We start from the raw sequence: 72089 nt of genomic DNA, 5'->3' as shown, positions 1-72089 counted from the left end.
GTGTTATGATTTTACTTCTTTCTATTTGCCAGCAGTGCACCTTCTTATGGTCTTGCTCATTCTTATACTCTAGTCTGGTCAACATTGTCCTTCTTGGGAGATTTTGATCAAGGATCTTCACCTTTAACTAGACAGGCACATAAATTAGATCTGAGGAGTCAGGAGTTAAATCCTAGACTTCACATGTACAAACTCTGTTACTTTAAGCAAATCATTCAAATTCTATGCGCATCAGTTTCCTCATCTGCAAATTGTGCATAATTATATGGCTTCGATCAGATTGTGGTAATGGAGATTCAATGCATTTATATCAAATTTTTAGAATAGTTCCTGCTTGATAAGTACAATCTAAACATTGTCTATCCCTATCCAGGTAGAATTAACCACTGTAATCAATTAATAAATAATCTACAACACATTTATTGCATACCTCATGTTTGCTGAGGACAAAATGTAAAACCATTACTGCACCGATCATACATATATAATACATATATATATATTATACATATATATAATACATATATTATACATACCGTATATATATATGCAATACACATACCGATCATACATATATAATACATATATATTATACATATATATATAATACATATATTATACACATATACATATATAATACACACACATATAATAGTGGCACATTGTTACTTTAATACCTGTATGCATTTATAAAATGCATTTATATATATAAATGCATAGCAAATGATTCTATAGCTTTGTTTTCCTATTAGATATGAATGCAGATATTGAGTGCATTAGTATGCTAAGGTTATCACAACAGAGTACCACAAACTGAGTGGCTTAACAAATAGAAATTTATTGCCTTGTAGTTCTGGAACCTAGAACTCTAAAATCAAGGTGTTGGAAGAGCCATGTTCCCTCTGAAAACTGGGCGGGGGGGGGGGGTTCTTTGTCTTTTCCTGGCTTCTGGTGGTTTGCTGGTAACCGTTATGTATCTTAGTCTGATGTGCATCGCCCCAATCTTCCATCTTCACGTGGCATTTTTTTATGTCTCTTCACATCATCTTCCTTATGTGTGTGTCTCTGCCCAAATTTTGCCTTTTTATAAGGATGCCAGTTATATTGGATTAGGACCCACCGTAATGGCCTCATCATAACTTGATTAAGTCTACAAAGATACCATTTCATAATAGAATAATCACACTCTGGGGGCGCCTGGGTGGCTCAGTCGGTTAAGCGGCCGACTTCGGCTCAGGTCATGATCTCACGGTCTGTGAGTTCGAGCCCCGCGTCGGGCTCTGTGCTGACGGCTCAGAGCCTGGAGCCTGTTTCGGATTCTGTGTCTCCCTCTCTCTGACCCTCCCCTGTTCATGCTCTGTCTCTCCCTGTCTCAAAAATAAATAAAAATGTTAAAAAAAAAAAAAAAGAATAATCATACTCTGGCTCTCGGCCTTAACACTGTCTCCTCAGAAACCTCTGCACCATGAGAACCAAGTGGAGAAAGAAGCAAATGCACACGCTGAAGCATAATAGCAGCTGAGGCAGAGTTCCATGTAAACTACTAGCTTGTACAAGCATGGAAGCCACAGGAGCAGAAACAAGGAAAGCTACAGGCCAGGAAGGCTGGTACAAATTGTTAGACTGCACAGCTACTGCCTAAAGCTTGTCTCAGTGGATCGAGAACATCCATCGTCATCTAATCACAGTGACCACCTTTGAGAGGCCTATCTTGCTGGTACCAAAACAGTCCCTTTTTGTCCTTTGCCCTAGACCTTTGACATTCTGGACTAATTCTGTTCTCAGATGTGACTAAATATAACATGCACGATAAATCATTTCTTCTGCTGTCTAAACTGAACAAAAACAAAAGAATCTGACTTAAGTGATAAGAAAACCACATAAAGATCACTGTGAAGAATCTTTTCCCACAAGAGTACTAGCTCCTTGAAAGGTAGAATTAATAGTGCATTTTATTTAGCGATGCTTCCTTAGCATCTAGATTGATTCCTGCCATATTGTCCCATAGAAGATAATCACAAATTATTTTACAAATGAATGATTCTGTCTACAATAGACATTTATACTGATGTAAGTTATATATCAAATTACTGCAAAAGATGAGTCACATTCTTAAACATTATTTGAGTTAAGATTATTACATTTAATAAAATTGATACCAATCTTTAATTAAAGTGTTTCAAAAATCAAATCTTTCTACTGATGTCAGTATACTGAAGTGACCTTGCACTTACTTTCTAAGTTAATACACCTTGGAAAATATTTTTCACTGAGAAAATAATATATTTATAAATACACAGAAACTAAAATTCGCAAGAAAATATTGTTTCATGTAAGGGATAGTATAATCAAAATGAAGTGCTTAACTACAACCTACAGAAATCAATATTGTTAATTTATATTTTATAAAGAAAATATTTAGATACATATTTGTTTATTTTAGCCTTAATAACTTTAGTCTGTAGTAATTATGACAATTACTAACTTAAATGATAGCCATATAGACTTACACTTACTTTAATAAATAGTATAATTAAGTTTTCAATTACAAACGTAGTTATATTAACACTTTGATCATTTTTTGTATATATTTCAAAAGATTATGTCACATTTTCTCTTTAATCTCGTTTGTCAAATAGGAAATACTATAAATAGGCAATTGAAACATATTGGAAGACTAAACCTATGTATGATTTTAGCAAGCCATTTTACCTCTCTGAATTTTAATTTAGCTATTTGCAAAGTAAGCAATTGAACTAACATTCTCATTGGCTAACTTTAGAGTTTTCTTACTCTGTACACTATATATCATGTTAGTTCAACTTCCATATAGAACAGAATACAATGTTACAATCTTCCTTATTTTTGAATATTCAAATATGTACATGTTTTTCACTGTTACATATGTAAACTGAATATACATGTAATCAACATATAACTTCAAATTGTAAGAACATGTTTTAAACTTCAAATTATTTTAAAAGCACAAATATTTTAACTATCATATACATACACGAAATATTGATAAAAACTCATATCACTTTACCAATACTTACATTAAATAGAAAGAAATATAATGCCTAGATGTGGAAGTGTGAGGTCTGGGAGGTGAAAGAGTAGTCATACTAGAAAGGCACAAAAGAAATAATGACTTTTCTAAGTATTCTGAAAATATTTATTTTATTAACATATTTATCACTATACTATATCTTAATATATCTTTATCATAAGTTGTATATACACTGCTGATTTGAACACTGGCCAGGAAGACTCCCCTACATTATTTTCCACTCAGAAACAGAAGGAACAAGACATTAAAGACAGAAAAACAGAAAAAGAAAAAAAATTTTCAACCAAAATATCATAAACAGCAGCATAAATTAAACCCAGGTATGGCTGGCTTCAAGTACCATGTTTCCATCTTGTCATTCTCTGGAGTACAAAGAAGAGATTTATTAACTGTTGTGCAGGAAATTAGGACACACTTCATAGAAAATATGGCATTTAATCCAAGCCATAAATTTGAATAGTATTTCCATAGTGGTAATAGAATACAGTGGGGGGAAAGGCAATTTGAGCAAAATAAATTGTATATTTGGAGAGGGTACAGGAGAATTCTATAGAATTGATAGTTTGCTTGATATGTGCTAGGTTTGAGGATGGCTACAGGTTATGACTGAATTTTATACTGTGTTTCTTATAAAGTGCAATTATATAGCACAAGTGCTTTTCACAAATAGGCAGGTTAGACACGGTTAGACATGAAGCCCAGGCAATAGGACTATGACAACCGCAAGCAGAATTCCGATGAAATTCACCCTCCCAAGTAGGGAAACTTCATAAGGCCATAAGAAAATGCCAACTAGAGAGCAAAAACAGATTTTTCCTTTTTCATATACAAATCACTGCATTATTTTCCTTATTTTAATTTTGGTTTATTGCCGTTTATTCTGTTAAGTAAACTCACTATATGTCCATATGTTGTATAATATCCTATAACAAAGGTTAGCATAACTGTTATCTCCAATAAAATCCTCCTATAATCTTTGCAACTAATTAAAAGGAGGGCAAGAGCACTCCCACAATTTCCTCTACTACAAATAATGCTCTTTATTCATGTACTTGATCTCAGGTGATCACCTATTAAGAGACAAACCTAGATAGTCCTAGAACACCATTTCCTTCTTCTTGGTAATTTAGCAGAGGGACGCTCCCATTGATGTCTATCAGCTGGCAGAGACATGACCATCATGTGATGTCATCCATTCCTAGTAGCAAGGCTTTTCCCAGGGCCCTTGTATGTGTACCTTGTCCCTCAGTTTACATATTCTGTAGCATAATTCCTGGACCCAAGAATTCCTTGATAAATTTCCTCCTAATTTGAGAAACTAGGTGTTGCTAACCACTCATCATACACTATCATTCTATTACTATGTAACACAGGGTACAGTGGGACTTATCCTCTCTTGAAACACTGCTGATGGCCCATATAGAACATTTATGCCTGGCTTATGCTATGGAATAAAAGTTGAAAAACAATGTATGCCCTGAAGCTGCTGGACTTGTACACATTTTTCCCAAATAAACTTGATTTATATTTGCTCCATATGGTACTAGTAATGTGTGTTCATGACCCTATCGAAGACAGCCTTGGATATGAAACAGACTTTTTATCTGTATGTATGCACTCATACATATACATACAAAATATAACAAAACAAAAATGTTAAAGGTTATGGGTAAGAGCATTGTAAAGGGCATGGCTTTTCACACTCGTGCTCATATTTTCTTGTTATACTCCCAGTATGGCTTCACCCATACCCCCAGATATCACTATAGAATGTAGACATTATTCCCCTTAAAATAAGAGCAATCCCACTTTCTTGGAAATCATGGTGATAATGAATCTCAGCCACTGCAAGGTCCATGTTCTGCTCCCAAGCATTTATCAAAGAATTTCTCAACAAAGACTGCCTTCTGCTCTGATAAATCCTGTTGACAAGAGCTAAAATATACTTTTTCCCATCTTATTATATTAAATCAGGGAAATAAAACCTGAAAACTAAAAATTCCACATATATTATGTTAGCCTGAAAATAAGAACTACAGTGAGAAGCAAATGGGTGTTTATTTGGAATCAGAGAACTGCAATTCAAGGAGCACAGACTCAGGTATAAACTCATATTGTGTCCTGATTGTACGGTGAAGGTAAGGGTTTTTCCATAAGAAAAAAGGAGTGTGTGGGGGGCAATTATGTGAGTTGAAGGAAACTAAAGTTTTCTATGGTTGTCAATGAGCGAAGCTACTCTGGGTTCTACATTGATTGACTACTAGTTCTACCTTTAGGAAGTCCACAACTATCAGATTTGTGAGGAGCATGTCTGTTCTCCCTCTGACTTCACAGGCAATTCTTAAACAATTTCCATTTCACCCAGTTCAAAGGTTATGGCCCAGGTCCACCAAAACCAGGTTAGGTAGTTTCCCTGCAGTAGCTACTCTGGTTCTGTTTTAAAATGGCTCCAGTGATGTTAGCTGTTCACATTATGAAACCTTTTGATCTCCATCTTCCTCTGAAAGTATCACTGATTAACCAGTAGAAGGCACTGCTGACCAATCACTGGGAAATACCTCTGATTGACTCTTACAAGGCACTGCCAATTAGCCATCAAACATTATTGTTCTCTTGTCACTAGGAAGGATCATTCCAGGTGTGTCATGTCCCATGTAGGAGGGAAAGTGATTTTTTTTTTGAGACTTCAGCCACATTTGAGCAACAAAAGAGCCAAAGAAGAGCAAAGTTTTATCATCAAGTTCCTTGAAGCCAAACATCTGAAGTTTTTGGAGCTTCTTCATGGGACGTCTCATAAGGCACAGAAATCAGTTCAAAATGCTGAGTGACCATTATCTGTGTGATGTCCTTATAACTTCGAACTGTACAGAAAGAGAGAAATTTTACAACGACAAAAATTCCAATAGTAATAAACAAACTGTTGAGTCCAAATTGGAGCACTGACCTAAACCAAGGAGTAATTTCTGAGTCCAGCTAACTAAAAAGATAAAAGAATCATGGGCACTGCATTTCACCTTCTATTTATACTTCACCAGACATTTTATTGAAGTACCAGAGGTATTTATTACAGAACAAATCCCACTTTGTTCAGATAGGAAGTAATCAGGACAAATAAGTTCTCAATTTCCTATTACACTTAAAAGTTCTTGATATTTTATGTAAACTGGAGTCATAAGCATAGTTCCAACTATTGTAGATAATCCATTAGATTCACATGAATAACATGCCAACAACTTGGTCTAAAGGCGATCTCACTAATTTCAAAAAAGAATAATCAAAAAAGATGTAGCAGGCAAAAGACCCAGAATAGCCAACACAACATGGAAGGAAAAGAACAAAGTTGGAGGACAGACACTAGGGGAGGGACTATTATGGCTTCAGGGAATATACAGCTCTGTACTTTGTCCTCAATTTTGCTATGACCCTTAAACTAGTCTAAAAAACAAAACCCTAATTTAAGCAATATAAATAAATACAAAGACCAAAGTAAAGTGTTCAAAATGAATTGTAGTTGTTGCCAAAATAATAGAACAATATATTTTCTATCAAATGTAATAAATTTTATTTTCCTTATGAAAAGAAGGAAGACGTTAATTCCAGACTCAAAAGGATAGAACATAACACTCATAGTTCAGAAGTATAGAAATAAACCATGAGTTAAGTTAGGAAATGAAATCCTATCACAATAGTTTCAATGGTAGAAATTTGACAGTGATAGAAAACTTAACCCTTAATTCATGGAAAGAACAGAAGAAAAAGAAGTGAGCTTTATATATTTTCCATTTCAATGAGCTATGCATGGATGGAAGACAATTAAACACTGGTTGGTACAAAATAATTTTCTCACTAAACAGAATTACAAGACCCAATATCAAGCAAGTGACAATTTTTGTTCTATTTTCATGCTCTCACAGATGTTACAAACTAATTTTTAGCCTTAATTACTAAATCTTTCAGATCTTACACATCTTGAAAAATATTAACAAAACCATGATCCCTTAGAGGCTGCTATGTAGCTAAAAGTTGTGTGTTTTTTTCCCTCAATATGTGGTTATTGTGTGAAATGTAACTGTGAAAATGATATTGTGGGCCACTATATTTATCCTCTCAATGAGTTGAGCAGCACATCAAGTTTACTTAGTTTATAATTATTTTTATCACTTGATGCTGCAGGCACAACCTGAGAGGAAAATTTAGCAGTTGCTTTCTGAGTTTTATATCATCGCCCATAATAGGAACTCAGCACTTGAATTTGTCAAGTTGATTGACATACTCTGGGAGATACTATAACTGAGTACTGCCAAACCCTCATTGATACCCTAGTCCTGAACAGAAGCTTTTACTTTCCCTGTTATTAGTATTCTAAATAATCTTTTTTTTATTTTTTAAAAATATTTGTTTAATATTTATTAATTTTTGAGAGTGAGAGAGAGAGAGAGAGACAGACTGTGAGTTGGGGGAGGGGCAGAGAGAGGCGGAGACACAAAATCTGAAGCAGGCTCCAGGCTCTGAGCTGACAGCACAGAGCCAGACACAGGGCTGGAACCCAAGAACCGTGAGATCATGACCTGAGCTTAACCGACTGAGCGACCCAGGCACCTCTTAAATAATCTTAAATTGAACAACATTGTAAGGTAGAATGAAATGGTTTTTTTCTAAATATTCCTAAGAAATACATTCATACTATACATACAAAAATGTTACTCATAATTAAAGGATATATTATTTTATATGAAATTTTAAAATAAATATATGGATATCACAGCTATTTTAAAAGCCTTTTATAAAGCTTTTTGGCATTAGCATAACTGAATAGCAATTGGGGAAAAAAGCCATGCTATTATTAAAAAGAGAATAGGACTTGGATGCAAAATATGGGTTTTCTAAATAGTTGCAAAATATGCTGTTACTTTGAGACAAGGATTTCATGATGCCTCAGTATTCATACATGTAAAATAGAATAGTATCTACTTTACTGAGTTATTATTAAGGGACATTAAGATAATATATGTCAAAGATTTTTGTAAACAATCTACTGTAGACATTTTGATTAACATCCTTGTATTCTCAAAGAAAGTAAAGAAAGAAAGTCAAAAAAGGCTAGATTTTCTTACGGTAACAAACAATTGCAAAAATCTAAATGACTTAAAGCAACAAATGCTTATTTTCCAATTCTATCTTTTGCAATAGGGATTTGTTTATCATGGTCATACGGAGCCCCAAACTGTTGGAGCAGTTACCATACCAAACGTTTCTGTTGGCTATAGATTGAAATGGAGAATCTTGCATTGGCAAGAAAGTGATCTAGACCAGAACTGACACACATTCATTTCTGCTGTAAACATTTATTTGCCAGTACAAGGATCCTGGTAACCACAAATAAGCCAGGAAATACAGACTTACCATGTAAGTGCCTACAAAGAAAGAAATGGAAAACAATTGTCACAGGCAATGTGGTTATTACAGAATGTAAATTTTGAAAATTGTGGAGTAAAATGAATAGTAAGAAACCATTTTACATCCATGAGATTAAAAAAAATTAAGTCTGACAATTCTGAACATTAGCAAGCGTGTGGAGTAAAGGATATTCTTTTTATTTTTTAAGTTTTATTATTTTTTATTTTGAGTGGGTGCACAACAGAGGCAGAGAGAAAGAGAGAGAGAGAAACCCAAGCAGGCTCTGTACTGTCAGTGTGGAGCCTGATGCGGGGATCAAACCCACAAACTATGAGACCATGACCTGAGCAGAAATAGTCAGATGCTTAACTGACGGAGCCACCCAGGCACCACAGCAAAGGACATTCTCATACATCAGTGGTGGAGTGTAAACGGATGCATGCCATTTGAAGAAAATTTTGAAAAAAAAAACTCAAGAAAGTATGCAAACCCTAAATCTTAATTATTCTGCTGATTCAATTTCACTCCTTAAAAAAAAAGACTGCCCAAATACATAACTAGTTATTGGGACTTGCTTGTGAGAGCAAAATATTGAAAACAAACTACATGTCTACACATTCATAAACAAAGGATGGATAAATCAAAATTATGGTTTACACACACACAAACACACATAATGAGTAAACTAGAATTATGTTGAGCCACTTGAATGAATCCTCACAAAAAACAAATTTTCAAATTTTAAAAAGGAAATAACAGAATGAAATGCATGGTACAGCATAACTTACATAAAATTGTAAAAAGCAAACAATTATTTACTTTATGACATAAATATCTCACATATAATTAGATGTTTATTATATTATATTTAGAGTTTGATTGTCTATAATTTAAATGATGGAAGTATTGGTATACATACTATTTATTACTTTACATTTATTATTTATTTTATTAATTTTATATTTAGATGTATATGAATTAATTGTATTTTCAGTTACTTAGATGCCTTTTTACAAATCTAAGTAGAAAATGAGAAATAATTCTGATAAAAAAACAATGGAGGCAAAATTAGTTATCATCAAGCATTAGAAAGTGGCTGAATGTCAACCTCAATGGGACATTCATCCAATTTAAACTAGTAAATTTTCACATGTGAAAAGTAAAAACAAGATTTTTTAAATCCTTAAAAGGATTTTTCCCAAAGTTGAAATGTTTAAGAAAGCAGAAAACTGCTTTATGCAATGAGAAATAATAATCACACTTCCTCTCCCCACCCTATCCAAAATCACAATGTAAATTAGAGACAAAGGTACAGACAAGTCCTTATAAATTTCTAGAATAAAAAATTCAGCCATTAAAAAAATCACCATCAAAGCTTATCTTACAATTCCCTGTTCAACCTTGAGTTAGTGGTATGTTGACTATTGTTTACCAAAAGCAGATTATTAAATATTCAGAAATTTTGTAAGGCATGTGTTAATACATAGTTTTATTCTGTCATGAGCAATGTACATCATAGAAACACTACAAATAAAGGTTTTTTTATTGCTTTTTAATTTAAATATAGTTTTCATTTCTGGAAGTTTTCATTGTTTACCTGTTCAGACATCGGTTATAATACCTTCAAAATTATTTGCATAGCCTTTTATTTTTAAAAAAAAAATTTTTTTTAACGTTTTTATTTATTTTTGAGACAGAGAAAGACACAGCATGAACAGGGGAGGGGCAGAGAGAGAGGGAGACACAGAATCTGAAACAGGCTCCAGGCTCTGAGCGGTCAGCACAGAGCCCGACGCGGGGCTCGAACCCACGGACCGTGAGATCATGACCTGAGCCGAAGTCAGACACTTAACCGACCGAGCCACCCAGGCGCCCCATTGCATAGCCTTTTAAATCTGTATCAACATATGGATTTCTTTCCAAATTTAAGTACACTTCCTTTGTCTATTGTAAGTCACTTCAAATAATCTTGGAAGAATAAAACTAAAGTTAAGGCCTTGCAGTAGAACACTACCACTCTGGTCTAAATTTATTGTTTAATAATGGTTCAATAATCACCTCTACATTATGTAATACCCAGGGGGATAAATACTAAACATAACATACCTTAATTAAGGATTTTTATCATGTGCCTTGAGCTCTTTGGAGAGTAAATTCTACTTTTAACATGTGTTTAGTTTTGAATATTCTATATTTATACACATGTTTACAAATACATCATGTTTCTGAGGGGAGTCCTATGATTTGTCAATCAGTTAAAGTCATACATTTTAAGAGACAACACAGAAATCAATTGATACATTCATAAGCAAAATTTTAAATAATCTCAGTACAAACTGAAAGTATGATGAATGTTTTCAGTAATATTCTAGGCAAATGAACTTAGAAAAATGTAGAAGAAACTGGAGAATTGAAGCAAAAGTGACCATTTTTATTTATTTCCATTTAAAATAGAAAATATTCAAATTACAGAAATTTAATAGGGAATTTATAAAATCTATTTTGAAATACATATTAAAGAATGGTTACGAGTCCTGATTTTCTGTAGTTGGCATGATAATATGAACACAACCACTGACAACATAGGTGTTTCTATTATTAGATATAAAACATATATTATTAAATATAAAGATATTGTTAGATATAGAAAAACAGTTATTAGAAAAATACCATGCTTCTCTGCAGTGTATGTTCTTAATCAATTAGTTTATGTATTCATTGAAGAAAATATAATTCACAGATTAAAATATCTAAATATCTGTGTAATGACAGGTAATTTGGAGAAAATATCCATGATTTGTGAGTAATTAAAACAGAAGAATGGCTATTAGGAACTAGAGAGAGATTGCTAACAGCAAATTCTGCAAAATAAACATAATTTGAAGGCTTACTGGAACATATCAGAGAAATACTACTGATCTAACATATCTTGGGTTCAACAATGCTGTCTTTAGGAAGACAATCTTGTATCTTGAATATCTATAATGTTCAATCAACAAAAATTCAGGTTTTCTAAGCAATGTGTTACAGTAGATACCATGTGATAATAAAGTTAAAAGAGATTAATTACAACACTGTAAAAAGTCATATTCAGAGATCACTGATGAACAAATAGCAAGCAGCCGAGAAGATGTCCCATGAAAACTTTTATCTCTCATCTCTCTGATGATGAGTTTGTATAAAATAAATATTAAATCTATTTACTAACTAAGCACTGAATCAAATCAAATATGATAAAAATGTCAAAGTGGAAAATGTATCTATCACACTTGGGTCCCATAACGCCTTAATTCCTTTCTAACATAATAAAACACAAACTATAGAATTACCAAGACATAACAACCTCAAAATGAAAGAAAGATAACTTCATAGGGATTTTGGGTGGCTATAGGCTTGAAATAAATCAATAGTGCCTTTGATGATCAATAAAACTAAAATGGGATTTTTTTTCAACAAATGCTGGGGTACAACAAAGATGTAAATCTGAAAAGCAGCCCAGCCTCATATAAATTATGAATCTTATCCAGTACTATTGGGTGGTACTGACTAATGATTACCTATATACACAAGCCAAAAAAAAAAAAAAAAAAAAAAAAAGGACAAAAAGAAATCCAAGCTTTAATAACTGAAATGGCCAAAATTCTTTAATCTATATTAAGGATGTATTTTAGTTTCTGAGTATGATAACTGTGCTAACTCTGGATGTGATGTTACATAGCTCTGAGGAATCTGTTTAGGTTTGAAACTTTTTACTTAATACTCTTTTCACAGTGAAAGAAAATCTAAGCAACTAACTTCCATTCTCCAAACAACTGGGTTCCATTACTCCATAATTTTATTTTCAATAAGCAGCCTAGGCAGACGAGGTGTCTTACTAAAACAATCTATGATAAGAACTCTCTCAGTCATCTGCTTGTTGATAAATTCCAAAAAATATTCACAGGAATGTGTGGTCCAGGCTAACATTGTGTCGAGCATCCCCCAAAAGGAAGGTTAGTTACAGATCTTTTAATTATTTCTTTCCCAATTGCCAATTACAAAAGGCTTCATCTAGACTATATTTGATATGTAAAAGCAAACATTAAATTTTAGAATTTTAAAAGGCATCAAGAATTTTGAGCACACCCAAAATAAGCGATTAAGAAAATAAAAAGATGAACAATTGTCACAGCATGAGAATACCTAACAAATGGTGCATTATGTCTCAAGTGGAAACTAGGTAATAATCTCTGTTTTATTCGAGAAGAGATTTAAATTTAAATCTGGGGCTGAAGAGTGCAAAGATCAGAGTTCAAATGCATGAATAAAATTTCCAAGAAAGCATACTTTGGCTCAATGTTAAGTCCATGGCTGCCTTGGAAAGAATGAAGTAAAGAAAGCTTTTTTACAGTCTTTCCAATCTTACTGCTTGCTGCTACTGAGTTGAGTCAAGAATATTTGTTGGGTTTCAGGTCACTGACTAAGCCACATTGATATGGTAGGGGAGAATCATTAGTTTAAAAAGGTAATGTGAATTGGGGCAACTGGGTGGCTCAGTCGGTTAAACATCCGACTTTGGCTCATGTCATGATCTCACAGTTCCTGGGTTTGAGCCCCTCCTTTGGGCTCTTGTGCTGACAGCTCAGAGCCTGGAGTCTGCTTCAGATTCTGTCTCCCTCTCTCTCTCTGCCCCTCCCCCACTCACACTCTGTCTTTCTCTGTCTCAAAAATAAACATACACACACAGCAAAAGGTAATGTATATGGAATAATTTTTTCTCTTTGTTTCCTTTTAAAATGTGCATGAAGCTGTCAAAATGGGCCAAAGCATTTTGCTACATGGAATAAAGCATGATCATCATCTCCCTCTCTTTTTACTGACGTGCTTCCTGTGGAAAACGTGGCCTTTGGGTTTGAAACAAATGTCTAGGTAAGAGAAAAATCACTCTGCTTTTTTGTTTTTGTTTTTGTTTGTTTTGTTTTGGCATTTTCCCTAGGGAAAGTCTACCTCTTTGATTAGCTCAAGTCTAGTATAAAATCAAATTCTACCATGGGATCTTTTAGTTTTGAGATAGAGACATTTTCCTTCCAGAAATCACCACTCCTCACACACACCCAGAAAAAAAAACCCACAAACTCCATTTTTACAAAACTAGGGGATACTTGCAATCCTGTACTATGGTAAATGTAACTGGAAAGTAGACTAAGAAATCAAAATTGACTTAGGAGATAAACTAGGAAAACTAAGCTGATTCCCCCCTCAAATCATTGAGAGTCAAGAATTAAAGGTATGTATGAAAGAATACTGGATTAAAGCAACCAGTGTCTAAAAATGAGGACCTAATGGAAAGTCAATATGAGAAGCCTGACTGATTACTAGATCCCCAAACTAAATCATTACCACAGAAACTGGAAGGAATGTTCTATGAAGATACTGAGCCAGAGACTGAAGACACAGGGACACAAAATATAGCAAAAAGTCTAGATAAGGAATTAGACTAAATTGGGTAATTAGTAGATATGAATAACCCAAGGTAAGACTTACACACCAACACTAACAATGGCAGTTAGACAAGTGCCAATTTCTTAAAAAAAAAAAATAAAATAAAAGGTTATGAGTCAAAATAACAATGACCAATTTCAAGTTACTAATATATGGCAATGGTATTAGAGTATGGGCATACATCATAGTTGATAGCTACTGTTCTCCCACTGTGGGGGCAATGTAAGGTATGCTTTCTATCTCAGATCAACAACACATGCACAGAATACTTCAGAACAAAGAAGCTCAAGATGGAATCTCAGCTGTGGTTTGACATACTGTGATATTGTTATAGGTCTACTCCTAACATATATCCAACCCCAATAGCATAGCCGTCTTCCCATCTCAGCAAGATCAGCTGCACATCACCAATATTACTGTTATCAATAATCACTGTTGAGAAGCTGGTACAAATTTTCCTGAAACTTGCTTCTGACCCATAATTAATTAAAAAGCAACACTCTCAATCAGTATGTCTTATGTCTTGAGCAGGGATCAGAGCCACCAGGGAACATTTCTTATTTCAGTAACATAGTTCAGCCAATTTTGTGCTTGCTTCATTTAAAGCTCAGAGCACAACTTCCAACTCTTTTTACCCTCCATCACAATTCCAGAGTTCTGACAACCAATTTAACATCTCCTTAACAAAGAATTAGGAAATCCTTCCCTGAAGTAGCTGAACTATCTGCATGTACTGAAATTTTGAGTCCTCAAATAAAAGAAGCTCACTAGCTATCTGATGTGATATAGGGAAGTTCACAATGCACACAAGTGTTCCAGTCAGCACTTAAAGGTCTCATTTTTAAATGAGCATATTGGCAATATAATTGAGGAACACTGCCTAGATAAAAGAAGAAAAGAAAAACTCTGAATCTCATCCTCAGAGCTAAGGAAATATATCTATGATAAAAAGAAGAAATATCAAAGAACATGAGCAATCCTGGATATCAAAAGTTCGATACATAAAATTAACAGAAATACAGAAATGAAAATGTAGAAGTTAAAGTTCTAGAAATCTCACAAAGATTGTAATGGAAAGACAAAGAAAAAAACAATAGATGAAAATAATAAAATAATTAGAGGAACAATCAAGGCAGTTCAATATCCAGCTAAAGCAAATTCTTTGTGGAGCTTGAGGAAGATAGAGAGGGGAGTAGCAAGGAAATGTTCAAAAACAGAAGAAAACTGATCACAAAAGAGTGACATACATTTTCATATGGCAAGGGTACATCTATTGCCCAGCTCAGTTAATGAAATATATTCATATAAGGGCATGTCAGTATAAAATTTCAGAAAATTAGGAGGAAAGAAATGAAAACTATAAGAAGCAACAAACCAAAATCATGTCAAATTGAAACATGATTTAATGTATAAATTATATCAAATTTCTGAATACCAGTATTGGAAGCTAGAATTCAATGGTCCAATCCCTTAATGTTATGAAACAAAATAAATTTCAGTTTAGAATTTGTTACCCAGACAAATTATTCATCAAATGATAGGGCATAAATAATATTTCCAGAAGAACAGTCACACCTGACATTTGTTCTTTCTCAGGATATCACAGGAGAGTAAAACAGGAAAGAAAATTATGTTTGAGGCAACAGAACCAACACAAGAAGAAATATGCATGTGTGGCATAGGGCATCTGGACATGTTGCGGCGGGGGGGGGGGGGGCGCGTTTCCTATGATGACAATAAAAGGAAAACCTAGATCTACAGCAGTGTAGGAAAAGAATAGCTGCAGAAAGGGTATATCCAATAGGGAAAATGAACTATTCAATTATTTAACAGGTTTAAATATGTGGAAAATTATGATAAGTATATCACAAAGCTTTTAGAGGACTGGAAAGATTTTAGTACAAATTCAAAGACAGTAATGCAAACGAAAAATACAATCAGTTATGTGAGTAAAAGAGAAAGTTGTACAAAAATGGAAATGCTATTAAAGTGCTTTGCTTGTCTCAGGAGAGAACAATATTTTCATAAGCAGAATAAGGAATTGTAGGATCATCGTGTACAAAGAATGGAGAAGAGAAGGAAAATGATATGAGTACTATAATCTTTAATATAACATACATTTAATGATACTATTATATATAATTCAAAATTAGTAGTTTTTATATTTGTAGGTTAGGGAGATAAATTATAGAAGGAACAAATACAAAAGTTGAAAGTTACTTATTTTGAAAATGGACTTTAAAGAAAAGAGAGAATTGTTTTTAATGTCATGCTTTAAGCCTTTTCAGTTTTTATTTAAAAAATATGTGCAATTACACCTAATGAAAATTGCAACTGGAGTATTTCATTTGATGATTGTTAAACCAACTTCAAATCTTTAAACTGTAATTCTCTAATTTTATTTCTTACCATTAGTATTATTCCAAAAATTCAGTTACATTCTTTGCAGTGTCTCTTGGTTAGGACTTGAATTTTATATTCTCCACAAATATGTAAATGTGGGCATGGTAATTTGAGAAGAACTTCTAAATTAGACTAGATGACAGCTAAACTTCAAATCATGTATGTCTATCCCCATAACTTAAATGACAGAGGGCCAAGAATAAAAAAGTTCTTGAATCTGCTGGCGGAAGAAGAAAACCTGTTCAAGGAACATTTTGATTTTCAATTTGCGTGTTTAAATTATCTAAAGTGATTGCTTATTGCTTTAAAATGAGTTCACATTCAAGTGGATGGCTTATTTCTGACTCGTTCTCCTTACCTTATCATGCATTATGAGAAAGGATGTTCTTTCTCTACTTCAGGTAGACTTCATTCATTCTCTACCACCGTACTGAACTGGGACTCTGAATTATTATTTTAAAAAAACTCTCTTTTAACAAAAGCTGTCACCTTATCTCAGTTCTCATGTCTGGCAATATTTGACCTTTTGCATTACTTTACCACTCTTCAAATGTTATATTCTTGTAACTTTTACAGTTATTTTTCTAATTTTTCCCTTTATCTTTCAATTTGCTCCTCTTTCTTTACTTCCTTATATTTTTCATGCATTTATCTTACCACACCTGTTAGTATTTCTCTCCAGAATCTTTCTCTGTAAGATCAAGTCTTTCCAATGGATTTCTCTCCTTCTCTTCTGACTTTCAAATATGTATATCAAAATGTAGTCTTTCTTCAAAGTACAATCTATAATTGCTTATAGAATATCTCCACCGAGATGCCACCTTAATTTGACAACATTTATGTGTTAGGAATGCTTTATACATATTAACTCATTTAATTCTCATAAAAATCATTTGAGAAAGTAATATTATTATTCTCATTTTACAGATTAAGAAATTGAAGCTTAAATGATTAAGTAATTTTGCCCAAAGTCACAGACCTAGTAGGTGGCATGAGAAGACTGTATCTTTGGAATACATGACCTTAACTATTACTATATGATAGCTACATTTTGAACATATTTAAGCAAAGGAGTTACTCCATGCAGTTGTTTTATCTATTAAGGAAGCAAGATATTTATCTCTCAGTCTTGAAATTTTATAATTATATGGTAATTTGTTCCCTATGAACCATCAGTAACCTTATATTTTATGTCTATAAAGTAGTTTTCACATCTCCCATTTTATTCTCACTGCCACCACCAATGTAGTTTGAAGCCCTCGGAATTTAACAACACATTATAAACTAGTCCTTCTACCAATGGCCATCAGTTCCCTTCTTCCGTTCCTTTTCCCTTCTTTCTTTTCTCTTTTTCTTTTTTTTTCTTCCCCAATTGCTTCATGTTGCCTGCGAGGTGAATTCAATGTCTGATTTCAAATTACTTCAGCTGGCTTCAGCCAGTGGGAGGCACTGACAAAAGGACATAGGATGGCATGCATTTTCTCCCCTTTCTCTACCGTATGTAGATGCTGCCACATTTCCTTCTGTGTCTCCAGGTTCCTCCAGTAGACCCAAATTCCACAAAGTCACCATAGGCCCTAAACTCCAAGAATACTGTTGATTCCATTAATTCCAGTTTTGTGGTGACTGGCAGTCAATGCCATTGCTAATCTCTGGGCTGTCCAACTGTCCCTTGTGATTTCTCATATTCTATCTCCTTTTGTTCAATGCCATAAGTTAAATGTTTTCTATTTAAATACTTGGGAGTAGTTTTGGGTTTCCATTCTTAAAAACAAAAGAAGAACAAAAATCCTTGAAATATTACTTCCTCTACATATGTTTCCTGGTATGCAGCTCATATTGGTATTTTATTTTTCTGAAATTCTTATGGCATTAATTGACAGAACCATTAAGTTTAGTACTCACTTTACACTACTGAGTTTGGTTTGGTTTGTTTGCCACGACATACGTAACGAATGCATCATTGACACGACTGGATTTTTAAATTCTGGGAGATAACTTAATGTTTATTCTGTAGCCATCACAATGCTATGAGCATGCAGTCAAGTTCAGTGAACAGCTTTCCATAAAGAAAACAAAAAAAATATGGAGACTTTACAACCTCTATTTTTTATCATGTAAATTTGGATGTAATAAAACTTTTCTAAGCCTTGGCCCCTTCAATTCTAATGTAGCAATGGTGATATTAATGTCCCCTAGACCATTTAAGTAGAAAAGCATTGTACATGCAAAGTCACTACTGAGGATGAGATGATTACATGACTAAGTTCAGTGACAACAGTATGCTTACTCTCCAATGTTGCATAATTCCACAGGATATATGACAATGTCTCCATAGTAATATTTTGTGCCACAGGTTATTTAAAAATCTGCACATAATAAAAGGCAAAAAGGGGATTCACATTTTTAAAATGCTACAGAGAACACACACAAATATTGAACCTCAGATTGACATATTAATTAGTTGTCATTATGTTCTGGTCTGTTGCCATGAGAAAGTGTAGAAACCCTGAAGGATGTGGTCCTTACAATAAAAACAATTAAGGAATGGTGGCAAGCAAGAATGGGGGAAACATACAGAGAAACAATCAAAACAAACTGAATTCTAATAAAAGCAGGTCAACTTCTCTCTATTCTTTGGTCCCTTAGACTTTTTTAACTGATATGGCTTATACTCCAAGGGAGTAAGTCAAATAAATAACAACATAAATATATTAAGTGTATTATATGTGTGTTATTTTAAAGTATTAAATGTGTATTTAATGTACAAATATATTAAATACATGCATATTATATAAGAAAATTATAAGCAATATAGAGGAAAAATCCAGAAAAGGGGAAGATTGTTATGAGATGAAGGTTCCATTGATGTTCACAGCACTGAGATAAGGCCTGACAGCACAGAAGTAGGAGGGTAGACTTAGACATAGTGTGAGGAAGGGAAGGGGTAACTATACAACCAAAGCTATTACTGGAGGGGCACCTGGTTGGCTCAGTTGGTTTAAGCATCCGACTTTGGCTCAGGTCATGATCTCATGATCATGGTCTCAGGTCATGGGTTCAAGCCCCACATCAGGCTCTGTGCTGAGAGCTCAGAGCCTGGAGCCTGCTTCAGATTCTGTGTCTCCCTCTCCCTCTGCCCTTCCCCCACTCAAGCTCTGTCTCTCTCTCAAGAATAAATAAAAATTAAAAACAAAAAGCTATTAGTGTAAAGGACCTCCAAAGGCAACTTGTATCTTCTCACAGATACAAAAACATGTGCAGAAGCATATACATTCTAAGTTGAAATCTGGCTCCAGTGTCTAAAGAGAATCCACAAAGACTGAATAATATTTGTTTCAGAGACTAAGGTGTCAGGATGATCTTCCAGCCTACAGTATAAACTATAAATATCCTCATACATTGAGTGCTTACTAGGTTTAACTGTTATGACCTTATAAATTAAATGTTTAGTATGATTCTATGAGGTCTGGGGTTGGTCCTCTCATTGCTTCCAGGAAACTGGCCACAGGGATATTAAATAATTTGATCATGGTGAAATAAACAGAAAATATAGACTCTAAGGTTCAAACTCAGGTAGTGTGGTTCTGGAGCTTGCATATACTGCCAGCTTCAGTGTGGCTGACATCATATAGAGTAAAGTGACTCAAAAGTCCAATTTGTATTTATAAACCTGGCCCCTTTCTCAGAGTGCGAAAATAGCTAAATGTCCAGTAGAGGTCAAAATTGCTCAAACAGTATGTCCAGATGATTCACAGAACTCTATATACCTCAGTGTGGTAAGTTACCTTTCTAGGGAAGCATTAGAATAGTGCTTTTAAATATGTGCTCTTATGCAGGCTGACTGGGTTTAATCACTAATTTGCGCTTCTCAGCTGTATGGCCTTGGGCAACTTCCCTTATGCTCTCTATGTCACTATTAATTAATCTCTATATGGCACCAATAGTACCTGGAAATTGAGTAAGATATCTGGCATTCAATAACTGTCATTAGTGTTTATTAATTGAGATCCAAGATTCAGCCAATGCTGAAATAACACAAGGATAAGGGACTAGTCTTATAAACCACCTGCAGAAAACATTAGAATGATTGACATAGATTCCATTTAAAAGCTCCATTTTTGTTTCTTTACAGAGACATAATTAACAAAAATTGTTTATGACTATGGAATAGAAGTATATGTTTAGAACACTTAAGATCTCATTCTTAGCAAATTTCAATAATATGATACAGTATCAACAACTATGTTGTTACCATGATGTATGCTAGATCCCTAGAATTTATTCATCTTGCATAAAATTAAACTTTGTACTCTTTGACCAGCATCTACCCATTTCCCCCAATCCTAGCCCCCCGACAACTACGATTCTACTTTGCTTCTATTGGTTCAACTATTTTAGATTCCACATATAGCATTTGAGAACATGTAGCATTTGTCTTTTTTAGCTGATTTATTTCACTTAGTATAATGCCTTCAAGTTCCATCCATACTGCCACAAATGGCAGGATTTCCATCTTTTTAATGGTTTAAACAAAAAACAACTCTTAGTTTTGATAATTTTCTATTGTTTTTTATTCTCTGGATTTACTTCTGCCTTCACCTTTATTATTTCCTTCCTTCTGCTTAACTTTTGGCTTAGTGTATTCTTTTTCTAGTTCCTTGAGATTTAAAGTTAGGTTGTTTATTCGCAATCTTTTTTAATGTAGGCATTTATTGCTATAAACATCAATATTAGTACTGCTTTTGCTATATCTCATAAATTTTGGCAGGTTATGTTTTTGTTTTCATTTGTCTCAAGATATTTTTTAAATTACTTTTTGATTTCTTATTTAATCCAATGGCTGTTCAAGAGTTTGTTTAGTTTCCATGTATTTGTATGTTTTACTGTTTTCTTACTGTTAATGATTTCTACTTTCATTCCAGTATAGTAGGAAAAAGTACTGGGAATGGTTTCAATCTTGTTAATTTATGAAGAATTGTTTTGTGACCCAACATGTGATGTATCCTGGAAAATATTCCAGAGCTCCATTGTTAGGTGCATATATATTTACAACTGTTCTTTCTTCCCCTTCACCTTTTAATCATTAAAAAATGGCTTTCTTTGTCTCTTGTGACAGTTTTTAAGTTAAAGTCTATTTTGTTTGATATAAGTACAGTCATCTCTGTACTCTCTTTTGGTTACCATTTGCATAAAATATATTCTCCACTCCTTTTTCAGCCTATGTATGTCCTTAAATCTAATGTGAATCTCTTGAAGACAGCACATAGTTGGGTCTTGTTTTTATATCCATTTTGCCAATTGGTCTCTACTCAGAAGTTGAGTACATTTACATATAATGAAATTATTGACAGGTAAGGACTTACTACTGCCATCTGGCTAACTGTTTTCTGTCTGCTTTGTAGTCCCCTTTTTCTCTCTTCTGTTGCAGTTTTTCTTTATAGTTTGATGGTGTTTTGTAGTGGTGTGTTTTGAGTCTTTTCCCTTTGTCACTTTTGTGTTATGGTACACAGGTTTTTTGATGTGTGTTAATATAGGTTCACATACAACATGCTATAGTTACAGAAATCTTTTTATTATTATTTAGAGAGAGAGAGAGAGTGCAGAAGAGAGGGCCAGAGGGAGAGAGAATCTTAAGCAGGCTCCGTGCTCAGTGTGGGGCCCAACACAGGGCTCAGTCCCACACCGCTAGGATCATGACCTAAACTGAAATCAAGAGTCAGATGTTCAACCAACTGAGCCACCCAGGTGCCTGTAGAAATCATTTTAAAGCTAATAACTTAACTATAATTACAAACAGAAATTGACACTATACTTTTCACACACACACACACACACACACACACACACACTTTATGGAATTGATGTCAGATTTTATTTCTTTCTATATTATGTTTCCATTAACAAATTTCTGTGCTTATAGTTATTCTTACTAGTTTTGTCCTTTATGTGCCACAATTACATTATTACAATATTCTGTGTCTGTCTTTATATTTAACTTCAGCAGTAAAATTTATCCTTTATATATTTTGGTTTGTTAAACTTTTCTTTTCAACTTGAAGAACTCCATTTAGTACTTCTTATGGAAGTACTTTAGCAGGTCTAGAGATGATGAACTTTCCTCAGTTTTTGTGTTTTGCAAAGTCTTTATCTCTCCTTCATTTCCAATGGACAGTTTCACTAGATAAAGTATTGTTGGCCAGCAGTTTTTTTCTGTCAGTACTTACTTATTTATTGTCACATTCTTCCTGATTTGCAAAGTTTCTACCGAGGTATTTGCTGATAATCTTAAGAGGGTTCCCTTGTATGTGATAAATAAACTTTCTCTTGCTGTCTTTAAAATTCTTTGTCCTTGATTTTTGACAATGTAGTTAATGTGTCTCAATGTAGACCTCTTTGCTCTACCTGTTTAATGTCAAATGACCAGTCTTTGAGTTGGCTGATTCTATCTTCTGCCTAATAAAGTTTCAAATTAAAGCACTATATTGATTTTTTTTTTTCAGTTTAGTCATTGTATTCTTCAGCTCCAGGATTTTGTTTGGTTATATTTATGGTTTCTATTTACTTATTAAATTTCTCATTTTGTTCATGTATTATTTTCCTGTTTTTACTTAATGTCTATCAGTGTTCTCTTGCAGCTCACTGAGCTTCTTTAACTTGATTATTTTGAATTCTTTATGAAACAGTTTATGGATATACATTACTTTAGGGTTAGTTACTGAAGCCTTTTAGTTTCCTTTGATGATGTCGCCTTTGCCTGATTTTTCATGATCCAAACAGACTTGTGTTGGGGCCTGTGCATTTGAAGCAGCAGAAACCTCTTCCAGTCTTTACAGTCTAGTTTAGGTAAGTACAGACCTTCTACTGGGTCCTCCTCTGTTAAGACTACCTCAAGGATTACAGCTGAGCAGGACTGAAGCTGGATCATAGTGCTACTTCTCTATCTGCAGATGGTCCACAGACAGTGGGTCTGTTAACAGTGTTGTGGATGTGTAAGTCTCCTGCCTAGTGCCTGAGAGGGCTCATGTCTGGTCATTGAGAAGATCCTGGGATACACAAGACTGCCTCTGGGACTGTGGTCAAAAAGGGCTGGAGCTGGGGGGCACTGGATGGCTCCGTCAGTTAAGCGCCCAACTTTGGCTCGGGTCATGATCTCACAGTTTGTGAGTTCGAGCCCCGCGTCAGGCTCTGTACTGACAGCTCAGAGCCTGGAGCCTGCTTCGGATTTTGTGTCTCCCCCTCTTTCTGCCCCTCCCATGCTCATGTTCTGTCTCTCTCTGTCTCTCAATAAATAAACATTTAAAAAAAAATTTTAAAAGGGCTGGAGCTGGGTCATGGGGCAACTGCTTGGTTCACATTCAGATCTATAAGCAGTAGGCCAGTTACCAGTACACAAATAAGTGCAGCACCAGCCAGGCTCATAGATGAGCTCCCGCTATGTCCCTGGGCTCATCCCTGGGTGGGAAGGACTGCCACTGGGGCAGTATTCAATCAGGCTAGATCCAGGTTAGGGACTACTTCCAAGTCTGCAGTCAAGTCCATGGTTGGTGAGCTGCTCTTGGGATCATGGAGGACTGTGACCCCCATCACATCCCTGGGCAGGCAAATCACAGGGTACTTCTGGACCCACAGTTGAGTCTGTGATGATCAGGAGTGGTACTAGGGGCAGAGATGGGAGTGCTTTTCCTGGACCCATTGGCAAATGGGGCTGGTGACAGGACCTTGGACAAGCAGGACTAAAGCTAAGTTCCCTAACAGGCTACTTCTAGGTCTATAGCCAGAATCACAGTTGGTGGACATGCTACCAGGGAATGGACCTCAATTCCCAAAGCAGCCCCCTCTTTGGTATTGGGCTCTACAGGGATTTTGCAACATATTACCCAAGTCTCCCACAATACCATTACTATCTGTATATAGGTAACAAATTACTGTTTCTGTCAGGGGATAACTGCTGGGTTTATCCTATTCCACCATTTTGTTGATGTCCCTGCCTATCCTCATCTTAAATAACATAACTTAGCAAAGATCAAAGTATCCTAGTCTAAAAAACTACACATATTTATTTCTCAGTAAGAAGATGCTTTGAGTGTACTACCAAGGTACACAAGGTACACAAGGTAAATATATAAATATTAACAATTACACTACAACCTATCAGATACCTCTGCTGATATATACAAGGTACACAAGATAAATATATAAATATTAACAATTACACTACAATCTATCAGATACCTCTGTTGACTAATACAGCTGTAGGACAGGTGTTAAGAAGGCCCACAGAACATTCACCTATCTGGTCTTTACAGTAGGGAAGCATGAAGGTCCCCACCTCTTTACTCTTACTCTAAACCTTGGAATGATTATTTAATCACCGATTTTAACTAGAATTTTATAAAATAATGAACACGAAAACAGCCAATAAATTGTTAGTAACAATGCAAATTTAATATTAGTATTATTTGAATGGTAAGCTAACATTATTAATTAGTTAAATATTTTGAGCAAATACTCATTCCCCTTTCTGTAAATCTCAGATCCTTTTTCAGATACTTATTCATATAGCAAATAAGTCAGTAAGAAATGTCATTTTTGCATATTATTTCACCCACCATGCTATCTTTAGTTTCCAAATAAATTAAGCATCATATGTTTATTATAAGAGGTGTTATAAATCAAACATTACATTTCAACCATGAATAATTTTTCCAGTAAACATATTAAGTCATGATATTTTTACCATCTACTAGAAGAGCATAAAACTCTTGTTTTTTTTTTCAAAATTGGAACAGTCTAGGTTGGAATTTTCAGTCATCTGGAATGAAGACATGACCAGATTTATCTATGTATCCACCCATATGAAAATCTTTATTATGCACCTTCCATATAATTGGCATGTTCTAGGTAATAGGCATACAGTCATGAAAAACAAAGTTTCTTCCCTCGAGCAGATTGTATTTTGCATCTGTGGCAGAGGTGGAAAGGTAGCAAACGTGGAACCAAAAATAATGAGATCATTTCAGAGACCAATAATTATGGGCACAGTCAGATGTGTAATGTTATAAAGACTGACTGAGGGTGAGAGCAGATTATTCTAGACCGAGTATTAGAAAGTATAGCATTGGCACAAAGTCAGATAATAGATCAAGAGAAAAGAACAGAGAATCCAGAAATAAGCCTGCCTGTATTTGGACAAGTAATTACCAAAGTACAGTGTTTTCAATAAATAGGGTATCCATATTTTAAAAAGTGATCTGTGCTCCATGACTTAAACCACAGACAAAACTTAACTAATTTAACTAACTTAATAAAATCTAACTAACATAAAAAATGTAACCTGAAACTGCAAAATTTCTGGAAGAGAACATATAAGAAGATCTTTGTGATCTTGGGTTTGGGTTTGGCAAATATTTCTTAGATATAACACCAAAATGAAGATGCGTAAAAACATAACAAGTTAAATGTCATCAAAATGCAAAACTTCTGTGTTTCAAATGTTACTATTAAGAGACTTAAAGATAAACTACAGACACAGAGAAGTATCTGTATATTATACATCTGACAAATGACAATGCTATTGTCATAACTGTTAGGGAAACATAAATAGAAATCACAAGGATATTACTACAGCTCTATTAAAAGAACTAAAATTATTAGAATGATCATACCAAGTGTTGGTGGGAATGAGGATCAAATGGAAGTCTCAAACACTGCTGGTGGGAAGGAAGAATGGGATAGCTGCTTTAGAATGCAGCTTGTCAGTTTCTTAAAAGTAAAACATGTATCTACCATAGAATCCAGCCATTCTACGCCTAGGTAATTTCCCAAAAGGAAAGTATATCTTAAACACACAGATGCCCACAGAATCTTTATTTGTAGTAGCCAAATATCCATCAACAGGAAAATATGGTAACCAAACCCTTTAATAAAAAGGGATCAACTATAGATAACATGCAACAATGTGACCAAACCTTGAAAAAGGTATGCTAAATGAAAGAAGCCAAAAATGAAAGACTGCAGAGTATATAATCCGGTTTATATAAAACTCTAGAAAATGCAGATTAATTTACAATATAGTTGTCTAGGGATGGGGTGATATGAAGGATGGGTATCTTGAGGGACAGGAGAGAAATTCTAAAGGAACAGAGAATCCTTTCAGGTTATGGACAAAAACTCTTTTAATTTGGTTGTCATTTCATGTATATATACATATATCAAACCTTACTAAATTGCATAGTTTAAAATTGTGCTGTTTATTGTATGTAGATTTTGCCTAATAAAACTGTTCAAAAAATACCAGACTATAAGAATTCAAGATTAGGATTGGTATTGGAAGATGTGATATACAATATCATAAACTTCCAGAAGAAATTCAATTATGGCAAAAAGAAAATCTGCCTTGGGGGGCCTGGGTGGCTCAGTTGACTAAGCTTCCGACTTCAGCTCAGGTCATGATCTCGCTGTCTGTGAGTTCGGGCCCCGTGGTGGGCTCTGTGCTGATAGCTCAGAGCCTGGAGCCTGCTTTGGGTTCTGTGTCTCCCTCTCTCTCTGCCCCTCCCCCGCTCACGCTCTGTCTCTCTGTCTCTGAAAAATGAATAAACCTTAAAAAAATTTTAAAAAAAGGAAATCTCCCTTGACTCTAAATATCTTGGGAATTAAAATAAGATTTTAATAATTCCCTTTTGATGGAAGAAATATTTTTGAATTAATATGGTTTGTCTTTGGTAATTCCTCTTACCAGTATCCCTGTAACTTTCATATCAAGCACCATGCCTGAAGAGACACAGATCATAGAGATTTTTTTTCATAAAGAGGGTATTCTTTCTTGTAGTAAACCAGAGTTATGAAGCTTATTTGCCCTCTTGAAGAGAGAACATAAAAAGAAGAGTAATCAACTCCTAAAAGGAAATGTTTTACTTTCTTCTGTCACAGAATATGGAAAGGAGAAACAAAATGGAGACTAGGTTGAGTGGTCATGTGCACTTTCCCTTATTCAAGATCAAGAGCAAAGATCATTTCAAAAACATGAAACAGGAATATGAGAAGAAGAGAATATTAATGGGTTTGATATCAATTGTCTTTGGCATAGGTTATGGTTGATGCAGCCCAGAGAGAAACTCTGGTCATAACTATGCCTTGTCCAACATGGAACGGGGACTAAAGAATTGCACTGCCACAAAGGAATGGCTACACATGAGGAATATGTAGAGATCAGAAATTCTTGCGTGACTGGTTAAAGAAAGCAGATATGTGGTAAGTGGGTATCTTCAGATGCAGTCATTCCTCAAAAGTGTTAACAGTTTCAGACCAGAATCTTTATGAGTGCAAGAATACAGAGGTCACCATGAGGTCTTGATTCTTCTTTGTCTCAGAGGATCATGAGTACCTACACCCCTACAACCAGAAATTATCTTGGAGAGCATCAGGTAAAGGGGAAGAACTTATCCAAACCACACTGAATCATCCAAGGAGAAAACATGAACCAAAAGACTCTATAACATTGTAAATTATTAAGTTAAAAGAATATGACAATATTAAAATAATAGAGGGGTTTTCAGAATGATTGCATTAGTAAAAAAATGAGATACAATATTTTCTTTGTAAATCTGAGTACAATATTTACAATTTTTAATCCTGCTATATCCTTTAAATAACTAAACTTAAAGCAAGACACTAACTCTGATGAGTAAAACAATAAAGAAGCAATTAAGCCAAGAACTGAAGGCATATGCCAATGAATCACAATGAAGATGAAGATTATATAATTTTAAGTATAGACTGAGTTCACTTCAAAGCAATAAAAACTAGCATAAAATTTAGCAACTACAAAACTGGTACGTTTTTTCAGTAGATGTTTATCTTTCTATAACATTTTTAAGGCTACTCATCAGCATGAAAATTTAATACATTGTTCAGGCAAGAGCCTTTCATAGATATTCTCTTGCAATATCCAAGGTGGGTTGTTTCATATGGAAGAGCAAATATTAGAAAACTTTGTGTCTTGTTTTTGTTTTGTTTTAACCATCTTATATTTCTAGCAGGTCTGAAAAAAGAACAGATTTGTACTTGAATAGTTTCCAACCAATCTGTTGAATTCTGCCTGTGCTTCAATTCAATTTCATGGTGATTTCATAAACAGGTTGTATTTTAATCCACTCTGCTATTTAACTGATAGCTATCACTCCTTGTTAGAGTGTCGTATTATATATTTACCACACAAATTAAAATGAGAGCACATTTTTAAACAATCTATAGTTTGAATACTTTCCTAATGATAACCTCAATTTTTCTTTTCTGACAATATAATGATATGGGTTGCTGTTTTTTTTACTAAGAGGTATTGCTATCTTTTCATAGTTTTAATAATGTTTATGCTGAGTCCACTTACTTAGCCATACTACTATTAGAAAGGTTGAGTAACTACTTTAATTACGACTCATAGGAAATAGTTAATTATGTGTAATCATTAAATGAGAGAAATGGAGAGACAACTCAAGACATTCTGCTCTGTTAAGTATTTTCAACATATTTGAAAAATATCTGTTTTGTGTTCTCAATTAACCCTACTCTGTGTTATAAATAAATAAAATGGATTTTGTTTTATTATTTTTTCTTTCACTGTGACAATTATGTATAGCTAACATATTAGTAAAAATGGGAATCTCTTAAAACAAAATATGTTGGGGTGCCTGGGAGTCTCAGTCAGTTAAGCAACTGACTCTTGACTTCGGCCAGGTCATGACCTTATAGTCATGAGATCAAGCCCCAGGTCAGCCCTGTCCTGAGCATGGAGTCTGCTTGGGATTCTCTCTCCGTTTCTCTCTGCCCCTCCCTTGCTCACGCTCTCTCTCAAAATAAATACGCTTTAAAAAAAAAGATAAAATATGTTAATATTTTTATTACTTAGTACATAATATAACATTGTTAGAAAACAACTATAATACGACATATAATAAAAAATGATCGAATTCACAATTGAGCTGAAAGAAATGGCAACAGCATATGTTATATTAAAAGTAGGGGCACCTGCATGGCTTAGTCAGCTGAGTGTCCAACTCTTGGTTTCAGCTCAGGTCATGATCTCACAGTTCATGAGTTCGAGTCCCACATTGGGCTTTGTGCTGAAAGTGCAGAGCCTGCTTGGGATTCTCTCTCTCCCCCTCTGCCCTTCTCCTGTTTGCTGTCTCTCTCTCTCAAAATAAATAAATAAACTTAAAAAAATTTTAAAGTTCATTTCTTCTCACCCTCTTCTCCTTTTCCTGCTCTTCTTCCTCTTTCTTCTTCTTTTCTTTCTCTCTCTCTCTCTCCTCCTACTCCCAAGCTGATCAACTGATCTTGAAATAGTAGCATTTGAGGACTTTCACTTGAGCAACTCTGGACCAGAATGTTGGATGTCTGAGTGTTGTTGAACAATGGACATAGTAGCCTCAACAAGGAATCGGCCTCGGGACCTGCCTAACAGGAGAATTTGGTAGATAGAGTCCCTCACTTTCTTCAAGGATTGGTGAAAAAACTCTTCTATGCATCCTTCACTAAACAGATGCCCTGCTTTTCTTATTGGATTCCCTAGAGCATAGCCACCATATCATCAAGCCACTGGTTGAGTATATACTATATTGTATTCTTCTCAAATTATTCAATGTATATAAGCTTTTTTTACCTCATTAAATAAAATATACAAAAAGAAAAAAAGTAATTTCCAAGTTTCAGTGATAACCACTTTATCTAATACTGTTACACATGAAAATTAAGGACATTTATATTTTTAGGAAAAAGATACATATGTTTTTTCAGATTGATGACATTTAGATCTTAAAGACCATAATTAGGACACCAAACACACCAAAAACACCAACTAAAAAAATACTAATATGACTTTCTTAAGAAAATAAAAATGTTAATAAGATTTTAAAGATGCTAATTTTCACAAAATTAAATCATTTTTTCAATTAAAAAATCTGTTTACAGAAGCAACTAATTTATACAAAGCATGATTGTAAGTAAAATTTAAAGATAATTAACTATAATTGGTATGGTAAAAATGAGAAACATTTTTTTAAGAATATGAATTTTTTAGAACAATCAGGATTTAGTTCAGAGACAATCTCCATTATCATGGTTGTTTTGATTTTGATTTGTTTCCTTCTACAAACTTAACACTGCCCCTTTTTCAAATAAGAAGAATTTTCATATGTGACTTAAAAAACAAACCCAGGGGCACCTGGGTGGCTCAGCATCTGATTTCAGGATCCTGCAGTTCATGGATTCGAGTCCCGCATCAGGCTCTGTGCTGTCAGCTCAGAGCCTGGAACCGGCTTCAGATTCTGTGTCTCCCTCTCTCTCTGCCCCTCCCACACTCGTGCTCTGTCTCTCACAAAAACAAACATTAAAAAAAAAAAGACAAACCCAAGTTTACTATTCATACATATGTCATAAACCCAACAAAAGGGAGAAGTCTGATATGTTGACAGATCTTAAGATTTTTAAAATCAATCTTAGAGGTCTCATTTCTCTTGAGATAACCAAAACAACAGAGAAAGATATAAACCATATGATATTATTACAAAGTTAACTACATAGAGAATTCCTTGAAGTGTGTATGATACTAAAATATTAGTATAAAGTCTGTAATAATGCCTGTAATATAGGCTTAATTAATAAAATCTGCAGTGTGTAATAGCATATATTGAAAACATTATCTTATATTTTAATTTAAAATATTTTTTTCTCCTTATGTTAGAAGGACAAATAAAGACTTATCTGGTCAGTAAGATGACATTTCTACAGGGCCTGCTCCAATCTCCTGCTAATTACCACAAAGAGGTTATTTAGCTTTGGTTTACTGAAACTGTAATTTCCAATGTTATCTTTTAGTTGATCTAGGACTTATTTAAAAATATGCTGCTTAATATCAAAATCTATGAAAATTTTCTAATTATATTTTGCCATCATTATTTTGTTTTATTCCATGGTAGAGCTTGCTTCATGTCTCAATATGGGATATAATTTTAAGATATCCCATTCCACTTGAGACAAGAAGGCATACATAACCTCTCTGAGCAGATAGTCCAGACAGCACATCTCACCATGCTTATATTAATGATTTGTCCCTGGTTTTACTTATGTCCATGAGGGTGGGGCACCATACAACAACGAAAAAAGAGGAGAAAACGCAACCAACAAAATTGTACTGGAGTACACAGCCATTTAAATAAAGCGATAAAAAGAAAATTAAAATAAGGTAGATTAGAAAGTAAAAAGTAAAAATATCTTAAATAACAGGTAACATGTTTCATGTAGACAATCATAAGAAATACACACATACTTCACAGGCACACACATACATACACACACGCTCACAAATTACTTGAACAAATTAAGAAGTTTAGTAAGGTCACAGGATGCAAGATCAATACATAAATATCAATTGCATTTCTGTATTTCTTGAAGGTCAAGGTTTTTAAACCTAATCAATGAAAAAGTCATGCACAAGGTGACAGTTGCAGACAAGGTTTATTTAGACAGGCGGAATAAGAATGAAATTCCCTCAGAGAAGGAGGACTTCCAGAGACGGCAGTGTGGGGCCATCACCCAGAAGGGTAAGAGGGCAAATGAACTCCCAGGGTAAAGGCAAATCAGAGAGAGGCTTATGTGTCTGGGCAATGTCAATCAGCTGCACAGCAGAGTCTCTTGGTCAAAGACCTCCCAAAGTCAGCAGTAACTTAGGGTCTTTTTATAACCTCAGGGTTTGTCTTACCAACTAGCATCTGTGGGGTGCAGGTTTGCAGGGTATGCAAAGAAGGCAGGCTCTAACTGGCTAAACATGCTTACTTGGGGTATATTAAAACAACTGGATGTATAAAATTTGAGTTTGGTGCCAGCAGCTTTTGAGATAATAGTCCCAGTCTGCTATAAACAACCCAGTAAACAAGACAAGAGCCAATATACAGGGACCCATTTTTATAACATGCATACTAGCAAAAAAAAAAAAAAGGATCAATAAAATTAGGAAAATAATTCCATTCACAATAACACCCCCCCAAAAAAAAACAAAGAAATAAATTTAGCAAAAGAAATGTAAACCTTTATACTGAAAAGTACAAAACATTTCTGAGAAAAATTAAAGAAGTTACAAATAAATGAAAACAATAGCATGTTTCTGGGTGGGAAAACTCAGTATTGTTTACATAATAGTTATCAACTTTGACTTAACAATTCAATATAATCCCTCTCAAAATTCCAGCAGGATTTTTGGTAGAATTTGAGAACTAACCCTAAAATTCACGTAATAATTCAAAGAACACATGACAGCCAAAACAACTTTGATGAAGAACAAAGTTGGCAAGTTTACACTACCTGATTTCAACAATTATAAAACTACAGTAATTGAGATAGTGTGGTATTGATGTCAAGACCAACAAATTAAAGCAACAGCAAAAGATCTAAAAATAGATCCACACTATATTTTCAACTGATTTTCAACAAAGGTCAAAAGGGATAGTCTTTGTAACACATAGTGTCAGATTGGGATATTTACATACAAATAAATGAACTTAGATCCTTACTTCACACATACAAAAATTTAACACAAAATAGATCATAAACTTAAAAGGGCTAGGTCTATAAAATTTCTATAAGAAAACAAAGTAGAAAATCGTTATGACCTTGGGTAGGCCAAGGTTTCTTGGATAGAATAGTAGGATCCATAAAGAAAAAAAAAAAAAGATTAATTCAACTTCTTCAAAATTTAAAGGAGGAGTTTGCTTTTAAAAAAATAGTATTGGGAGGAGGGGGGGTTCCTGGGTGGCTCAGTCGGTTAGGCGTCCGACTTCAGCTCAGGTCACGATCTCACAGTTTGTGGGTTCAAGCCCGCATCGGGCTCTGTGCTGACAGCTCAGAGCCTGGAGCCTGCTTTGGATTACGTCTTCCTTTCTCTCTGCTCCTCCCCCACTCATGCTCTGTCTCTCTCTCTCAAAAATGAATAAACATAAAAAAATAGTATTAGGAAAATTAACAGATAAGCCCCAAATTGGGCAAATATTTGAAAGCACACACCTGAGGAAAGGCTTGTATCCAGAATATACATAAAATATTTCCTACAACTTAACAAAAGATAATGCAATTAAAAACTGAACAAAAGATTCAATTACTTAACAAAAAATATATACAGATGGAAAATAAGCATATAAGATGTTCAGCATAGGTAGTGATTAAAAAATTTAATGAGATATCATTATATATCTATTAGACTAAAATTTAAAAGAACGACCATATGAAGTGTTGCAGTGACATGAATGAAGTAGAATTCTCATACACTGTAGCCAGGACTAATTGTTGTAGTCACTTAGAAGAAGTTTAGCACTTTCTTTAAAAATTAACATATTACATCCATATAACCTAGCATTTCTACTCATAGGTATATACCATGAGAATGTGGTTATCAGATCTCCAAGTACAGGGAGCTTGATTAATCGACCACCTACCCTGTTTAACTCTGAAATTGATCTGTTTTTGCTCAAGGTCACACTTTCATGGGCTGCTTCCAGCCAATAACTGACCATGAGTTACCAGCATAAGCCCATTGTTGAGGGATACAGAACCCCTTTGTTGGCAGACTATAGCTTGAGAATCTCCATCTTGCCATTTTCCCTTTTTTTTCTTGTATTATAGTTGGCATAAGACATTCTATTAGTTCTGGGTGTGAAACATAGTGACTCGATATCATGTACAATGGTCACCATGATAAGGGTAGGTACCAAGTGTTACAACATTATTACAATATTATTGACTGCATTTTCTATGCTATACTTTACATCCCCAGATTTACTTATTTTATAACTGGATGTTTGTACCTCCTCTCCTATTTCACTCACCATTCAAGATATATAGTGCAACCTAAAATGCTCCCTCCTATTCTTTCTTTCTTCTCTCCATTTAGGGTCAGCCCTGCCGTGTAGTCTGACACCACTCTCAGCCTTTTCCAACACTCTTCATTTTCCCTAGTGAGTCTAAGGAAATGCTTCCATTTTTAAACCTGTCTCAGTTTTAGATTCTCAGAGGGCGTGGACAAACATGAGTTTATTTTATTTTCGTATAAAGTCAATACACGTTAAAGTTCAACCACATATTTATACTTTCTTTTGCTCTTAATTCTTTCTCAAATCTCCAGCTGCCATATCGTAACACTTTCTTTATTCCTGTAAAACAACTGCTAATATTACACTTTGTCTTCAAGAGACAAATTCTATCAGAAAATATATTTATATACCTCAATCTTTTGTTGAAATAGATATATTTTATTGTTATGGCTTATCCTTCAGTTTCTTCTTGTTTCAGCAGTATATACCACTATATTCTATCTGATGGCATAGTGTGCCATCTCAGAAGCATAGATGTGTTTTTAAATACTCTTGTTTATAACTGTCATGACTGTGTGAATCAAGTAGTCAAATTTGGTACAAATTTAATGCTACTTCCCTCATGAATTAATTCATCTTTCTTCACTTAAGTTATTAAAATAGCAACACCTGGTCTAATGCAAAACCTGTAGATATTTTTTCAATCATTTAGTTTCAGACTGTAACAAGGAAATCCTTGTCCCAAATATTAGCATTTATGGAGAAATTAGTACACACATTCCAATCATGCTTTTTGGGTGACTACAGGTTGAGCAAACCCTGAACAAAATTTTGCTTCCAAAACAGTGAACACGACACTTTATTTTTTCCTTTTGAAAGACTCAGAGTTCAACTTTAATATGGTAAATTTCCTCCACATCTTTCTTGTAGGGTTTTTACAATATTTACCTTTCTCTTAGCATAATCTTGACTTTTTAAAAAAAATATTGACAATTTTGTTTCCGAGAATGGTCTTCATTCTTAAAACATATGTGGTTCACCTTCATATTTTAGAGAAAATGTTGTAGTATATAGAAATCTGGGTAGATTATTTTCTTCTACAATTTGAAAGAGTTTTTCTTCTTGAAATCTGGATAGATAATTTTCTTCCAGGATTTAAAAAAGCTTATCCTCAAAGTTTCTACTAAAGAGTTGCCATGATTCTTGATGTTCTTTTGAGGCATGTGTCTTTTTTCCCTTAGTTCCTTTTTTCTCTTTTTCAGAGAGAAAAGGAGCATGAGCAGGGGAGAGGGGCAAAGGGAGAGAGAGAGAGGGAGTTTCTTTTTTATTTTTTTTAAGTTTATTTATTTATTTTGACAGAGGATCAGGGGAGGTGCAAAGAGAGAGAGAAAGAGAGAGAGAGAGAGAGAGAGAGAGAGAGAGAGAGGATCCCAAGCAGGCTCTGCACTGTCAGCCTGGAGCCCAATGTGGGACTCAAACGCAAGAATGGTGAGATCGTGACCTGAGCCAAAACCAAGAGTCAGAGGCTTACATTGATTGAGCCACAAAGGCGCCCCAGAGAGAGAGAATCTTAAGCAGGCTCCACCCTCAGCACGAAGGAAACCCCTGGGATCATGACCTGAGCAGAAATCAAAAGTTGGACACTCAACCAACTGAGCCACCCAGGGTTTCCTCCTTAGCTCCTTTTTAAAATTCTCTTCTCATATTTAATTTTCAGAATACATATATGAAGTATGTCTCAGTATGGATCCTCATGAAGCAAAACTTGAGAGAGTGATTCTTGTGCAACTCACTCACTTTGGAAATGTTCTCAAGAGAAGGGGAGTAAGTTGATCAAGGTAGAGAATGCAGCAAAAAGTTAATTAAAAATGTTTTCAGTTGCAATCTAGTTTAAACCTGCTGCAGGAAGCCCAGAAGCATGCATTGCACTACTGAGTTGGACCCACCTAAGGCAAGAATTTGAAACCCAGCCTTTTCTATAGCTTTGACCTATGTTAATCAGTAATTACATGACAACTACAACTCACACTAGTGTGATCTATGCATCATCCTGGTTACCGGGATCAAGTTGGGATATAAAATGACAACTACAATGTGCTTACTTGTGATATTCTTTATTTTTGTCCAGATCAGAGTTTGTATGCCTTTTGAGTTTATATTTTGGAAGCTACCATGAGTTTGGGAATATTCTTAATCACTATTTATTTATTTTTTACCTTGGATCTTTTCTATTATATCTCTCTATTCCTGGGACTCAATGACCTGTTTATCAGAAGTTTTCAATATATCTGCTATGTCCCTTACATTATTTGCTCTACTTAACATTCTTTTGCCTTCCATGTAAGTATGTTCTTCTGACCTAGTTCTATATTGAATAATTCTGTTTGCATGTATTTCAAATCTTCTACCATGCCCAGGCATCCAGTATTTAATTATGTTATTTCATTTTATGCACGAAAGGTTCAATTTCTTTCCATTTATAGGTTCCATTTTCTGTTGAGATTTTTTATCTTGTCTTTAATTTACTGAATTTATCAGTCACAAATATTTCAAAGATCATATGGGATAATTCCATTATCTAGAAATCCTGTATATATATTTCTAGTTTACTTCTTTTCTTGCTTTTGTTTTTACTCAAGTCTAGTTTTCTTATTTATAAGAAATTCTTATTATAAGAATTATTTATAAGAATTCTTATCTTATAAGAATAAGAATTCTTATTCACATGGCTATTTTTGATTTAGTAAAAGACATTGCATTCAGAGAAAAAAAATTATAGATAACCTGAGACTGGATAATGTTATCTTATCCCAGAGAAACTTTTCCCAGAGAATCTTGCTTCTAGTGATCAATGTAATGGTATGAGAAACTATAGATAAAATTTAGTCAATTTAGATAAAGTTGACGAAGATTTGAAGCTGAGTTTCAGTTTCTGTGAGACCTGGCCTATTTCCCGTTCCTCATTACTTCTAAGGTGTGGATTTGCAGGAACAGACAAAAAGTGCAGGAAGACTCTAACCTCCAATTTTTGTCCGACTAGCTCAATGAGTCTGCCTATAAATCTCTGCTCAAGTATACTTCCTCTGAGGTACTGCTTGCAGAATTGGCAAATTTCTCAAAAAACCCATATTCCCAAATTTTGACTCACCTTTCTGAATATCCCTTATCTACCAGATTGGAGTTTAGCCCCACAAATCCTCCTTCATTTGGTAGTTCTCAAAGGCATTTAAAGAGGTGTATGAAGAGATATACTATATCTAGATTTTTCTGGATAAGTGGTAAGATTAGTCTGAAAGCAGTACTGCTGAAAAGCAGTATTCTACAGTACCGTCTTGACATAGCACATGTTCCTTAGCTTTGGTAGCCATACACAGCACAGCTTCCTCCTTGAGGAATAAGACCATAGCACCAACAGTGATTCTGATTCCTAGCAGGAAATTATGCAGTACCCAAAAGTTACCACATGACAGCCTAGTGGTAACTGCACAGTGGTAGCATGTTAACCAGCAGTAGCGTATTGAAACTGGCCCTTGTTTGAAACCCTTTGCAACATTAAGGCAGTCAGAAGCAAAAATCTGCATTGCTATGTTAATATACTTCATTTGCATTTATGGCTGATAAACTAAAGGCAATTTTTATTATTCAAGGAGCATGTTTTACAAAGAAAACAAGTTGCATTCTTGGGCATCACAGAAAAGTATTGGTGGTATAGTTTTAAGCCACAGTGAGCTTTCTTTCCTAAGTGTAAGAAGCAAAAACAATTACCATACTTCAACTTATACCTAGTAGGATTTTTTTAGTTCCAAGGTTGATTAATTGGTCTGAGATGCAAACACTAAGGATTCTATAAGAACAAAGAAAACTAATTCCTTCAAACAAAAGGGATTGCTGGGAAGGTGCTCATAGAGTTCCTGTGTATCAAAAATTACTTTAAACAAATAGCATTGCCATATGAAATCCTAAAATCAAAGTAAAATGTCTTACAAAAAGTCTCTAATTTCGGCAACACACTCAGATTTTTAGTTTCATTTAAAGTAATTTATTGAAGAAAGAGTTCTGTGACTCTTTTTCAATTGACATCTTCAATTCTTTCAATTCAATTCTCTTCTTCAATTCTTCAATTTTGGTTTCAAACGAAACCAACAATTTGCTTAATTAACATCCAAGGCGGAGATAAAAATATGTTATGCTTTTTTTTACCTACAAATGTTAAAGTTTACTTAAGTAACTATAGTTTGGATTCTTTATAAGAAGAACACTTGAAAGTATATTTCCTTAGTTTATTCATTATTATATTTTAATGATAGACTAATTCTGACTTGAATCAAAAGTTAATTTTGAGAAATGCCGGTAATCCAAAAAAGGTCATGGTTCTTTCACATGATATTAAGACATAATATTCAGACACACAACACTGGACTATATTTAATACAGTTTGGCTATATTATTGTTAAATTTAAGACAATGATCATTATAAGCTAAATTAGAGAATGATCATTATAAGCCAAATTTTGAAAATAATAATTCATAAATTGTATATATTAAAAATATAGAGACAAATATCAATCAGCTCAAATATAACAATTAAGCTTGGATTTCACTAATTTTTGCTCTTTTTCATTTCTCTATTGCTCAAAATTATGCTAGATTACAACCAGTTTTCAAAAATTAACAAAGTGTATTGTACTTTTATCTCAAAACTTTTATTTAATTTTCTTGTTCCCTTACACAACTGCTTAAGATATAGTCAAATGATGGGGCGCCTGGGTGGCTCAGTCGGTTGGATATCTGACTTCAGCTCAGGTCGTGATCTCATGGTGTGTGAGTTCGAGCCCCACAACAGGCTCTGTGCTGAGAGCTCAGAGCCTGGAGCCTGATTCAGATTCTGTGTTTCCCTCTCTCTCTGCCCCTCCCCCCCTCTCAAAAATAAATAAACATTAAAAAAAATTTTTAAAGATATATTCAAATGAAAAGTGATGTGCTTATAGGAATTGCCTTATTCTGTGAAAATACATGAAATACTTATGAATATTTGCCACCTCTCAGAAAAGAGTATGGTAGTTTTTGTTGTTGTTTTGTTTTTAAAGTTTATTTATTTTGAGAGAGAGAGTGTGTGAGTGGGGAGGGGTAGAGAGAGAGAGAGAGAGAGAGAGAGAGAGAGAGAGAATCCCAAGCAGGCTCACGCTGTAAGCGTGGAACCTAACATGGGACTCAAACCCACGAACCCTGAGATCATGACCTAAACCAAAATCAAGAGTCCGATGCTTAACCATGTGAGCCACCTGTGCTCCAAGAATATGGTAGTATTGGTAAATATTAACATAAAAGAAACAGAAAAAAAATGCATGATGGTAATATTGATTGATACGACACTACAGTTAATACTACTAACTTATAGATAAAAATAAGTAGGTTGTTGATTAGATATATAATATTCCCTATGTTACACAGAAATTAAGAAAAGCTTGATGAAATAAAGGTATTTCTGATTTAACATTCAACATATGAAAGAAGATTTTAGGGGAAAAATAAGATTGAAAGAAATGCATAAATGCCAGAGTTGGAATAATATTTTGAATATTCATTTTCATGGAAAAAAAGTTGATCCTTATCTATATGTCCAAATACCAGAGATGTCTATAATCCATAAAGCTTGGATTATAACCACCAAGTGAAAAATATGAACTAAAAATAGAAAAAGAAAGCAAAACACTAAATAATTCATGTGCTATAGGCAAATGTCTGGATATTAAAAATAATGAGACATTGATTGGATTTATCAGTTACCAACCAGTACAATCATGGGAGTTGATATTGATTCATTTGAGCCTTGAATTATTGAAGTCAAAATTTACTTACTATTTTTCTATCAACAAATACTAACATACTAAAGCTAGGTCAGCTGACTTGTATACTCAGCCTTTTTTTTTGTTTTTACTTGTTCTTGTCCCACCCAAAGTGAATCCAAAGATACACACACACACACACATACAAATTCTCACAAATATACTTCGAAAAATATACTTGACACTTCCTAAACACCAGCGCGTATTTCATTCACTGCACATAGCAAGTTTCTAGAAGCTAGATATCATGCTGGGCTTATCACATTCAAAAAATATGTGTGTGCATATATAATGATACATAAAATTATATAGACATGTAGATATAATTTTTTTCATAGCACAGTAAGAGGGATATTTTTAAGTAAAAACATGATAATATTAGTTCCCTATGTGATCACTGCAATTTTGACTCTTTTACCTTAGGATATAATGTGTAAAGTCATAAGCAGTCCCCAGTCTGTCTGTGGCTCTTGTGTTTCATCTTGAACCAAGTCTACCCAGTAGCTGTTCATTCCTAGCATTACATCTACATTACATCTAGCATTACCCTTTTTCTGACCTTTGAACATATTATACTAAGGGTTTTTAGAAATTTTAGTCTCTGTCCTGAATGTTTCCTTTACTCTCTGAATCTGACCTTAAATTTCTTCCCACTAAGAAAATATTCCTTAATCAGACTCCTAGGTCAAGTTGCTCTACTATTGCATGCTTGTACTTCCCTTTTGTCCTAAGTGTTACAATTACATAAAAATAAAAATCTTCAATTATTTGTTTAATGTGTGTCTGAGTCACAAGTTAGAATTGAGACCATGACTGGATCATCCATTTCTATACTCCCAGGCCCAAAAACATTGATAGGCTGGCTCATTCATATTAGAAATTCTGTAAGTGTTTAATGACTTAATGTGTTTCTTAGCACCTACTGAGCATCACAGATGCACTGAATAAATGATAAATATGTAAATAAGAATTGAGACTAAAAAGGCTGCTCGATCATTAAACCTATTATGATAACTGCCAAAAGTACAGGACAAAGTATATAAAAGCAAAAGGACTTCCAATCTCATTCTCATGAGAAGTGTGAGTTACATAAAATCATCTTCTGTAATACAGAAATTCAAGCCAATAAACTATAAATAAAGCAAGAGTCTCAAGGATTCCTACTTGAAAGGTTAAGCTAAATACAAATCAACAGTAAAAAATAACTACGGAGATGAAGAACAGACTCAACATGAATTAATTTGAAAGAAACAAAAAACAGCAATAATAGAGGCTCAATAACTTTGGATATTGGGATTTTCTGTCTCAAAACCAGAAATAAAGTAAACAAAAATAAAAATGAGTAAAAATATAAGGCATTACAAATATAAATAAGGGCCAAATGACTATCAAAAAGAACCAAAAATATTTGGAGAAGAAAACAAAATTTGTATAAAAGAAAATAATAAACTTTAAAATAAAACTCACTAAACACATACAATAAAATGAAATAGATAGATGAAGAAAGAATTAGCACACTAGATGATGGATCTGAAAAACTTATCAGATATAACTTGGAGAGACAAAGTTAAAAAAAATATAACAAAGTTTAACAGAAAGGGAGGGCAGAATCAGAAGAACTAATATATTTAATTGGAGATAGACTTCCTAAGAGAAGAAAATAGAAAGAACAGAATAAAAGCAGTATTTCAAAACACAGCAGCTTAGTATTTTCCAAAATTGTTGGATGATTTTAACATGTATATTTGGAAACTACAGTGAATCACCAGAAACACACATAAAATATATCATCTACACATATCTTAATGAAATCACAGAGCATCAGATACATAGAAAATATCTCTTAAAAAAAACAAAATTTAAAAGTATATTGCTTGCATAAGAAAAAATAATTTGAACTCAGTAGAATCTTAAAATTATAGAACTCAAAGAATAGTGGAAAATTTTGTGAGAGAAAATAATCCTCAAATCATATTTTGCACTCAGGAAATATAATTCAGAAAATGATGAACGATAAGTTCAGGTTAATCACAAAACCCTTGGTAAAATATATATATGCCACCCGAAAAAGAGATCACGTATTCTTTTCAAATAAATGTAGACTAGGAAAAGTGATATAGTGTGGAAAAAACAATCTAGAAAATTTTAGAACATTCAAAACATAGTCTCATAACATATTCAATAAAATTAGGTCTCAAAATATAAAACTAGCATTAAAAATTATCCAAACATCCAGAAAGTCACAAACACACTTTTTAAAAGAATATTTTTAGGAAAAAATCAAATTTAAACTTACACAATATTTACAAACCAACTGTTGGTCTGGCCAAGAATACAGAATTCACTAAACATTTAGAATAGAAGATTTTAAAATAGTAGTCATAATTCCAATCACAAAAGGGGGACAGAATCAGTGATTTTACAATGTAAGTTCCAGCTTCAAAGAAATGATAATTTTCAATTTTATACAATATATTCTAGAGACAAAATATGATTAAAAGATGCACTATTTATATTATGTGTCTAGTATAAACTCAGTTACCAAGAGGACAAAGATGGGTACATAAAAGTATTAAATATCAGCAAATCGAACAAAGTAGCCTATATAAATAAATTAGAGTGTTTTCAGGCATTCAAATAAGGTTTAACATTTTAAAAACTATCATTTTTTTACTATATTATAAGATATATTACAAGATATGCAGTGAAGAAATTATAGGAGAAAATGGGTATCATCTTAGTGGTTAAAAAGACATTTATTATCACTTGACTAATGTTTATGACTTACACAAACAAAATGACTACAAATAACCCTAACCTGAAACACACGAGAACATTTTTTACTTGAGAAGAACATGCGCATAAATGTAGTATAAGGATTCTTACATTTTAAACTCACATATTTATGAATATTTATGTATAAAATACACTTGGTGAGATGTTAAAGTGTATAATATCTGATTAAGAAGAAGACACCTAGATTGGAGTAGTAGCCAAAGACTTTAACCTTACCCTTAATATATTAATTTCAAACAGGGCGCCTGGGTGGCTCAGTCAGTTAAGCAATCGACTCTTGATTTTGGCTCAAGTCAGATCGTGGGATCGAGCCCTGTGTTGGGCTCTACACTGTCAGCGCAGAGTCTGTCTCTCTCCCTTTCTCTCCCTCTCTACCCCTCTCTCACTGGCTTGTGCGTGCATGTGTGTGCTCGCTCTCTCTCTCAAAATAAATAAATAAACTTTAAAAAAGCATAAAGAGATTGTTTCTTCATTTTTATTATAAATACAGCCATTTTAAGTACATAAAAATACTTTGCTAAACATTATAACATTTTTTTCATAGTTGAATACAAGCAATAGGAACAATTTTCTTAATCTGAAAACTAGGTTACTACAGCAGAGTTCAATCTCTTGAGAGTTTGTTTCAAGCTAAGAGTTTAACTTCTGTTTTTCCAAAAGGAAAGTAAAAACTCTTTAAGGTCCATTTCCGTCCATATAAGAGTTTTACAGGATCTTATAGGAGTTTCTGCAGATATATTACGATTTAAAACATGAAATAATTCCCCAAGTAAGTTTTAAAATGGCCATATCTTTATACTGATTGCAGAGATGTTAACTTCCTGATGTTGGTATTACTGCTTCATTCATTGTTGAGCAAACTGAAGAATACAGAATTTAAAGACTTTCTCTCATGTTAATAACTGAGTAATTACTCCTTTATTCCTCCTTTGTCGACTCAATTTCACCCTATGCTAGAAGCCCCAGGAACATGTGGTTTGGTCATTTACTTAATGCATTTTTCATGCCTACTGAAGTGCCAAGCCTTTAGGAAACAATCAACAGATATGGGTGAAAAAAATATAGATATGTGAATTTTTAGTCTCATATTTTGCTTAATGTCTCCTAAATTCTGTGGTAACAGGTTTCCAAATTCAGAGTCTCTACATATGTTGTACTTCTACATAAAAAGATTTTCTCTTTGTTCTGAAAGACTGACCTGTACTAAATTTCAAGTCTCAAGTTAAATGTTATTTCACAAGGGAAAATTAGGGAAAATTTATTTATTTAAAATATTATTTATTTATTATATATTTAATAATATATTTATTATATGTTAATTATATATTAATTGTTATATATTTATTTAAAATTCATTTAAAATATCTTTATTAGGGAAAATATCTCCCTAATCATTTATCAACACTTAGCAATTGTTTTGTTCTTCCCTTCACAACAATAAAAAATTTCTATATGTGTATATATAAATTTATATATATATATATATATATATATATATATACACACACACACATATACAGGTATCACATATTTTCTTGTTCATTATTTGTCTCTACATTACACCATAAGTGACATGAATAAATATCTTGACCAATTTCATCATTTTATTCTCAGCACCTGTATAGGAGTGGCACTCCAGACTGAAAAGTTGCATCTGGGGATTCCTGTTATCATGTGAATTAGATTTTCTGTAGGAAAACTTACATTTATTTATGTATGATAGAAAGCCTATCCCAAATGTCCTACTTTTTTAAGCTGTCACTGTGTTTGCCAACAAGCTGTGTTTGCACTGACAAGAGAACACTGGAAAAAGGAATACCGCTTACAGATCTCAGCAATTCTTCCTAAGCAATTGCCAGTGCCATTCAGAGGGAGTCAGGAGTTCAAGACTTAATGCTCTGATAAAGCCGCACATCCCAAAGTGAGTCATTTACAGTGATACCGCATCATCAGTAAAGTGAATCCAGATATCCTATACATTATGGTGAACAGTTTCAAATCTCATATCCCTACAGCGCTCCCAGTGAAATGAAGCTGAATAAAACAAATCCTGATTTTTCACATTTACTGTTATTAAAGAAGGGAACAAAGTAGTGCCAAGGGGAATGAAAGAATAAGGCTATGGCTATTCAGTTGTGAAGAAAGTAAATTAATAAAACTAACCTCATTTCTTTTGTACATGCTTTCAGTAGATGCCCCTGGAGAATAATTCCCTTTATGGAATAGAATAAGGATAAGGGACAGACTCTGCGGCTTTGTAACTTGATACTTTTTAGTGATATTTGCACTTGATGTGTCACAAGGAACTAATATGTCACCCCATTTGCCACATGATGCTATATCTTTTCCTACGAGCTATTCCTTTTCATAATGTTTACTAGAAACTTTGGTAAATATTATGCTCCTTTAAGTACAACATATAAAAACTATTATCAGGGGAGAAACAAAAACAATCCTGTGAACATATAATTCTTTCAACCTTTAAAACATATATGGCATTCTGAGCTTGTGTGAAATACTTAATCCGTTTTTTTTTTTTTTTCCCTTCTCTTGCTTGGCAAAAATTAATGCAGTGTGCTAGAAAAGCCTTTATCCACTATGACAAACTGAACAACCTCCAGGCTGTTCATCTGCCATGAGGAAGATTTTTCATTTCAATGGCTAGCTGAGTGATGTATGTGAAGATATTTTCCAACCTGTCTGGCTCACTGTCTCTTTGCTTTAGTGGATTCCATTTAAGAATTAGTCCAGCATCATTTAATAGCATGCAATATAGGAACACATTTCTCTTGACAGATAGGTTAGATGATAGATAAATATGCATACAGACATCTATTTTTTTTAAGAAAAATGAAGACCAGTACTCCAGAATATATTTTGGTCAGAATTCTAATCTACTTCTAATTTTAGACCTACTTCCTGGTGATAGAGACTTTTATCAAGACCTGATGTTTCTATTGAGCATCTCTTCTAGATTAAAAGAATCAAAAGAATATAAATAAAATCCATCTACCTCTGTGATTATTCAATTGTTTTCTATGAAATAAAGAAATTGTAAATTTAATGTGCCTGTGTATGTAGTTCTACAATCTACTGTCTTGATAAATAAATCAATAAAATAATTTTGTCAGTATATATCAAATACATTTCATGAAGTTTTTCAAGTTCATTTTTCTTAAATAAAAACTTTTCTAAATGATATCACACGGAAAAATTTCCATTTAAAAAGTAAATTTAGAGGGGTGCCTGGGTGGCTCAGTCAGGTAAGTGTCCAACTTTTGATTTTGGCTCAGGTAGTGATTTCATGGTTTTGTGGGTTCAAGCCCCGCATCAGGCTCTGTGCTGATAGTGTGGAGCCTGCTTGGGATTCACCCTCTCTCTGCCCCTCTCCAGTTGCGCTGTCTGTGTCTCTCTCTACTAAATAAATACACTTTTTAAAAAAAGCAAATTTAGAAAATTCCACAGAATTACCAATTAATATAAAAAATGTGGATTATGGATTAGTAAAACAAAAGAATCTCACTATTTAGCTAGCAGACTGGCATGGAGACTTTTCAGAAATTATAGAGCAATATTCTCTTTCTTTTTTTCATCTTTGATCATCGTATAATTAAAGACAACCTTTTAACTTTCAAATGTTGAATTCTAAAGAAATCATTAGCAAAATTGGCAGGAAAATGTTGACTCCTGGAATTCACCCCAAAACTATTAAACTTCTGGGGGTGATTTGTAATCTGAATTTTAAACAGGATCACAAGTTGATTTTTAAGTCAACAGCCTAGCAAAAATATCCAGACCAGAGTTGGGGAACCATTCATCCAAAGCAGAATAAAAGTAAGTGGGGCATTCTGAAAATTTATGTACAATTTTCACTCAGGCAGTCACTGAAAGGAAACACTTACCTATCAGAAGTTAGCAGCATAGAAATGGTTAAGCATGGAAACAATAATATTAATTGCATAGTGCCTGACACATAGCTGACTCTCAATAAATGTCTGCCAAATGAATGGCCAGTTAATTTAAAAAATGAATAATATGTCTTTTAATGAAACATCACTGAATCAGAATAAAGAAAATGTGTTAGTACATAATTACAATACATAATATGTGAAATATACTATATGGAGTCAAGACTTTATGGGACACAGACCAAACAATGTTGGCCTTGATGGAAGCTTGTGGAAGCTAAGCATATTCCATATTGAAAACAGTCATCTCTTGGGGCGCCTGGGTGGCTCAGTCGGTTAAGCCCCCAACTTCAGCTCAGGTCATGATCTCACAGCTCAGCTTCTTGAGTTTGAGCCCTGCGTCGGGTTCTGTGCTGACAGCTCAGAACCTGGAGCATGCTTCGGATTCTGCGACTCCCTCTCTCTCTCTCTGCCCCTCCCCTGCTTATGCTCTGTCTCTCTCTGTCTCTCAAATAAATAAACGTTAAAAAAAAATGTTTCAGCAAACAGTCATCTCTCCCACAACTTTCTCAATAATGCACATACAGATGCATGAGGTACACTTCCCTTCCTCCAAAGAAGTTCATCCTTCCTAGAGAAATGGAAACTAAGACTCAGACAACCATACCTTCTTTTTCTTAACTCAACATACGGACTAGAGTACATGCTGCTATTTTATCAACTTCAGTAATGAATTTCATTCAACACAAATTGGATTAATAATCTAGCCTGTGTGCTCGTCCCTATAAATGGACCCTGAAGTCTTTTAGTAACCACAGATAAAGATGAGAGACTATTTCCTGATTTTATGGTTGTATTATTGAGTTGAAATTATTGTAATATAGTCCACAATTATCAGGCGCAACTGTAGCAAAGTGATTACATAGAAGTTTCAAATCACATCTTGACAACCTTTTCTTCCTCTTGCAATAATTCCTGAATACTATTTTCACATGACATCTTCTTAACAATACTTTAGTTTGTAAGAAATAATGATCTGGTAATTTCTTAGCAAATGTTTAGATCATGTAGTTTAATAATGAGTACTAATTCGTTTCATCACAATATGTTAATTTTAACAACCAAGTAAATACACTATAATTAGAGAGCCATGGTTCTAATTCCATAAATGCAATGCATACCTTAATAACTTCACATTAAAATTACAAACACAATATTAATTCACTTAGATTTGATGTAAACTAAGAGCTGCACAATTTAACTGAAAAACACAAAATTTTTTAGCAAGAAATCAAGAATATTATCTGGATACACATATATATCCATATATATAATCTATATAATATAATATACATATATATAATAGCCATATGCATATAATATACATATACATGTAATATCCATATATATATATAATATCCATTTTAGGCGCACCTGGCCTGGCTCAATCATTTAAAAATCTGATTATTGGTTTCACCTCAGGTCATGATCTCATGGTTCATGAGTTTGAGTCCCCCAGTGGGCTCTGTGCTGTCAGAAGGGATTGATTCTCTGTCTCTCCTTCTCCCTTTCCACCCCCTTCTCTCTCTCTCCGCCCCTCCCCACTGCCTCTCTCCCCCAAAAAAATAAATAAACTTCAAATAAATCTACATTATAACGTGGGATTAAAGCAAAATGTCTTACAGTGACAAGATCCAATTTTTATGTTGAAATTCCCAATAAGAAAAGAGCAGCTCTTTTGGTCACCATGGGAAGATGGTACAGACCTCTCTTAATTAACAGGTCAGATATCAACACATAATAACAGACACACACCAGAAAAATATGAAAAATTTACTACTCACATCATAGGACTTTCTGAGAAGAGTGGGGCAGTGCATAGGGGGACCCAGAATTGGTTGGAGAGACTTAAGAAAATGAAAATGTGAGTGGCTTTGGTTGGGAGTGGGGTAAGGATTTGTAAGTAAACGAGTTTGTGTGGATTGAACATCCCACAGATTGTCCAAGGCAAGGAGTGGGTCAGGCTTTCCTATCAGTTTGCCCAGAGAAGGCTGACACTTGAGAGCCGTCATCAGGCAACAAGCCAACATAAAAAAAATTGAGTCAGACTATCGCCAGCTTTCAAAGGGAATTATCCCTATTAGATATTATCATTTTTAATAATTACTATCCATCTCTACCCTATCATGGGAATTTGAAACTCACTTTTTCATGAAATATTCAATTTCTAACTTCCTTCTGTGTTTGAAGCATGCTTCAAAGTTGTGAAACAAGACTTATCTGCCTTGTGGAGTCTATGTAGTTTATACATGGAGTTTGTATGGTGTTGGACAATAAATAAACAGATACAAAAGTATCTGATTGTTACATCTCATAAATAAAATAAATTTGGGCATTATGGTAGAGAGTATCTGTGCCTGGCCTCAGAGTATATGGTCAGAGAAGGCTTCACAAGACAGACTTGCGAAGCAAGACCTGAATAACAAGAGCTAGTCAACCATGCAAGTGTCTGGGGGAAGAGCTGTTCACCCAGAGGCAGAAACTTGTGCCAAATCTTGAAGTGGAACAAACACTGCATGTTTAATACAAAAAAACCAACCAGTGTTGCTAGAGGGCAGAAAGATATAAAGAGAGTAATAGAAGGGGATGTTGGAGAGGGAGTCAGAAGGCACTTCAGGTAGGATCTTGAAAACTGAGATTAGAAGGACTTTTATTCAAAGGCTAATGGGAAGGTACAGAAATTTTTAAGCAGGGGAGTCAATGGCCCAATTTATTTGTTATTTACTTAGTACTGGGTCACAATGTTTGCAGTCTAGAGTAGAGAGGACGAAACTCCAAGTGTAAGACCACTTTGGGAAGTTTTTAAGGTGACCTAGGAAAAAAAATTATGGCACTTTCTCTCGGGTGGTGATAGTGGATGTAGAGAAAGATGAAATCTTTGGAGTATATTTTTGGATAAAACTGACAGTATTGGTTGAGAGAGATAAGAAAAAGAAAGGAATTAAGAGTGACTTTGGTTTTGTTTATTTGGTTGGTGGTTGGTTTTTGGCCTGATTTGTGGATAAGATGATCACGACATTTACTGAAATGGGGGGGGGGGGGGGGGAGTGGTGGTGTGAGAATTAAAAATTATTCTTTGTGAATATTAATTATATGATAACTATTTGAAATTTAAAAAAATTAAAACATACAGCAGTTTGTTAGATTCTCCAAACCTGAAATTCTTCATTTACCAAGTAATTACAGATGAGTTACCATGTGGTAGGTAAAGGACACGTGGTGAAGTTGCTTTCAGATCACTATTTTTTCCTGTGACCATTGACTCTCAGTAATTACCATACATTCCTTAGACAACATAATAGCCAATAATTAAAAATATATTTACGATATTAATCACTGTCATAGGTGTTGTGAAGAATATAAGGCATAATAATAAAGAGCCCTACTATAGCAGAGTGTTGCCTTCAGTTCATATTAGGATACTTTCCCTTTCCAAAGTCATTTTAAAGTGCTTTGCTCTAGTCCAGTTTTATTTTAAGGCATGCACTATTAATGGTGTCTTGCAGTAACTGCTTTGGATCACAATGGATCCTGTTAAGATTTATGTTGCACCTTTAGCTATAAAATCCTGACAACATCTATTTTTCTGGAAAGTTTTATATTATCATTTTAGCCTCAATCCAGAGTTATTCCTTTTAATGTGGAAAAAGTTTTAACTGGCAACATCTACTCAGTTCTTACAGTGCATAACAATATTCTATATTGCTAGAAGACGTTTTTATCTTTATTTATTCACCTTTCCTTTCTTTCTCATGTAAAAGTATCAAACCATTACTAAAAAAAGAAAGGGGGCAGGCATTTTAAGAATGTCTTATGTAATCATTGCATCTTGTTTTGCTAAGAAAATTCCCTGTATATGGATTAAATTAAGTGGTACATATACTCCCCAACTCATACACTTGTTATCTCTTACTTTCTGTTTACAACAACTTTCCATACAGGCAATTCATAAACAATGAGGCAACCATAAAAGATACCCTATACTTGTTACAAGGCAGGACAAGACTATATATTCAGAAAAATTGACAATAGTGCCTATAGATTTTGAAAAATAATACAAGCTTGTTCTCATACATTTATTTCATGGTAACAAAAGGATTTTAGAGGCTGAAATATTTTTTACAACTAATAGGTTAATAAAACTCACGTAGGACGAATGAAAGAATATAATGTCAAATTCCACAAAAGCTTCAGTTTATAAAGCCTCATTCTCAAAAGCATTAAAAAAAACCAACAACAACAAAGAATAAAAACAATCCCCAACTGTTACTTTAACTCTGACACAAGGATCATCCACCTTAATCAATTATCTGGGTAGGATGAGTAACAATAATGATGCTTCAGTTTGCCATGTTACTAACAGCAGTGGGTGGTTATCGCAAAATAAAAATAAGAAAATCAATTCTTCTAAAATCCTATTTGTTCTCTTTTTAAAGTTTATTTATTTTGAGAGAGGGAGAGTGTGCATGCATGAGCAGGGGAGGGGAAGAAAGAGAGGGTGAAAGACAATCCCAAGCAGGCTCTGCTGACAGCGTGAAGTCCGACGTAGGGCTCCATCATGAGAACCTTGAGATCATGACCTCAGCTGAAATCAAGAGTCAGATGCTCATCCAACTAAGCCATTGAGGTGCCCCTGTTCTTTTCAATAAAAATACTGTCGATGAGAATTTTAGTGTGTCAACTAGTTTATAATCCGTGATCACGTGTTCTTAAATATAATATTTAGGCATTTATGTAGTATGCAAATGAATTTCTGTGTGTGAATATGTACATAGGGGTACAAATGGAGGATTTACAGTGTGTATCTTTCACTCTATGGATTTCATTATATTAAGGTAATGACACAAGGAGAGACATATTGACAATATCCAATATATAAAACATTTTTTTTCAGAATCAGATTAAGACCCTGTGCCTGAATGGCTTAGAAATTAGAGTCAGTACATTTTGGAAAGCATAATAATCCTGTTATTTAGAATAAAGAAAGATTGCTTCCTATTGGTTGGTATTTAAGAAGGCTATGTTTAAAATGTAAAATGTGAGCTAGGACTTGGAGGATTAGTAGGATTTCAACAAGCCTGTATAATAATTTAAGTTAATAACAGAGACATAACAAGAGTCATGAAGGAGGACATTAAAAGATGCCGAAAAAATCTAAGTAATTGCTATGTGATTATGAATTCTGAGGAAAAACACTGGAAAGGGGATCTGGAAGTAGACTGGTTTTTGTTCATTTTATGACGCTATGCTAAAAAGCCGAATATAACTTGGTTCATTTTGTATAATCAAAGCTATGAAAAGAAGAACAATAGAGTTTGACAGCAACTATGGTTGTATATGAGTCTTAGAATCAGTGTCTTATTTCTTTCCTTTTCAGTTTTGTTTAGATCCAAAATTTCTATTAAGTTACCCATTTGCATTTAAAATCAACCAAGCTCTGCAGAGATCCCAGAGAGTGGACTATGGTAAGAATACTATGGTAAGATTTCTTTGATGGCTTCTGCCAATTTTCCCAGGATCCTATCTGCGGGCTCTCCAGTTGAGAGCGATCCTGAGGATCTCATTTTTTTAGCTAAGTTTTGGGTTTCTCAGAGCCAAGTCAATACCTAAATAGGGGTGTGCTGCTAAGTTAGGAATTTGGTGGTTTCACAGTGTATCTTGTTGCACAGAAATTTTCTTAAGGTTGGCAGGTGACCTTGTGTCAATCTAATGTATTCCATGACCAACTTATCCAAGCACAAGTCTTAGAGTTAGGTGGTGAGCAATCTAACAGCTCTTAAGTGCATGACCCCTGTCCGCCAATTTTGCAGCTTGGCTTCCGAGTTGCCCAGTGATCAATTTTCACAAGATTTCTTTACCGTGGTGGACGCCCTAATGGCGTTTAACAGTCTGACCTGTGCCCACTTACATTTTGATGTGCCATTCCTCAAAACAGTCCAAATTTCTTGTTTTATTTCCTCAAGTTCCCCGGTGGTTTATGCTGTGGACTTACCTCAAGGCTCTTGTGAGTCCCTCCACGGTTGCCTTCTTGCTGGCTTTAGGCCAGGGATACCATTATAATCCTAATTCAACCAGTCGGTAAAGTTTCCGGCTGCCTGTGCACAGTTCCTAAACCCTGTTAAGTTCTCGCGAAGGCGCCTAGCATGTACACGAGGACAGCCTCAAAACCAATTGCTGCCTGTGCCCCACTAGGTCTCACCGAAACTTTTGGATCCTCACATCCCAATTTTGCACCTGGGAGAATGAAAAGAAACGAACTCGAAGAGCTCAGAACGCCGGATAAGCGGAGCTCCCTCGGAGAAAAGCTTACCTATCTCAGCGAGCGGAAGAAGCAGCGACCAAAAAGGCTCCGGGAGAGGCTTCGCCTGCGTGTAGGGGCAATCCTGAGCTCTCAGCAGCTGGCTCGGGTCCCATCTCCTTGCCACGACTGTCACAGGGCAAAACTAAAACTATTTGGTAACGAGTTTGATGCCCTTTCCTCCAGGTGAAACCGGGCACGGATCAGAGGACTCCGGCACCTCCCCAGCGGCGCAGGCTGCTTCCGGGGGATTTTGGGCGGGAGTCTTTGACCCTGGAAAACCCAGCGGCGGGAACCAGGCGGGATTGGCTGGGAGCTTGTGCACCTGACTTGATTTAGAAAGATCGAGGAACTAGGAAATAAGTATAGAGCCCAGAGTTAGCTTAGGTTTTGGGCATTGGCTCACTGGATATACTAAATTCTTGGTCAAGCTATATTTACAGGAATATAAAAGTTCAGTTTGCTGACTTTCCAGGGACAGAAGAGGAGAGGCTCCATCTTGGGTCTGAAATTTATTTTAACAGGGACAAATTTAGTCTGTACGCATAGCCTGAAGCTCTAACTGTTCTGTGCCAATGTCTGCATGTTTTCAAAGTCGTAATTGACTGTTCAAAGCAGAAAAAAATTGTAAATAAAATTTGGGAATCTTTGAAGATCATATAGTCATATGAATTATTTTTGTTTAAACGAATTGTCAAAGTTTGAGAAAGGACGTTGATCATATCTTGATTCATGTAATAAGAGAGATAATTTATAAAAACAATTCTAGTGAATATGATTCCCATACCAGAGAAACCTTTAAGATGCTAATAATTACAAGTTAGTGTTACCATTTTATTATAAAATATATTTTATATAACCATTAATTAATATATTAGCAATATTATATTATCAGGAAATAAAATAACCATTTTTTACAATGGAAAGTGCATTCTAATATTTATAGCCTCTGACTTTTCAATAACTTTTTTAATATGCATTTCAAAAATTTAGAATTATATACTACAAAATATATTCGCATGCATAGGTATAGAAATTTAGCTGACCAAAATATTTATTCCTCTCTCCATATTTTTCCATAAATCCATCAATTGTTTTGCACTTAAGTTACTACAATAATTTTTGGCCATTATTGTAACAAGTACTGTGTCCACTAACTTAAAAATAAACTTGTTATTTAGGTACAGTGCTTATTCTGTTGCAAAAGTGAAATTTTAATGATTAAATTCATGAAATTTAACTGATAATGTAACTAGAGGAGTTATACCCATCAAGAATTTTTAAAGTACATGGAAACTGATCATCAGAGGAAAGCTTATCACTGGGTCCAAGAATACCAAGAAATAGTAATTACTCCAATTATTTATTCACCTACTATGAGCCAGATGACTTTTCAGATGTAAATCTGTATTATGTCTAATCTTTATAAAATATAGGTACTTTGATTCTTCAGACTACAGAGGATCGACTTTTAACACTGTTGTCACATATCAGAGAGCTGATAAACAGCTGTGCTGATGATAGAAAACAAGTGTCTACCAAAGCTGAAGCTGTTTTACTTCTACACTGTGTTCCCTTTCAGGTTAGCTGTGAGCACAATATGCATTTTCTGGTTTTATTTCCTGTAATCTCTGAATTCAATGCAGAGTACTGAAATGCAGTAGTTAGATTACTGAGGATTTCCTTGATTCTTCTGACTGATATAGGCTCCTACACTCTGATGCTAGGAGAGATATAAATTATATTCTCTGGTTTGGAGAATAGAGAACTGGCATGATAATTTTCTTCTTTTTACAAACATTGAATAATTTTTGCACTAATTTGTCTAAAATTAAAGTTTACATTTTAATGCTGTTTTCCACAGAGCAGTGTTCTCAGAAATTATTTTCTTGCTGATGTCATCTTGAGATATTAGAGAAACACAAGTGTTGAATAATAATGAAGTTACCAGATTTGGAACATTAGCACTCTTGTCCCTGTACCCACTATACACACACACATATATAGGCAGAGCACTCCATGGTCTTGCTTTTGTGTTTTATAAATATGTTCTGGATAAAATGAAAAATAAAAGACATCCTTAAAACCTGCTTCATTTACCAGAGGAAAAAAGTATTGAACTCAACAACAAAAACAAAACTCAAGGAAGGGAGAAGTGGGTTACAAGAAAAAAAAGGAAGAGGGATAATTAATTCACAAAATATTAATGTCATAAAAGAGTCATAATCTTTTATTAAGTGAAATAATTAATTTTATTAAGTGAAATAATATTAGTTAGCTACAAAACATATATGTATATATGCTATGATCCTACTTTTTAAAAACTCTATATATATATACACTGAAATACTGAAGGGTACCTGGGTGGCTCAGTCAGGTAAGCATCCAAATTTGGCTCAGATCATAATCTCACAGTTCCTGAATTCCAGCCCCACATCGGGCTCTCTGCTGTCAGCATAGAGCCTGCTTAGAATTCTCTCTCCCTCTCTCTGCCCCTCCTCCACCCATGTGTGTGCTCTCTGTCTCTATCAAAAATAAATAAACTTTACATTTTTTTTAAAAAAAAGAAATATTGAAATATAAAAAGATATTTATAAATATATTTTCTAGTGCTGTCTAAAATAAAGGAAAAGACCATGAAGAGGGGGGAAGTCAGAGGCTTAAATTATCAAAATGTGAAATAGTTGGACATCAAAAATAACATTCACAGTATTGAAAATGTATTACAACCTCAGAATTTAGATTTATAACCTCTATGACAGAAAAGAGTAGATGTTCTCAATCCATAGACATTTTTCAATTTTGTTTTGGTTTTAGTGATAAGGTATACTGTGACAAAAAAAAAAAAAATGGCAAAGGAAAGGCATAGGCAATCCCCAACTGATGAAATACAAATAACATCAACAACAAGAGGTAATAACATAATAACCACACAAAAAGTCACAGGCAAGTAACAACAATAAGAGATATAATTTTCCACTTACTAACTTGGAAAAGGTAGACATTAGTAGCTAATTTAGTGTTAATAATGTTTAAAGGATGGCTTCACTCAGTGTTGCTGAGAGTATAAGTCGATTAAAATTTCTAGAAAGCAAATAGGCAATGGGCATTGCAAGCCTTTGAATATTTCAAAAATCTTTATGCAAATACTTCACCTATAACTTAAATTCCCATACAATATTCAGAAGTATGCACTAATACAGATACCTACGCCAGTTCCTGAAAATAATGTGTACATTATCCAGAAAAAACAACCTAAATTTTAAATAGCCAGAAACTGATTAGATAAATTAACATATTGACAAAGACAGAATTAGTACAGCGTTAGTAAAGTCTGTCTCAAACATATTCTAATATCATAAATTAGTCACAATATTTTATTAAATGAAATGAGTTAGGTAGAAAACTGTATATATGTGATATTGTTCCAATTTTTAAAATCCAAAATATATATGCACTGATATATTAGAAAATTCATTACTCCCTGAATTTCTAAATGCCGGAAATAGAGGTAACGAATTTTCTACATATTCTCAACAGAAATACATTGTTTTATAACCAGACGAAAACCATAAATACTGTTTGAAAAATAAAGTAAAATGAGTTGAAGTGGAATTAGGTAAACAAACCACTGGCATCATAAGGCATTTCCTTCTCCAGCTGCTCTTCTGGCTCGTCAGCCCATTTGAAGCAGTGAGAAGCCATTAGAGCAGGTGGCTGCTCATTTTATTTTGATATGGAAGATTAACCCCAGAATTATTTCTGCATTTACTAGAAAACAGTGAGTCATGACAATTGTAAAAACCATCTCCACCGATATACACTCAAATTCTTTTATATCAGGGCTTACTGTCACATGGGATGAGTGTTAGAAAAGGATCTAAATTATGCAGAATATCTAAAGTATTATTATTTAAATTTTCAGTGTTAGCCACTGTGTACAAAAATAAAATGGAAGGGCAATCACTAACAATACCACATTATTAGTTGTATTATTTAAACCATGAAAGTGACATTGTAACTAATAATCTGGTGTTGAGGCAAATCAACAATCTGTCTATAACCCAAGAAAGTGGATATTTATCAGTTATTTTTATTGAAATTAACCTAAAATAAGTCTGTCCATAAGCACATATTCTATTCTGTGTTCAGTAGTGGCTCTGCTATATTCCCTCCAGATTCCTTTTGTTAATTAAATATCAACACATTTTACATCAATACTAGTACTGGGGCTATTCTGACCTTGTATTTGAAAAAGGCTCTATTTCAGGGATAAGACATGCAAGATAAATTTAGAAGAAAAAAATAATTGACATTTAGTTTGCATTGTTTGGTAGGTTCAAAGAATTAGCGTTTGTGAATTTGGCCAGAATATTAGTATTATTACACTGCAACCAGCATTTGTCAGCTCACATCAAGAGCATCATCCACTTAGATAGAACTGTCTTTGGTGTTTTGAGGCCATGTAACAAGAAACCAATTGATAATAATAAAAGATAGATTATAGTTAAAATAATTGTACAACATTTAGGAAATTGCTAACAATAGACATTTATCTTTAGAACAAAATAAATACCTGTTAAACTATCTCAAACAAAATTCCCTATAGACATAATACATGCAGTTTGTAAATTAGGTTATACTGGAGACTACCTTAATTCTTTAATCTTTTAAACCACACATTGTATTTAATATTTGAAAAGATATTAATATTTAATTTTCATTAACAGGGACATTCTGTCAGTCTTATTATATATGATGTTTGATGTCTTGGCAAACTATTAAAACCTAAAATGATAGTACATCAATAGGTTAATTTGGGGATGAAATATTTAACTTGTTAAAAATGTAACTTGTGAGAGTTAATTTTTATATGTCAATTTAACTCACTTCTGGTGCCCAGTTGTTCTGTCAAACAGAAGTCTAGATGTTGCTGCGAAGGCTCTCTGTTTATAGTTGAGTTTAATTAAAGATTACTCTTTATAATATAAGTGGGCCTAATCCAATCAGTAGAGGGCCTTTTTTTTAAGTTTATTCATTTATTATTTCTGAGAGAGAGTGCGAGAGAGCCCACAAGTGCACAAGTGGGGGAGGGGCAGAGACAGAGGGAGACACAGCATCCAAAGCCGACTCCAGGCTCTGAACAGTCAGCATAAAGCTCTACACGGGGCTTGAACCCACGACTGCAAAACCTTGAACTGCAAGATCATGAACTGCGAGATGGTGACCTGAAGTGAAGTTGGTGGCTTAATCGACTGGGCCACCCAGGCACCCCCAATCAGTTGAGGGTCTTAAAAGACTCAGATTTCTTGAATAAGCTATTCTGTCTCAAAATTGCAACATGATAACTCTCTAAGTTTCCAGCGTGCTGGCCTGTCAGGCAGATTTTGGAGACATGACTGAAACGTCAACTCTTTTATATATGTGTGTGTGTGTGTGTGTGTGTGTGTGTGTGTGTGTGTGTGTCTGTGTGTGTCTGTGTGTATATATATACATATATATATAATATATATGTATATATTATATATGTGTATGTATATTTTAGTGTTTACTTATTTTTGAAGGAGAGAGAGACAGAACGTGAGCAGGTAAGGGGCAGAGAGAGAGGGAGACACAGAGTCCCAAGCAGGCACCAGGCTCTGGGCTGCCAACACAGAGCCTAATGCAGGGCTCCAACCCACAAGCTGTGAGATCATGATCTGAGCCGAAGTCAGTCGCCCAACCAACTGAGCCACCCAGGCGCCCCTGCAACGTCAATTCTTCTTGAATTTCCAGCCTGCTGGTTTGCACTGTGGATTTGGGGTTTGCCAGCCCTTGCAATCACATAAGCCAATCCTTAAGAAGAAAATAAAAAAGTCTCTTCCTTCCTCTCTTTCCATCTAATGATTCTGTTGCCCTGGAGAATCCTAACTAATACAATGAACTTGCGTGATTTGAGAGTTTCACCAGGGGGAGTTCACTGTGTTGTAAACTGACATTGTAAACTGTTTTCCAAAATGGTAACATATGCTTACACCCTGAACAACAGTATATGAGAGTCCCTTCTGCTCCCCAATCTCACCTATCCCTGCTATCCTGCTACTGTTATTTTAAAAAATATTGTCAGGTTGATGGATGTGAAATGGTATTGCCTACTGCCTTACAGTGCATTTGTTTCATACCGAGAAAAATCAGAAAGGTAAGGATTATTGTGCCATGAAAAACAAACAAACAAACAAACAAACAAACAAACAAATAATAAGGGAGAATGACATTAAATTATTCATATATTATTGTATTCAGGGCAAATATTTCTTTGGCATTTAATGTGTGGAATAGTATTAACCACTTAGGAATCTTACAAACTCATGAGGCTTGCCTATGGTATTGTTGAGATTTAGAGCCAGCCCACGTCACTCATATTGGAACACTCTGTCAGTGGCTCTGGCTGTTTCTTCTAGATAGCAGAGGTTGAAAGAGCTAGGACGCAGCATTAGTAGTGATATTTGGTAATATTGGTGTGACAATGGAAACAGAAGAGTCGATATTTTAGTTGTTGCAGCCCATAAAAGTAAAATTTTTGACATAGAATGTGCAGGTTTGGGAGGAAAATGACATATTCAGAGATTGAAAAAAATATGTGCATTAATGTGTTATGGGAAGCAGTGGGAATGAAGAACTGGATCACAGAAAGGTCGAGAATAGAGACAAAGTTTGGGGGGCATTTCTTATTGGGATTCGTAGTTGAGGTTAAGAAATTGACAAAAAGGAGGGTGTAGAAAGAAAAGACGATGAAGAGAAGAATGTAGTGTCAGAGAAACCTAGAGACAAAAATGTTTCCCAGAGAAACAGTTTTCTTCATTTTCTGCTCCAGTACTGCACATTTGTCTCCACTTTCCACATCTGTTCAAGTGTGCACCTGTCTCGCTCTTTCAGAAACTTATTGTTGGGCAAGAATATCTAATATTATTACCAGGTGAAGGAAGATTAATGTGGTAAAATTTCTAACGTTATCCATTTTATACACAAGGAAAATCTGAGTACTAAATTAATACAAATCAAGAGGATGAATTTCTAACATATTTTTTAAAAGTTATCAGACCAACTAGGAGATATATTCTGAGAGTGAGCATTTCCTGTTTCTCCTAAACTCATCACTTAGATGCTTGCCTTGTTATTAATTTGAACAATAATTTTGCCTATATGTACTGCAAGGGATATAAGAAACAGAACTACACATGTTTTTTGATCCATTTTAGATGATATAAAGGGTTTATTACAGAGCTAAGAAATCCCAATGGGAGTATCCAGGGACTAGTTCTGGAGCAGCCCTTTAATTTTAAACATTTTATCTCACATTATTTCCGTAACGAGGTAAGGCTTAAACAAAGTGTAAGCTTTGCAAAGTATAGACCAATTTCTCTGACTAGTCAATAAAAGAACAACTTGTTTCGCCTGCAAGTTTTTCCTCAAAATTGTATCTAACCCAGAGTGATTGCCTTTCTGTTCATGTAGACTTGCTGTTAGTTTTTCTCCATTCGAAACAAACAAACAAACAAACAAAAACGCAATACTTCACTGTTTTGCAACAGCCTTGAAAATAATGAATTCTGCTTTGGTCACTGCTTGAAGAAGAAACTCTTACCTCCAAGTCATCCATACTGACTCTATATTCACCATCTCCTATGAATATCTGTGCCTTTTTTTGCTCTGGGTGCTTGGGTTTAGGTGAGGTCCTTCCCTTCAAGAAAGCAAGTCTTTTTTTGCACATACCTTCTGATCTCACATGTATGTGAAATCTAAAACAAAAAAATAAACAAACAAATGAACACAAGTGCATAGACACAGAAGACAAATTTGTGGTCACCAGAGGTGGGCAGTTAGCAGTGTGGGTGAAATCGATGAAGGTGGTCAAAAGGTACAAATTTACATTTATAAAATGAGTATGTCATGGGGATGCAATGTACAGCATGCACATGTAGTTAATAATACTGTATTGTATATTTGCAAAATCTTAAGAAAGTAGATACTAAACGTCTCATCACACAAAAAATGTGTAACTCTGTGCAGTGATGGAGGTTAACTAAACTTATTATGGTAATCATTTCACAATACATACAAATATCAAATCGTTATGTTGCACATTACATTTTACAACTGAAAGTAATATGATGTTATATGTCAATTATATCTCAATTTATAAAAAAGAAAGCAGGTCATTTCAAATCCATTTTTTTTTAAGCTCAGGTTAACTTCTCTCTTTAAGTATGTGGGCTCAGTAGCAGATGGTGTATTTATTTGGAACACTTTAGCATAGCCAGACATCACAATTCTTTTGTGAGTTATCTAAGTTTTTTTTCCAATGTGAGTAAATCTTTTAATTATTTTTTGATAAAAGCAGTTATACACAAATATTTCATCCAGTGAACATCCACTTGAATGAGCTTAAGTAATCATCTCTACTTGCTTTTTCAGATTCCCATTTCCGGTTAATATTCTTTGGCCAAAGGAGATTTAGAAATTCTGTGTATGAGAGACTTCATCTTACCAGTATTTATGAGAAGTTGGAATCTTAGGAACATGTCTTAAAGTAGATTTTTAATAGCAGGCAGTGCTTACATTGACTGTTACAGATTAATTAAAATAGCAGTTTTTCCAAAGCTGTTTTTATGCACAGTGTATATGATATTAAGAAAACACCAACTTTCTATATTAAACCATCATATTAATTCTTTGCTTTTCACAGTGGCTTCGTCGACTGATGGAGATTAGAGGTGGCTAAAACATAAGGCCAGCCTAATGCCACTTTGGCATTCAGACATTCTCAGAAAATGATTACTGCATTAATTATAATCCTTTATTTGCAGTGAAAACACTCCTAAGTAAGTTACTAAATCAAAAGAGAAAACTTCTGGAAGTCTCAGATACCCATGGAGACCACTATAATGAATCTGAGCCTTGGACACCAAAGAGGAAAATAACATGAAGACTTTGTTTCTTTGTTTCTCCTTCATTCTGCATATCTGTTGCAGCTTCCCTTACTGCATTTCATTCTTCTACACGTAGATTTGGTTGTCAGCATTTCTCATTTCCACACCTTTGTCTTTTCTTTTCTAGTTCCAAATTTGGGGAAAAATATGGAGGAAATCTGATTATTTGCATTTGGGTAACATGCTTATTGTTGGAGCAATCAACTATATCTAAGAAAAGACTGCATCAATTAACCTACTTAGAATTTAATGCCAACCACTAGACCAATCTCATTGACTAGACAATGAGAGAGAATAAGAATATGAATTCCCTAATTATCACTACTCAATTGGAATCAGGAACTGGACATTTCTCAGGATAAAGAGTCCTAGGATCATTTGTCAGAAGAAAGGGGATCATCACCCACAATTCAAATGAAATGTATCTACTATAACTAACTATACCATTTTTGTATAGCCAGAATTTGCTTAACTGACACATTGAATCTCAGACAACATACCTACCAAGGGAAAGAAATGTTTCCACACAATGTACTCCTGACTGTGTGACATTTGGCAAGTGATAAAATTTGCTGTGCTTTTTTTTGCGTAGCTGCAAGAAGAAAAGACAACACCTATTTAATGAAGCTGCTGAATGACATAATACATGAAAAGGAAATAAAAAATTGAAAACAATATTGTATAATTAAAATTCTGTTGCAAGTTTACTAACACTATCAAAGTTTTGTTTACAAAAGAAATTTAATGTTTGCCATTTTTTAATGAAGTCTAGAATACTGATTATTAAATTAAAAGAGCAACTTCTAAATGCAGATTACCTGGATGCTGAGTATTGTTATGTAACTTAGATGTTGTAAGTCAGAGGATGTTCATTGCTTAAGTTACTTTATTTCTTTTTTTTTTTTAATTTTTTTTAACGTTTATTTATTTTTGAGACAGAGAGAGACAGAGCATGAACGGGGGAGGGGCAGAGAGAGAGGGAGACACAGAATCGGAAGCAGGCTCCAGGCTCTGAGCCATCAGCCCAGAGCCCGACCCGGGGCTCGAACTCACGGACGGTGAGATTGTGACCTGAGCTGAAGTCGGACGCTTAACCTACTGAGCCACCCAGGTGCCCCTAAGTTATATATTTCTTTATGTCTCAGTTTTCCCTTTCGAATAAGTGGGAGAAGAATACAACTTTATAGAGTAGTGAAGATCATATTACTTAGAATATTCTAAGTAATAAGTTATTACTTAGAATAATATTTGATGTACAATAATTTCTTAATAAAAGCACAACAGAAACCCCGTATTTTGTTTGCTTCTTTTTACAGTGGTTGTATTTTTTCTTATTTACAGTAGATCTGTTTATAGTAGAACTTTTAGGTTATTTCTCAAATATATTTTCTCAGAAAAAGAAAAACATAAAATTTGCAAACTCACTAATTTTTGCGTCATCACCACATCTAATTTTTGACATCTAAATTCAATTAACAGGAAGTAATATTTAATATTTTTATAGTGTATAGAGTCTCAAAAGTTTTAGGATAAGAGTATCCATTCCAGAAATATTGACACTAATTTCTTGAGCAGAGCACAGAGTTTATGAAGACCATTGTTTGCTAGATTTTTGTCATATATCATCGTGGACATTCCCTAATGATCTTTTATAGTCTTTACTCCTCTCATTGTAAATTGTCATATAAGTCAAGTTTATGTCAGCCTGTAGATATTCACACAGAGTCAGAAATTTATGGATAATTCTCATGGGGGCAGAATAAGTCATAACTATGTAGTAGATAACCTGTCATTTAAGATTAATGATAATACAAAATTGAACAGAATAATATTCGTTTTATCACTCTGAAATATAGTATATAATATTCATATGATAATCAAGTGAAGACTTTTCAGTATTAAAATGTTTAAATAGAAAATAGAGAAAAAAGGGGCACCTGGGTGGTTCAGTTGGTTAAGCGTCAATTTCGCCTCAGGTCATGATCTCACAGTTCCTGGGTTCGAGTCCCGCGTTGGGCTCTGTGCTAAAAGCTCAGAGCCTGGAGCTTGCTTCAGATTCTGTGTCTCCCTCTCTCTCTGCTCCTCCCCCACTCATGCTCTGTCTCTATCTCTCTCTAACAAATAAATAAACATTAAAAAATTAAAAATAAATGAACAAATAAATAAATAAGAAATAAATAAACATTAAATTTTTTTTAAAAAAACAAAAGAAAATAGAGAAAAAGGTTAAAATGAGTACTTGGGTTTTTCAAATATTTTCTTTTTTTTTTTAATTAATGAGTTTTTATACCTTTTGTTTACCCATTTAGGACACAATTAATTTTCACTGGGCTTTTATGGCAAATTCAAGTTTTAAAAAATGCTACAATTAAAATTTTAACACTGTTCTTTAATACTGTGGATTTTATCAAAATTAAAACATTGAATGATCTTTTATCATAAAACCCGACAACAAAGCATTAAAATATTTTTCTGTATTCAACTTTTCATGAGAAGATTTTCATTTATATAGAGTAAACAAAATATTAAATCAGATTAGATTGCAAGAAATGCCAAATAAAAAAGAGCAAATTGTATAGAGATGATATCAGGAAGGCTAAAAGGTATATAGCTTTAAAAAGAGGTAGAGGAGGAGCAAACCAAAAGTTATGACTTTAATAATAAACAGTATTCATAAAATTTGGAAAGACAAATTCCCAAGACTTGAAGATTTTTAATAACTCTTTAAATAAAAAGAACCTCATAATGTGTACCTTAAAATACTGAAGATATTTATAGGTGAGATATTTTGTAAACTATATATTTAAGAACAAAACAAGGCATTAACAGAAGGAAACTAGAAAATAAAATGTAAACTTACAGCTTTTGAAAAATAAAACAGTATTATTTCATTTTATTCATTTGTAATCAAATTCAATGGTAAGGATTTCTGTGTTATAATCAACAGTCTTTGTGAAGAAGGAATTAGCCTAAAATTTTAATTTGAAGATAAAATTATAGGTAGCAATCATTCAAATTTGTATTGACTTCGAGGAGGGCTTTGATTACATCACCAGAAAATTCTGGAGAATTAGGAAGATAAGAATATTAGGCAAATTCATATATTAGTAACCCCCAACTGATTGGAGGATAATGTTAACCAGATGGCAATGACATATCTGGAATTAGCCTGAATCAGTGATATTCCCAAGAGGTCAGACCTGGTTTCATTTTTTAAAAATATCTTTTTGATGACCTGGTTGAAATAGTTTGAAGCCTGGATTCTTACATTAAAAAAATATTCATGTGATCATCTGTGTATGTGTTTATTTGTGTGTGTGTTTGTGTGTATGTGTGTTAAACAAATATACTTTTAAAGCCTAAGCTTATATAATCCAAATATTCTTATAAATATCTTTTGAAAATTATGCTCATTATTCTAATAGTTAATAATTACATATAGGAAAGTAAAATCCTCTCAAATGTTGAAATAATACAATAAAAATACAGTCAACAAGGAACTTATAAACCCATACCTTTATAATGTGGTTTAACTAAGTAATTTTAGTTTCCACTCAATCATGACTTTAAGTTACTTGACCAAAAATTAGGAAAAGCCTTAGGCAATGTAGTGAATATTACATTTTTATCACTCAACATCCTGATACCCTGGAGATTTCCTAGTTGTAATGAGTTCATAAAGTCAACTACAAGATGTTCTTTCCTTCAAATGATTAAATTCTGTACACTAACTCTAAATATACTTTTTCTGTACCTTATAATTATTTGTATGACAAGTTTTGATGACTTTTTCTAAACTAAGCCGAGTGATTCAAAACCCACTTTAAATGCCATACAATATTCACAGATTAAAGAAAAACAAAAAACTAAAATTGACTATAAAGAGAGAAGCTTTGTAAAATGATTATTTACTGTTCTATTGTCCTAATCATTGGGGCAAGAAATTTTGTGTTATATGTAAGTTTAATTTTTACACTTTGTCCCTGATTGAATATAAAGGAAACGGCTTTGATAAAACTGATCAGACATATCTGCAATGGAAAGTGTTGAAACAAATCAATGAAATAGGATCCTGGCACAATCAAGGTTTTTAAGCAAAGGTGACACACACAGCAAAACAACAGATAATAGCTTATTCCTTTGTTGGCAGATGCATTCTAGAACATTCTTGAATGAGACTAGTTTCCCCAGTGGTGTAATGATGATGTGTGAATAAGTAAGCATTGTTGCTTTATCATACTCTTCTTTTTACATGTACATACATATAAACTAAACAAAGAAAATTTCCATTCAATACAATGTCTTCAAACCTTGAGATTGTCCTTGTGAAATGATTGCCTCTGGAAAGAAAAGCAAAGAAAGCAAACACACAGTGCCCGTTAAAACATTTTGGACTGAATTGAATTGTCTATTGCACACTCAATAAATCTTTTATAAGTTTATGTCTTTTGGTTTCAAAACACTTTAATTTACTGTAAAAAGTAATAGGATGCCTGTCATCAATATATGATTTGTAATGCCTTAATAAAGGGCACGATGTCTTATATCCAACTTTTGTGGACAGAGTCTAAAGTTTAATGTGCCCTTACAATCACACTATTGTGGTGAAAGCTGTATACTTTCATACATGAAATAATAAATATTACATGTATAATATTTATTGTTCTGGATCCCTTTACTATTTTTTTCTGAAACAAGTAAATGTGTCTTATTGAGGGCCATCTTTGAAAAATGTCACTATTCTTACTATGTAATGTATGTTTGGCACCACTTTAATAAAGTTTGGGTACAACAGAGACCCATCTCTTTCCTTAACATTCATAATTAATTTCCTATGGTGAAAAAATGCCAGTGGCAATAAACAAGATGAAACCTGAAAATTTCGCATATACGCAATTTGTATTGTTTTATTTTGTACTAATTAATGCAGGCACGCAGGAATGTAAACTTTATTGTTAAATAAATGAGCTTTCTGGAAAAGTGCTTTGGTCAATGGTAATAAACCTAATACAGGACATTTTCCTGAGTCATTTATTTTTCATTTTGGATGCTTTATAATCTATTATTACTACCACTGATGAGTTTGCAATATGATGTATATTTAAAAGACTCAATGCAAGGTTGTTGTATATAATAACTATTGCTAAAGTCAGTAGCACTCATATGCTGGTATAGAATAATTGATTATAAATCTTTAAACTAAGAAGCAACAGTTCTACATGGATATAAATACCATTTAACATTCCACCTTATAGTCACAAAAATACGTCTCAGAATTGGGGACTTTATTTTTAAGTTCAGGGAAAATCTTCTAACTTATTCTGAGAGTTTAAACACTACAACATCATTATATTCACCAGTATACTCCAAACCCTAAATGGGTCCCACAAGTTTGATAGGTTTTTTATAAATATCTGAAGTACCTTTTTTTTTTAGTAAAATATCTTATCTTAGAAATGTGCAGATTACAATGAAACGAACATTTGCTGATTATCAGAAGTAAAGTTTTCTGTATTTCTCATTACTTTAGGTATCAAATATAAATGTCATAGATTACAATACTATTTTCTCTATTTTTTTAAATTACTAAAATCTTCCTTTTCCATATACTCATATGAAATGCTGTGCTAATGTTAACCTGCATGTCTTATTAAGTACATTAAGTAAATGAGAAGAAATCTCCATCTAGATTGTTTACTATAGCTTTATAATAAGACAGATAATGTAAATTCTATAATTGTGTTCTTTAAAAGTTATTTTGTAAGTTGGTTAGACTATTCTAAGTCCTGTGCATTTTCACATGAAGTAGAGTGTCGAGTTTTATATGATTGGGATTGTACTGAATCTATAGATAAATTGGCATGACAACTGGCCCCTTAAAAATATTGATTTTCCTGATTCATGAACAAGAATTATCCCTTCATTTATCTGTCTTCTTTATTTTTTCATTTTTTAAGTTTTTGGTATGCATTTATTTGTCAGATTTACCTCTAAGAATTTCATAATGGCTGTACTATCATGAATGATATTGTTTTGGTTTTCCAGTTATTCACTGTTAATATGGAGAAATCTAATTGATTATACATATTGACTTTCTATCCTAAAAATAGCTAAACTCACTTATTTGTGCCCTTTTTGTAGATCTTTTGAGATTCCTAAGAATTTCCATGTAGATTGCAATGTAATCTGCAAGTAGACAGTCTGCTTTCCCATCTGGGTTCTTCTTGGGCTTGTTTACTGCGCTAAGTAGAACCGCCATTATAATATGAAATAGAAATGGTGAGAGTTGTTATCCTGTCTGATTTTTCAGCTTAAAGTGAAAGCAGTTATTCTTTCCCCATTAAGTATGATTTTAGCCATAGGCTTTTCAGAGATGCTATTTATCAGTCGCAGAGGCTCGTAGTTTGCTGAGTTTTTAAAATCAAAAATAGATTGGGGTGCCTGGGTGGCTCAGTCGGTTAAGCATCCGACTTCGGCTCAGGTCATGATCTCACAGTTTGTGGGTTGGAGCCCCGCATCGGGCCCTGCGCTGACAGCTCGGAGCCTGGAGCCTGCTTGGGATTCTGCGTCTCCGTCTCTCTGCCCCTCCCCACTCACGCTCTGTCTCTCTATCAAAAATAAATAAAATGTAAAAATAAATAAATAAATAAAAATTAAAAAATCAAGAATAGATATTAAATTTTTCAAAAGCTTTTTTTTTGCAAATATTGAAGTGACCATATTTTTTTTTCTGTAGCCTGTTATTATGGTGAATTAAACTGGTTTATTAATGTTAAACATACGACGCTTTCTTATGGTTAATTCCATATGTTCATATTTAAATTTTCTTTTTTTAAGTTTATTTTGAGAGAGAGAGAGAGGGAGAGAGAGAGAGAATGAAGTGGGGGAGGGGCAGAGAGACGAGAGAGAATTCCAAACAGGCTCTGCACTGATAGTGCATCCCTGAATTATCTTTTTAATATATTGTTGTATCTGCATTTTGTACAGATATGTTCATTGGAATTTTTGGTGTGCAGCTTTATTTTCTGGAATATCTTTGGCTTTGGTATCATACAAATGTTGAACTCAGAATGGATTGGAGATAGTCTATCCTCTTCAATTTTTTGAAATAATTTCTATCAAATTAGTATTCTTTTGCTTGGTAGACTTGGAGTCAGCCAAGCCCGAGTTTTCCTTGTGAGAAAGTTTTAACTGACAAATCCAACTTTTAATTAGATGTAGGGCTATTGCGATGCTTCTTTTTGAGTTAGCTTTGATAATTGGTTCTATTAAATAATTTGTCATTTCATTATATTTGTTGAAATTAGGCTAACATCATTCATAACATCCCCATATCCATTTGAAAATTGACAAAAATCATAAATAAAATGGCACTGAAGAGAATATACAGGCAGCAAATAATTCATGACAACATATTAAACATCATTAGCCAATAGGAAAGTGCAAATTAAAACCACAATGAAGGGGGTGCCTGGGTGACTCAGGTCCAACTTCAGCTCTGGTCTTGATCTCACGGTCCATTGGTTCAAGGCCTGTGTAAGGATCCATGCTGGCGATGCAGAGCCTGCTGGGGATTCTCTCTCTCCCTCTCTCTCTGCCCCTTCCCAATTCATGATCTCTCTGTAAATCAATAAATAAACTTAAAAAAAAAAACCCAACACAATGAGATCACTATACAGCTATTAAAATGGCTAAATTAAATATATATCAACAATTTCAAATGTTGGTAAGGATGCAAAGATACTGGAACATTCATACATTTCTGAGCAACAGTTTGGTAGTTACTTTAAAAAAAAGCAAAAAAAGAAAAAGCAAAATATAAAACTGCCACATGATCTGACCCAGTAATTGTACTCCTGGGCATTGGAATAATGAAAATTTCTGTTTTGTTCGTACAAAAAAAGATGACACAATTATGTATAGTAGCTTCGTTTGTAACAGCCCCAAAGTGCAGACAATCCAAATACTGTTCAACTGGTAAATTGTTAACAAGCTTTGGAATACTATTCAGCAATATAACAAAATAAATAGTAAACTACTGGAACATGCAGGCAGCAACCTGAATGAATATCCCAAGACTTACGCTTTATGAAAAAATTCAGTCACAAATGATCATATGTTCTTGAAATCACTCTTGACATGACAGAACTATAGAAATGAGAAACAGATTAGTAGTCACTAGTGATTAAAGAGATAGGGTAGGAGGGATATGGGTCTGAGTATGAAAGGACAGCTCGTGAGGCCCTTCTGGTGATGGAAATAATTTATATCTTGACTTTACCAATGTCCTGGATATTACATTGAAATATCATTTTGTAAGATCTTATCACTGGGAAGAACAGTGTAAACGGTACATGGGATCATTCTGCATTATTTCTTACAACTGCATGTAAATCTATAATTATCTCAATAGAAAGGTAAATTTTAAAGATAGCCACATCTAGGGGTGCCTGGGTGGCTCAGCTGGTTGGGCGTCTGACTTTGGCTCAGGTTATGATCTTGTGGATCGTGATTTTGAGCCCCACGTCGGGCTCTGTGCTGGCAGCTCAGAGCCTAGAGCCGGCTTTGGATTCTGTGTCTCCTTCTTTCTCTGCCCCTCCCCTGCTCATGCTCTCTCTCTCTTTCTCTTAAAGATAAATAAACATTAAAAAAAAAATTTAAAGATAGCCACATTTGGATAGTGGTTACCATATTGGGCAGCATGATTCTGAATCTTAACTATTATGTTCTATGCATAAATCTTTCCTACTATTTTGTAAAGACTTTAAACATGGGCTTTAGAAAATGAATATATTTAACTGAAGCATCTAGTATTTTGCTTATAGCATAATAGATAGCAAAAAGATGTTAATTTGGTGAATATTTTTTTACATTTTATTTTATATTTTGTTTCTTTCACCTAAATTAGATTGTTAAGACCCAGGTGCTAAAATAAGAATTGTCTCCTTTTACGTCTGTAGTCCCCGCATAGCAGTGATTATTAATAGGTTTAGCCTTAGAAATCTTCACAGCACAGTAAGTTTCTGTGCATTGAACTTACTGGCATAATGAGTAAGATTCCACCCTATAAATTGGCCCATTAGCACAAGTCCTGAGAGGGCTGACCTCCTGTGTGCACCAACAGAGTACCTGCAGAGTACATGTGTGTGATTGTTTATTAAAGCAGAGAGAGGCCAAATGCAAGGGATTTCTGAAAAAGTGGATAGAACAGAAAGAGAGACTCTAGGGATAGTCTTTGCATAAGATACGTTCATCTGTCAGAGGGCAGGACAGAACAGCCACGGGGGAGCAACTTTGGATTTAAAAATCAAATTCTGTTTGGAGGATAGTCTATAGAAAAGAAAAAACACTACTCTTAAGAGATTTTAGAAATATATAAAATACCAAGGTGAAACTCCTTGGCAGGGCCAAATTTGGAACTCAAATCTGATAACTGTAGCATAAAAAATAGAGTTCAGGTTAAATTCATAGGGTGAAGTTAATTATCCAACCTCCAACTCTTTTTTCTTCCATTAATGTGAATTAAAAGGGCCTTAAGTATATCCTGTCTCGGATTATAATTACTCTTACTCAGGTTAAGATTACCTTTAAGAGGGGGCACCTGGGTGGCGCAGTCGGTTAAGCGTCCGACTTCAGCCAGGTCACGATCTCGCGGATCTCGCGGTCCGTGAGTTCGAGCCCCGCGTCAGGCTCTGGGCTGATGGCTCAGAGCCTGGAGCCTGTTTCCGATTCTGTGTCTCCCTCTCTCTGCCCCTCCCGCGTTCATGCTCTGTCTGTCTCTCTCTGTCCCCAAAAAAATAAATAAAAAACGTTGAAAAAAAAAAAAAGATTACCTTTAAGAGAATATTTTTAATGTCCTTAGAAGTCACCTAAGTTGAAAATTAAAAATGCAGATTCCTGTGCTTATCATAAACTATTATCATTAAGTACATCCCGTGTGTACCCCAGGTATCTGCATGATAGTGAACAGCTCATATCGTATAATAACAACGCAGGTAATTGG

Source organism: Panthera pardus, unplaced genomic scaffold (genome assembly GCF_024362965.1).
Source record: "Panthera pardus isolate Hobbes unplaced genomic scaffold, ASM2436296v1 HiC_scaffold_1, whole genome shotgun sequence".
Classification (NCBI taxonomy): Eukaryota; Metazoa; Chordata; class Mammalia; order Carnivora; family Felidae; genus Panthera; species Panthera pardus.
Note: the sequence above shows the minus strand (reverse complement) of the source record.